The 62,740-nt window shown below is 37.0% G+C and overlaps 3 protein-coding genes, 1 long non-coding RNA gene and 3 pseudogenes across 4 annotated transcripts; 2 read left to right on the top strand and 5 right to left on the bottom strand.

Moving 5' to 3' along the window:
* The first annotated feature begins 6,099 nt into the window (after positions 1-6,099).
* LOC126584910 (uncharacterized) lies at positions 6,100-8,787 on the top strand. The gene is made up of 2 exons (XR_007610184.1): positions 6,100-6,819; positions 7,322-8,787. It is a non-coding gene; the product is annotated as an uncharacterized LOC126584910 (long non-coding RNA).
* Positions 8,788-42,149: 33,362 nt separating this feature from the next.
* Positions 42,150-47,875, bottom strand: LOC126586031 (protein NARROW LEAF 1-like). Its single transcript, XM_050250736.1, has 7 exons — positions 47,736-47,875; positions 47,469-47,642; positions 46,020-46,532; positions 45,572-45,715; positions 44,369-44,609; positions 43,339-43,839; positions 42,150-43,155 (listed from the first exon to the last, which is right to left on the bottom strand). Exons 3-7 carry the CDS (start codon positions 46,518-46,520, stop codon positions 42,722-42,724), a joined length of 1,821 nt encoding a protein of 606 aa, XP_050106693.1. The 5' UTR covers positions 46,521-46,532; positions 47,469-47,642; positions 47,736-47,875; the 3' UTR covers positions 42,150-42,721.
* A 3,116-nt stretch (positions 47,876-50,991) lies between these two features.
* On the top strand, positions 50,992-51,561 carry LOC126586041 (uncharacterized). Its single transcript, XM_050250746.1, has one exon. It carries the CDS (start codon positions 51,068-51,070, stop codon positions 51,389-51,391), a length of 324 nt encoding a protein of 107 aa, XP_050106703.1. The 5' UTR covers positions 50,992-51,067; the 3' UTR covers positions 51,392-51,561.
* Positions 51,562-51,712: 151 nt separating this feature from the next.
* Positions 51,713-59,427, bottom strand: LOC126586035 (uncharacterized; annotated as a pseudogene).
* On the bottom strand, positions 52,101-54,404 carry LOC126586046 (uncharacterized; annotated as a pseudogene).
* LOC126586043 (heavy metal-associated isoprenylated plant protein 47-like) lies at positions 55,283-56,192 on the bottom strand (annotated as a pseudogene).
* An 839-nt stretch (positions 59,428-60,266) lies between the features above and the next one.
* LOC126586042 (heavy metal-associated isoprenylated plant protein 47-like) lies at positions 60,267-61,269 on the bottom strand. Its single transcript, XM_050250747.1, has 3 exons — positions 61,028-61,269; positions 60,814-60,892; positions 60,267-60,609 (listed from the first exon to the last, which is right to left on the bottom strand). Exons 1-3 carry the CDS (start codon positions 61,127-61,129, stop codon positions 60,470-60,472), a joined length of 321 nt encoding a protein of 106 aa, XP_050106704.1. The 5' UTR covers positions 61,130-61,269; the 3' UTR covers positions 60,267-60,469.
* Positions 61,270-62,740: the final 1,471 nt, after the last annotated feature.

Here is a 62,740-nt window from a genome sequence, read left to right as displayed (position 1 = left end):
ATGAACTAAACGTGTTTGCCATGGTGGTTATACTCACAAAACCATCATTATCTAATATCATCACGAAGTGACTTAGTAATTGGGGACGAATTCCAGACTCGTATACTTCACAGCACGTCACGTGTTCGATTCCTAATTCTGATGAACTACACGATGGGGCCAGGAGAAGGCTTAATGCCTTTGTAAGTCTTCTTAACTTCAAAAATGATAAACTATTGTGGTGAGCTCAACAACCTGATCTCTTAAAAAAAATAATGATATGTTTAGTATAGCAAACATGGAAACATAATCACAATATACATGCCCCCCACCACATGGAATGTCACCAACTAATTGCCATGGCTGATTAATTTAACCAAACAAAATTAAATTAATAAAACTTAAGTGTGATCAAAAGACTCTTATGCAAGAAAACAAATAACTAGATAGTTCCGGCTATCTAAAATAATAGCTCTCAGTTTAGTGAGACTTCTCTTTTTAACGTTAGAAAAGATCATCACACATCGTTATTTGACTCTTAATTATCACTTTCTGATACAATCATAACGATATAAGCAGTCATGAACTGTTAAGTGAGAAAACTAGAAATTGTAGAAGAAAAATTCTAAGGAGACTCTATCAAAGTGGGACTCTACATGGACTTTCTGTCATCTCATATTTAAAGGCAATTTTCTTACAAACATTATAAAATATTATGCCAAAAATATAAGGTGGTAGAGAGTCGTTTTTACTAACTTAATAATCGTGTAAACAAAGAAAAATAGATGTTAAGTACATGATACAAGATGATTCGATTTGTCTTCGCTGTGATGGTTTTATGTTGGGAAAGTGACTTAAAATGGTCCTCTGCACATTATTTTTACGAAAATTAATAGTATGTTAGACTGAAGATTATTAATTTAGTAGTTGCACCAGCTCAAATTAAGAAGAAAAAAAAGTAAGGTTGAAATACTAATTACCAAGTTCCAAGGTGATTAAGCAAAAAAAATGAGGTACTTAAATCTCATAGTCCCGTTTTCCTAGACCTCATAGTTCAAAAAAATGGTGGTCACTCACGTTTGGTTTTAATTTGACAATGAAAAAAAAAGTATAACAACAAAAGTTAAATGATTACCTACCGTTGAATTAAGATTCAGTGGTGAGTGATCACCATTTCTCTTGGACCATGAAGTCTAACAGAACAAAACTGTAAATCTCAAGAGCTTTGAGATTTTAATTAAGTTCTACTTCCTACATATATGGGGTAGTTAAGCTCTCCCTCTCACTAATCAATCCTGGTTATATAAGTAATGAGAAATGGTAAGGAGACTCTTTTAAAGTGGAATTCTTCATGAAATATCTTTCACTTCATAGTTTAACGTTAATTTTCGTGCTAACATTATAAAACATTATGTCCAAAATAGGACACGACAGAAAATTTGGAGAGTACCATTTTTAAGAGAGTCTTTTTATAATTTATATAAAATAGCAATGACTGATGATCAAGTCATAGAGATCACTGTAATGCAGTTAACAAGTCACACTAACCCTCTTTTAGTTGTCGTTACACTTTTTAATACAAGAAATTAAGGGAGAAAACTTTCCATGAATGATGCTCAGCGGATAAGACAACCTATAGATCCATTTTTTCAATGAATATTAAGTCGGACAGAAATGTCAATGGGAAGATAAACGAAAGAAGTATAATATTGGTTGCACAACCTGTCATATTTGAGGCGTGTCATCCCCAATATTTGTTCAACATATGGTGCCACTTTATGTCCTTGGCACGGAAAGTTTATGATCTACATTCCAAATTTCAACTAGGAAAAAATGAAATTTAATTATAAGATGAAGTATAACTCCTCGTTTATGCCATTTCGCTTTCAATTTCATGATCTTTTGTTTTCTCCAAACTTTAAAATCTATAAGTGATTTGAAGGACTATACTGTGAGGTAGTTACGGTATTTTGTTCATTTTTATGTGTAGTTAGATTGTTGGAGACCAAGTTCCGGTCCATAAATCGGTTAATTGTTCTAGAGGTTCTTCATGGAGATGCGATAAATTCTATAATAGTGCGGCTTCTATTCGTGGTGGGGGCAGTCAAGGTTTAGAGTTATGGGTTAATTTAAAATGTTAGTTACTCTGGGTTGTATATGCGTGACTATGAATTATGCTTAAATTTAGTAATGTTGTTGCATTAAATTAAGTCTTTTATGTACTTCTGAGGTTTTATCTAGTTTTCTATGGAAAACTTAAAAGAGGACACATTAGATAAAAGGTTTGAGGATGGAAGGCAAGATTCAATGGGAAAACATGCAATATCTTAAGTTTATGACAACCAAAGAAATGGGTCTTCTTATATACCAATTTGTGAAGCATTCTCACCTTAGTATTATCACATCCCGGCCAGGGCCCCCACCACATCCGAGTTCGACTTCACCTTAGCACGATATTGTCCGTTTTGGGCATCGACCACGCTCTCAAGGTTTTGTTTCTGCAAATTTACACGAGAACTTCCCGGTGGATCACCCATCATGGGATTGCTCTCGCGTGAACTCGCTTAACTTCGAAGTTCCTACGGAACCCGAAGCCAGTGCGAGGTAGAGATGAGAATATACATATAAGGTTTACAAGATCCACTTCCCTGAATGATATGGAATGTCACAAGTATCATATAAGATCAGTTATCACAAGAGTTTGATTAGCTAGAGATAATGTAATCTACAAAATGATTCTCCACCACTCTTAATTAACAAATATGAGAGAGAAACTTATAATAATATAGAAGAGGGAACAAACAAAACCCATCTGCATCTGCATCTGCCTGCAACAACTACTCCGTCGTGAAATGAGTAGGATTTTCTCTCCTCCAATCCTCTTTTCTCTCACTTTTTTTTTTTTTCCTTTCTATAAAGAAATCAACATAAGATGTTAACATGACTTAAATGTGACCTAGACCTGTAAATGGATCGGGTTTATTGGATTTAGGTTGGGTTCAATCTGACCCGTTAAGTTAACGGATTACCCGAATCCAACCCGTTAAGCTAACGAGTCATCCGAACCCGACCCGTTAAGCTAATGGGTCACCCATTTCATCAGTTAACAATTATTATTATTATTATTATTTTTTTTTTCATAGAGTTTATATTTTGTTGTTAAGATTTTATTGAAATTACTAAAACAACCTCAACTAATGGATGTTAACGGGTCTAACAGGTTAGCCCAAAGTGACATGTTATTTAACGGATTCATCCGTTAGCGACCCGACCCGTTAAACATCCACCCAAATACTAATATTAACGGATCGGGTCAAATTAACAGGTCGGATCCAAAATGTCAGGTCTACTGTGACCATTCAGATAGGAAGAAACTAAAAAGAAGGAAAATTTGATGGGAAGGGAATTATCCTCCGCGTGAAAATGGCAACAGAAGTTGCAAATAAAACCCTTATATTGGAATATATTGCTTTTATATTTTACAACCACCGCTAGACCTACCTTAATGATTTTTTTGGGGTCTGAACCTTAATGAAATGAAGCATAAATACCAACTCTTGGAGCCTAAATTTATAAACCCTAATTAAAAAGATGTGGTCCTATCTCCCCATTAGGACTTGTCTATCTGCATGTCATTGTAGTTGTCGACCAAAGACAGAGGAACCACCCAAAGCTAAAGACAAAAGGAGGGCACTCTATCGATAAACTGATTCCACCAACCATACCAATTCTTGCCCATCATCTAACTTTATATATTGAACACAAGATATTCAAATTGTATTGTTGTAGCGACCAAGCGGCCGCAATAGTCACATGCATGGTCACACATTTCCTCTTACTAGCTAGCTGCTAAAACTGATGGAGTAATTAATCCCATTAGTTATTTAAGTATTGATTATTGTGATGGTCAATTGGAGGAGTTGAAAGAAAGGACTGGGATTTCAGAACAATGCTAAATTTGCTTCTCAGAAAAACTATAAAGCATTTAGACGTCATATAAATTGAAATAGCTATATGCATGCAACGCGTTAGTTGAAATAAGAGGACATTTTAGTTGAAATAAGAGGACATTCTTAGTCAAACCTTCTCGTTCTTTCTTTTTTGTTCTTCTTCTCATCTTGCAATGCTGCACAATGATCAATGTCGTATTTTTTGTGATTCATCCCCTAAAGATTAACTCTGCAGAAGTCAATCATATAAAAAATCATTGAAATGTTCAATCAACGTTGTAAAAAATTTCAATTTTAACAAAATAATATGGTTATTTTATATATTTATTGGATTACTTATTAGATGACTAAACGATTTCATATTTGGTTGATTTCTAAGAAAGTTGATCTTTAAGTCGATAATAAAAAATAGACAGTTCAGATTATCGTGCGACATTGCGAAGTATGATGGAGACTGAGAATATTCAAATGAAAAGGTTAATTTGCTAGCATTCTTTGAATTTCATTTCTTGTCTGCCTTTTCTTCTCACTCAAATTTGCGATTTAGGAATTGTAATAGTCTAAACAAACAACTTAGCCTTATAATATTTATTTAAATCCTTAAATTTGTTATCCCACGGTCAAATGGCCTTGAAAGGGTTTCTCAGACATGCTACAAATTTGGTAGTGATTATAAATCTATTGAGATGAGTAAGGTCTATTAATTGTCACCATCCTAGTAGTTATGGATGGAGAAACCCTACACCATGCTTTGAGTAAAAGACACTCCTATAATGTAACAAATCAAGCATGCTTGCTCGTTAACTTTTCAGACCAATATAGAAAAGCACGCTGATCAACTTTTCAAACCTCTCTTTTTACTCAATAATCTGAGATGAGTAATGTTAAATATATTAAATTTGTAGATTAAATTTACAAATTAAATAATATATCAACAATAAAAAATAAATACGTTAATTAATATTTAAGTAATAATATAATTATCAACTTCTATATCATTTGGTTTACAAAATTTAGTCTACACATTCAGTCTTCCTAATATTACCCATATGAGATTATAATTGCAGCTGCATTACATATATATATATACACACACAAAAGGTATATGGTTCGTTTAGGAAATAGTTTTAAATGATTGAAAGTGCTTTTAGAGAACATATTTTTTTATTTTAAAAACACTTGAAGTGCTTTTTAAAAAAAAAACACTTAAAAGTGTTTTCTTGCAAGAAACACTTAAAGTTCTCTTTTGCAAGAAACACAAGTTTTTTTCAAGATTAGCGTACATTTTTATTGAAGATTGATTTCACAAATAATTTTTCTAAAAAGCATTTTCGGACATTAAAAAACATTTCTCAAACGATCCAGATATTGTAGAGTCATCATGAATAATTAGGTCACTACAGAAATACTTCTTTCCTTTAGAATTTGGTAATTCAAGTCAACTGATTGGACAAATTTGAACCCTTAACTGGAAAAATTAATATTGCCCCGTAAGTCACAAGTTTTGACTACACAATGAATCAATTTTAAAAAATCATCTGGGAAAACAAGAAAAGTATAAGAAGATAGGGTTTTAATATTACTCTTGTGAACAGAACATGGTGGTCCCCTTTTTCGTCTTTAAATGGATTTGAATTCTCTCCTGAGCAGAGGGTCCGAATCCTACTAATCAAGTAACATGGATCATTGGATCAAAATCCAACGGCTACAAACATGAGAGCTTTTTAAAAATTATAATAATTGTAGCCGTTGGATTTTGATCCAACAGTCTGTGTTGCTTGGTCAGCATGATTCAAACCCTATGCTCATGAGAGGATCCAAATCCTTCATTATAGATATGTTATGTAAACTAGTGTCGAGAGAGAGAGAGAGGGGGGGGGGGGTCAGGTCAATAGTTGTAAGGAGTTCCAACAAACTTAAAAATTAAATACTCTATATCGTAATGCTACAGTAAATATACATTGGAAGCGAGACTCATAAAGTACATGTACATTGTTATCATAACGTTTCGTGTCAATAATAAAATGTTATGTGTAAAATTCTTTCTACGTGTTATGGTTTTATTAGCACGACATGTTACAATGAGGACATGATCAACGTACTTGGCATGCCATGTATGTTACTATAAAGGATGAAAGATGGAGAGAAAGGGTGATAGAGATGAGGGAAGCTAGCTAGCTAGAATAAATCTAAAGAGAGAGAGCTAGGAGGATTGTCACGAGGCTTCTTCCTCTTTCTCTTACCTAGAACATGCATACCTCGTGTGTGCCTCTTTTAGCAAATCTCTCTATATCTAGGCTAAGCTGAGAGTGAAATTCTGCTTTAGCTGTTTCCTTAAAAAGTGCTTATTTTCCAACGAAGGCCAAACCTTTATGCAGCTTCTTGGTTCATCTTTCTTCCCTTGTCTGGTTTGTTGGTTTGAGAGCTTGAAGCTGCCAGCATGATCTGATATACATAACCATAGCTATCATTTATACATAGTATTCCCCATATATATGTATTTTAGATCTTGCACCACCATTTAATTATATATAGATCTTGATTATTTCATGTTTTTGGAGAAAAGGGTTTCTAATTTTTAGTCAATTAACCAAGAGAGTAATTGGCATATATCCTGCTAATTACAATTTTTTTCCTTTTCTGTTTCAATTAAAAATTATACAGATTGATCAGAAGCCTGTTTTTGGAAAACAAAATCTTGTATTCATATTTTCAATTAACTAGATATAATATATATATATATATATATATATATAGGTTATTCAACCAGGTCATCTTGCAGCTTCAATCACTCACTCATCAACAATAGAAAATGTTTCTGAACTAAGAATATAAAAGGTCACTTGTGGAGAAGGTGACTACTGTCATCCCAAGGACAGCTTTGTTTGAGGTATTTATTTCTGCCTCTCTCTCTCTCTCTCCCCCTCCCTCCCTCCTTCCCTCCCTCCCTTCCTCCCTCTCTCTGTGTGTTATGCCTGCTGCATGTTGTCTTGGATTCTGCCAATATAATAACTCGTAGATTTAGCATATGCAAAACAAATTTCATATTTTAAGACATAAAGGTTAAGCAAGGAATTTTAAGTGTATACTGAATTTGTTTTTTTGGTGGGGGATAATCTTAATGTACTTTCATCAGATCAGATCACCAACTGGTGTTCAAGAAAACTAATATATAAAAGATGCATGCTTTTGGTCATTTAATTAGAGCACCAGTATAGTTCATCTTATTTTCAAATGGATCACTAATTAATCTGATATTGGAATTACAATATTCAAATTTTACCATTGTTATATTTTGTGATTGTAATGTACAGATTATATAGAAGTACCTAATCCCATAAGCCAGATATACAATTACAAAAATCCAATTGTTCATTTTTCTTTCATATAAGGGAGGGAATGAACTCGAGATCTCAGGTGTAAGGTGAATGTTGCTACAAATTTTTTGTATGTTTTTTTTTTTTTTGTTCATTCTGTGTTTTGAGTAAGTTTTTGCATGTAGAATATACAAACACACACACACACACATATATTGTGTTTATCTGTCAACGGAAGAATAGTAATGATTATATGTTTTTTAATTTGTTCATTTTGTGTTTAAGTTAGTGACAAAAGTCAGTACTTGTTTTTTTAGCCTGAGACAAATGATCAGTACTGAAATTTCATTTCCCCACAATGAGTTTGTAGTGCACCACTTAGATGAGTTCTAGCTATCATCTGAAGCTCCTAAGGTTTGGAAAACAGTAGTTGTTGATTATTGTGCATCTTATCTTCATAATTCAATTATAATTTAAGTCCCATCTCTAAAGGTATACCTGCTCTTTATTTATTTGAGACCACAGAACATGCATCTTTGCCTATAATGATAAGTGGAAATCATATTATGTCCCTGTTTAAGTCCCGGCGCTAAGTTGTTCCGCATCGAGAAATGAGAGATTTTACATGTGCTTATAAGTAGTTGAGTTATCTTTTATATTGCCAATTGATTGGTAAAATCTCAACTTTCTTCATGGTACCAGAGCAGGTTGCTCCGTGCATGAAGCCTAACAGCCACACATGCTCCACGTCATCCGATCTGTGTTGTCCACGTGTTAGGCTTGAAAATCCCCACACATGAGGGGACATGTTGAGAGTATCAATCACACGTCGGGAAAATAAGAGACTTTACATGTGCTTAAAAATAATTAGTTACTCTCCATATCGCCAATTGATTTTATTGTGGAACCTCAACTTTCTTCACCAAAACCTTTCTTTCACTGGACTATCTTCACAAGATTGTGAAAAACTTTTGTTCATTAATCTGATGGTAAAAGCTTAATTACTTCAATAGAAGTCTCTATCAAAGGCCTTTCTTTCGGAAAGATATCATCTCCAAATCTATTCCACCAAGGTCACCAGATCAAGTGATCTAGGCCTTTGAAATTTCATCCAATGATCCACCTGTTTTGATACCTTAGAAGCTATAATAATTTTTGCCGTTTGATGAAATTTCAAAGACTCGGATCACTTAATCCGGAGGCCTTGGTGGAAGAGATCGGAGAGTATCTCCTTCCCTTTCTTTCCATTTGTATATTAGCTTTGCAAAGTGGCAAAACACTAGTGGTACTAGGATTGTTGGCTTCTCTTTTTCTCTTTTTATTTTGGTGCAGGGTTACATCCCTTGGCACATAAAAATCAAATGCTACAAAACTCAGTGGCTTATTTGATGATATGAAGTGATATGATGATTCAGGTTCTCATCAAAACAAGTTCTTTAATTGTGGTATATTATATATTTTATAGTTGCAGAGTTATTTTGTAACCCATAAAATATGAATGTAGAAAGAGAAGTAATTTTCGCACATCATTTTTCTTCTTATGCACAATTTTTTTTTATTTCTAACCTTTGAATTAAATAAATTGAAAAACAATCAAATGACATGAGTAAATATGAGGGTCGTCCAAAAAAAAAAAGTGTGCGAAAATCATTGTTTCTATGATTGCATACCAGTGTGAAACTACAATGTTCGTATAATTCCAAATTTATCGGATGTCCGGCGTCCAAGCTACACAAACACAATAGCTTATATGATTTATATTATAAATGGTGACTCAGAGTCTCAGGAAACAAGTTCTTCGAGGTATATGGTTCTGCTAAAATTAATTAATATGCAATGATTGTAATTTCTTTGTGATTTCCACATCAGTAGTATATTTAGTTTTCATGACATAAACATGGATGCTAATGTTTCAACCACCAATCAGAAAAGCATGTACAGAGTTCACTTATGCTATTAATTTAACCATTAAACAACATTACAAGATCCAACTTAAACCTCAACAGCTAAAACTTTGGGGCCTAATGTTTTTTTTTTCTTTCTGTAAAGCGATATTCTAAACTGGTCTAATTTATAAAGAAGGAGATTCGAACTGTGTGTAGAAGCACACACATAATGACCTAGTCAGCTCACACATATGCATTCATTGTTAATTTATAATTGATAACTTAATTTCTTTGACACAAATTACATTTGGACTGGGATTTTCAAATCATGAGTTAAAGTCCACATCATTTAGGTATACATTAATCAACATATCTATCTACTTCAGTTGTCAAAGGACAAATCAAGGTCTTTGATCTAAACCACCACATGCTATGAATTGAAATAACAAGTACTAAAAAGCTTGCTAAATTAATTGTATAATAAAGAAAGATATATGAACATTTTACCCTCTATCAATCAAGTGCAAACCTATGCTTATTTGCTTTACTAGAGCAACTGCCTACATATATATATAAACTCATAAGTTTTCAACTTAACACCAAATAATGAGTTATTAGAGTACATGAAAACTAGCTAGTGAAGAAATACCAGAAAGTTCAAACAAACTCCTTCACATCCTATCCAGCAAAACTAAACTAAGAAATCAGTCTTACACAGAAAACATAATTAATAGTTGGAAGATATATATAATTATATATATATATATATATATTATGTCTATATATATATTAGCCTCCCTGAAGCATGCACCAATGCACCTGAATTAATCATCTGAATCCTCTGAACTCGAATCAGAATCGAAAGCCTGGGAAGACCTGGAAGCCTCCTTGATCCCGAGTCCCACCACCTCTTCTTCCCATGGCGTGACCTGGAACCATCCTTTGATCCCTTTGATTTCCAAAAGTTCACCTTCATCATCAGATTCGTCGGCTGAAACCCTAAAGGCACAGTCTCCATCTTTTCCCACAGAAAAAGGCCCCAAAAGTTCTCCACTGCCATCATCCTGTGACAAATTGATACTTACACTACTCCAATTTACATTAGAACAAGTTGTAGGGGGATTCGAACAAATTGCAGACACGTACACGGAATGAAGATTATTTTGTAATACCCTAAATTGGCACATTTACTAAGAAAAGAAACTTAAAAAGAAAGAACTAGTGAAGTTTTCTATAATATTATATTCTACCTTTCTGCACATCCACCAAAAGTAGAACAGTTTGATCTTCTTGTGCACATGAAAAGGGCCAACAACCTCTATCTCCAACACTGCCATTTCTTCTCCTTCATCAGTGATTGGTTTCCCTCCCCTTCTCAGAACCCGCAAACCACCGTTTCCCATACGCTTTGGGCACTACACATATACATAAAAACATACATACATTAATAAATACGTGTGTGTGTTTGTTCATATATTGTGTTATGTGACTCATTGTCACACATACATTTTGCTAAGCAATATCAGAGAAAGTTATATGTGAGAGACAAATAAAACTTAAGGACTAAACTTGCTAGCTAGGACTTACAGTTAAGGCTCTATGATATTGGGCATCTTCCATCATACCTGCATACAAATACAATGGAAGATGACCAATTTCCAAAATCTCTCTGTTACATTTCTTGCAATCAACTCGGATGTGGCAACGGAGGGAAGGGTTCTCCCAGCCACCTTCCGGCTCAAGCTTAGTGACTCCATCAAGACTCTCCACCGAAACATACAGGATGAGCCGGCGAGTCCTAGGCATCGTACCTAGTTCCTCACAGTGCAAAATGTACCTTAACCAACACTTGTGACCCCACTTTCTTTCTCTCTCTCTCTCTCTCTCTCTCTCTCTCTCTCTCACACACACACACACAAAGTTCTTCAAAGCACTTGCATATGGGGACTCATAATTCTGCTTCTTATTGGGGCTCCATTTATTAGTGAAAGAGATCAAACAATTTTAAACAATTAAGCTAGAGCTTCCCCTAAACTGCACGGTAATATGGAGAGGTTCCAAGGACTCATTAATCCATCTGTGTATGTAACATGTTATTTTGCCAAATTTGCACTGTCATTTCTTTTTCTCTTTTCCCTTTCTGGAGTTCTTTTCCTTGAACCATGCGTCAAGAAATGGACTGTTGACTTCTGAAAACAGTAAAAACCTGCTACACTGTGTTCCTGGAAATGGTATAAAACCTTGCCACCCCATCCATGTCAAACTTTTTATTATTCTTCTTCTTGCAACCCCAATAAAGTTCTTCAACTCCTTTCGGTTCTAGTATTCTCATATTTTCATTTCTAGGGTTTAGGCTTAGGGCTTACACAACTTCTTTGATGAGCATTTGGATTTGTAGTGTTTAATAAGAAATTTTGATGATCTTTTAGCTACCCTAGCATACATTTCAGAAGGCTAATTTCAAGAAATCTGTTTGTACCATACTTGACCAATCCCGAAACTACCGAGCACCGATCAACGTTATACCGTCAAGGACTCAGAAGAGTTTCCCTCCAACCAGGAGGCCAATCACATCGCCACACATATCGACATCAGAAGCCAATCATAGCACGACACGTGTCAACATCAGAAGCCAATCACAACACGACACGTGTCAATGTCAAAACAAAGCTAGAAACTCTCTTCTATAAAAGGAGATCATTCTCCCACAATATTTCCTAATGTCATTTGTACTAAATCATTCACTTGTACTCACTAAAGGAGAGCTTGAACTTATGTACTTGTGTAAACCCTTCACAATTAATGAGAACTCCTCTACTCCATGGACGTAGCCAATCTGGGTGAACCACGTACTGTTGGAAATGTGCCCTAAAACCAATCATATGATGATACTTTACGGACATTTCAAATGTTAAACTAATCTAGTTTAACATATAAAGGGCAAAGATTATTGTTTGAGTCGTCTCATATAAATGTTATATGCTTAAACGATAAAGTCCAAGGAATATGTGATTGGGAGAATGCAATCTAATGAAGTTAGATTAATGAGACCATTCTTTCGTAGACACTTCCTAAATGTTCCTGATCATAGGATTACCAATTGGGCATTGACAGTCCGTTAAGATCAGTACGTACTGTGTCTTCTCTCAGGGAGAGTGACTAGTCTCGAGTCATTGGTGTGTGTGACATCAAGACAAGTACGTAGGTGCTCAATAAGAGAATGAGTTCACTGAACGTGATCAACGAAGAGTTCTTATATTCCATGTCACATGAGAACTCATGGTTGGGATAATGCAAAGTAGTCCTTTGACCTGAGGCATCACAGTTGTCTTGTGGTTAAGTCCTTAATCTTTGATTATGTCTAATTCACCCCCTCGGGGTGTCACGGCATCGTTGGGGTTAAGCCACTTAGCTATGGAGAGAAGTGAATGCGCAACAAGGGATCTCTAACCTTCAAACAATTGAGGGAGAATACTCTATGATATGATTTGGAATCTCTGGCCAGAGTATGAATGAGATTGGGGAATGCGTTCCAAATCACATTCAAGGAAATCATATAAGCAAACGATTCACATTGGATAGTAGACATGAGTAAATAAACTATCATACCAAACAATGTGGTCAAGAGTATTAGATTAGAGAAGGACCGTATTGCATTTGTAATCCCGAACTGAATAGGTTCTCCACCTCTTCTGATTAGCTTGGGTAACCATGATATGCTGCTAGGTGTCACTCATGGTTTGTGGAAGCCCTAAACGTGTGTAATCACTAAAGGGAGAATTGAAAATAGTTTCAATTCACAATCGATGTAAAATGGTTTTTAATCGCCCACTACCTCGCTAAAAGGAACCTAATGGATCGCACACCGTAAAAGGTAGAGATTGGAGATTAAACGGAAATGAGTAAGAATGATTAAATGGTTTAATCATTTATTTATGGCAAGGATTAATTAATATGTTAATTAATCAAACGAATAAGTTCGTTAAAGACTTCGGGATAGTTTTGGACCTTAAGGCCCAATGGGCTTCGAACGTCAAGCCCATTAACTTAAGTTGTATGACAATTTAATGAATAAAGATTCATTAAAGCCCAAAAGCCCAAACATCCCTAAATGGCCGGCCATATTAGATGAATTAGGGTTTTGGTTGTTTAGGTTACTTAAAGAAGTGACTATATAAATGACTTTATAGCCAAAATTCATCAAGGAAAAATTAAGGGTTTATTTTGGGGGAAAATTGGTGAGAATTGTCTCTCCATTTTCTCTCTAAAGAGGCCAACACCTTGGAGGGTACATCTAGCAATCCTACTACTCCAAGGTCACTCATTTCTTCTACAATCAAACCTTGGTGAAGAGACTTAGAGGTTCCCTATTTTGGGAACTTGGAGAAACCTATTTTCCATCCAAATCCATGGATCTAAGAAGCAAGGAATGAAGGCCCTATCTCTTTGGGTGATTAGCCTTTGCTTATGCAAAGAGGAATCCACAAAGGTAAAAATTTCAACTCACTTTGTTTTGAGTTGATTATTGGTTCACCAATCTACTAGGCTTTGAATTTCATGGTAATGTTTTGTTTTTGGGTGCATACAAGCATGATTCCGCCTTTAATTGTTAATTGCATGCTATATGATGTTGCTCAAATGAACATGTTTCTCAAAATAATTCCTTCAAGTGGTATCAGAGCCTAGGTCTAGTAGTTGGTGAATCCTTTTGGGTTTTGTAGTTCATAAGTTTATGATTTAAAAGTTGTAATTGTTACAAGCTTTATTCTTGCTTCTTTGAATGTAAATTTTGTTTGAAAATTTGCCATCTCAAATGTTGTAGATGTAGTTCATATGAGGATGAATATTGGAGCTAAAATTTGGTGCCATGATTTTAGGGATTTTCGGCCAAATCCAAAGGGTGATTTTTTGGGTTCATGTTTGTCTTGTTAAAATGGTTTTAAGGTGACTTTTGGAACCCCTAAGTACCCTAGGATGTTAGCCTCATTTTGAATGATAAAAATTTGAGTTTTATTGCATGAAAACATTCATGGAGCTCTTATGGGTTTTCATGGATGTTCTTCATATGTTCTTGATGTTCTTGCCAAGAACACAAAGGTTTGTGTTTTGATTCAAAGTTTTGATTTATTTCATAAAGTTTATGATATATGTTTTTCAAATGATTTATCATGTATTTAAAGTATTAAATATTTGTATAAATGATGATGGAAACATCAATCATCAAAACATATATTAATTTTATGAAAGTATTTAAAGTGTTAAATATTTGTATAAATGATGATGGAAACATCAATCATCAAAACATATATTATTTTTATGAAAGGTGAAAGCACTACTTGATTGTTTTTGACAAAACTAATAAATCAAAACACCCACCACTCCTTTTTATCCCTAAAAACCGGCCACCCTAATAAAATAGGGTATTTTTGGGGTTTTTATGCAATTACATAAAGTTTTGATACTTTTGTGTATTTGTACTTTGACCCGAAAGTTTACGTTTTGACGTTAAGGCCTAAAAACGCTAAAGGACAAATTGTTTTGCTCCTTTAATGAAGTTTTTGAATTTATTTAAATTTTGGGTTCTAGTTGTATTTACATGAAGTAGTGACTTTTGTGTTTTTACAAAGTGACCCCAAAAGTTTATGTTTTCGCAATATGGCCCAAAAAGTTGTGGTTATTGCATGATGGCCCAAATAGGATGAGAACAAAATTGTTTTGTCTCTTTAAATGAGAATTGGATTTTCATTTTGTTTAGCTCCACTTAAATCAATTTTATGGATACAAAAACCAAATGAAAATGTTGCATTCAATTAATTAGTTAAAGCGTTAATTAATTAAAGGATGATTATGAACCTAAGCCTAATATAATTGAGCTATGTGAAAGGCGTTTCAAATTTGTTTGAACCATGGGAATGTGTAGATTAGATTTTGGTTGTAATTTGATTTGATCAAATGTTGTAAAAGGGCATAAGTCCTTCTTTACTTTAAGGTAATTTGTTTTATGCAAATGTTGTAATGAGCATAAGCTCATCCTTTACTTTGAAGTATTTCTTTCTTGCTTTATATGATATGCATGAAAATGAAGTAATTGGGTCCAACGCCCCTAAAACAACACGCCTTAATGTGATTAAACGCGTAACTAAAATCAATCTCCATCCCTAGACCGAGATTCAACACAAGGCTCGTGTTGAATCTAAACAAAGGTTCATAGTCATCCTAAGGCCCTAAGGCAACTATATAGTCCATCAAATGAATGCAAACCTTATGTTAGTAGTAACATATACTCTTGCTTTAAAAACCGTTTTAAAAGCATAGTGGGAGTATTATGTACAACTAAAACAATCATATGGACCAATAGTTGTAATAGGACCAAAATTGTTTTAATAGAGATTAAAATGTATATTGATATGTGATGAGACCTAAAACCCTCAACCAAACCAATATTAAGTTGAAAGCGTGAGAGTGCTTAGAACATTCTTTCGTGGCCTTCCACCATGGTAGTTCCAATCGTTTATGACTTGTACACCGGCTTCACCCTATCATGGGGAAGTACAAAGTGCATGCTTATACTCAGGAGGAGTCTATATACATATGATGAGGTGAGTGTAGGCAACGAGGATGGCCAATATCGTATCATCGTGAGGCTATTCTTGAAACCCTTCATGAACTAAGCATGGTGGGAATGACTTAACTAAGTGCAATGAACCAATATCATATCATTGTGAGGTGACATTCTCTAGAGGCCAAATAAGATGGGTACTTGCATTAGTTGCAAATGAGTAAGCGTACTCTCTCATTATTATTAATGCTAGCCAATATCATATCATTGTGAGGTGGGCTTGGTAGTAGTGAGCCTCCCATAACCTACTAAGAGTTTCATCCAAAACTCTCGAATTCCAATGAGGGATATGGAATTTGCCAAAAATAGTGGGTGGTGCTATTTTGATTTAAAGACCCGAATCAAATGGCTTAAAATCAATCAATCTATATTCGTTATGTATTTGTTTACCAATATATTTGCAAACGCTATCCAACACTTGACAAATAAAAGCCGAACGTTTAGTTTACGGACTTGGTACTACAAAACCATAGATTGTCTTTAATGGCTTGTAAATGTACCTAAGTAGTCTCATCCTCACAATCTTCCTATTGATAATGTATCATTAGAAGAATATGTTAGAAAAGGTCTATCATAGAGAGGACAACACTTTTAATGTCATAATTCTTCAATTACAAATTGTTGTATGAAGAAATAAGAGTTGCTTTGAACAACCCTTAGTCAATACAAACACTTAGTGCTTATTTCTTTGTTAATTGAACAAAGAACTTGAGAAGTAAGCACAAGGGCATGGACACTTTATGTGCCATGATTCTTCACTTACAAATTGTTGTATGAAGAAATGAGAGTTGCCTTGTACAACTCTTGAAAGTTTGTAATTATGTTTAGAACATAATGGTTGGTTGACAAAAATAGTCCATTAACATGGACTTATGATGATTTTGAATCATTGAGTGTTGAAGTGTTAAACCACTTAACGAGACGGAAACTAGGCAAGGACTTCACCTTTGTTTCCCTATCCTAATGGTTCACTAAGTTTATGGTAAACTATGTAGTGAACAATAACCACATACTCTCCAAATTGTTTGATGTGTATAACACAATTGAAAAAGGTTTCAAGAGAGATAGTGGGAGTTTAGGGACCATGACTAATGTAGTCAAAGGTGAAAGTCAAATAAAGAAGATAAATAACTCCAAGGGAACAAACTTTCTTTATGAAATGATGGACATTGGAAGGGGTATTTGCAAGAAATGTCTTGCATGTGTCAAAGAACACACCTTTCGAAGGTGTTGTAAATTGTTCTTGAATAGTTCAAAACAGTTGGTTCTTCTACTTGAATATATGATTCCGTATTAGTAACTATGTTTTACAAATCGTTGTAAAAGTGTGATTAATAAGAAGTAGAAGATATATGAGAGAAGAAAAGGTACTTCACATACGGAACGTGAATAAGATATAGATCTCTGCGAAAGCAGATAGTACTTACTTCCTCATATGAACTACCAAAGAAATTGGATTATAGTAATCTAATTGATTGTCTCTATAGTAGAGATGATATGGTAGTGTTAACTGTTTAGAATATAATGATGCTTAAAACCCAAAAGGTTGCAAGGTAGTGACTAATCCCAACTAAATTGTGATACCTCTAAAACATAAGTTACGAGTTGGTGAAACAAGGATGCTTTGGATCGTTAGATCCGGATCCAATACCTTCTTGTTAAAATTGTATAGAGGCGAAATGTTCGAATCTTTGTTCTTTTGGAAAGAAGAAAGAATCACAAAAGTTGTTGAGGTTAATTCACTTAGATGTTAGTGGCACTTGTCCTCAACATAATACTACTCATGTTATATGACATTCACCGAAGATCACTCTCGGTTGGACTATAGTTTATTTTGAATAAACACAAGTCCGAATACTTTGCAAAAAGTTTCAAAGAATTCAAGAAATGTAAATAGATGAGTAAGATATCTAAAGTATTTACCTCTTTAGATTTGATCCAAGGAAAGGTAACACTTTAGATGAGTTTCCTTGAATGATATCAAGGAAAATAGCATCATAAGATAATGTATTTCTCCATTAGGAGAAGAACGAACTAAAATAAGATTTAGTTCGTTAGATGTTATCTATTACCCATATATAGGATATATACTTCTAAAACAATATGATTGTCAATTAGAAGATCTTCCAAAATTTTCATAACTCCATAAGATGTAGTTGGAAAGAAAGACAAATCTTAAGCATGTTAAGATTTGAGGTTGTGTGCTAATAAGCAATATTTGTTTGATAACAATCTTGTGGGATATCCTTAAATTAACTTTTGGATATCGCTTCTATAATCCAACTAACAAATGTTGTTTTGTTGGGAAGTTCATTGTAATCCTACAATGTGATTTGCCTAAGAGCAAATGAACGAAAGATAGAACTCGAAGAATGGGTTCTTTGAGAGACAAGAAAGTAATCAACAAATATAAACAACCTAGTTCCTATACCTCAAGCTCCAAGGTAGTCGATAAGGATTTATAAACCGTCTCAGTTGAATGGTTTTGAACTTTATGACTATGTCATAGAGTTGCACCTCTTAATTCGAAAGAAGTAAGAATGAAAATCCTTATGACTACACTGAGTGCATATACGATATATACTCAAGGAAATGGTAAAGTACCATTTGACTCGAAATAATGAAACCTTCATAGCTAATTGGTAGCTTAAGGTGACTACAATCAAAGAGAATGGTTGACTTTGAAGAAACCATCTTTGAGATAGTCTTAGTTTCAATTAATTCGAAGATTGCTAGCTACAACTAAATGGTGATTCAATGTTTGGACATAATATGGGTTTCCGAAACCATTATTAAGATAGTCTTGATAATATATGTCTAAAACTAAAAATCACAAGACATGTAAGTTGTAGAGATCCATCCATCATGAATCTTAGCAAGCTAGTGGGAGCTATATGCGTCTTATGAGAGAAAGATCAAATCGTTTGATTTCTCATAAAGATGTAAATGAATCTTTTGTTTACTAGGTTTACAAAAGATTAGTGGGAGTTAATCATGTTCCTAAAAATTTAAATATATATGATATATTTATTTTGGAAATAATACTTCTTCGTTAAAGTTATGACTTTAATACATTATATGAAGATAGAATGTATATGGGAGATATAGTCTATGTACATGGGATGGAAATCTATAATGATATATTTCATGATATAATTGGATTATATCAATCCCTAATAATAGACAATGGATGCTAGGAAGTTTCTCATATGATGATAAACTTCAATAAGAAGGACGATTCTAGTGAGACTAGCAAGTTGCCCTTCTCAAAGGGAACGTACCCTTTGACTCCCAAAGAAATAATGCGTAAATTGAATCCTTTATGCATACGCAGAAAGGTGATTTATGTATTTCATATTGTATGAAAAACATTGATATGAGTTGTACCTAGAACGGTACAAGATGATATCAATGCAAGCCCAGGATCAGAACCATGGCAACTGTCAAGTGAGTCCTTAAGTATTTAAGAAATACTAAAGGATAAATTCCTCAAAGATCGAGGAAGAATCAAAGTAACATAATGGAAGCGTAAATGTATTAGATTATGAATCTAATCCATCATTGGATGTTTATTCATTATGAATGAAGAGATAAACGAATATCTCTTTATTATGACTAAAGAGATATTTGGATGGAAACATTAAAGTAATGACTTTAGTGTGTTCCATTATGAATGCAAGATATATTGCCATATAGAAGTTTACAACAATGTTGTTTGGATGGGAAAGTTCATTTATGAACTCTTTATTCGATTCCAACCAGAAAGTGTATGACACTAATGGGGCGATAGCTCAAGCCTGGGAATCAAGGTCTCATCAAGATCCGAACACAAATGAGAGACTGAACCACATGATTGAGAATCATGTATAATGGTGACGTCGTTATTCTCAAGGTTGCTTCTGTGGATAACACATATAGATATCCACTGCCTAAGCCTACTATTCAGCCATTTATGAAATGACTACAGAAGAGGTATCATCAAGATGACCAATGCTGATTGGCTCTAGTGCAAGTGGGAGATTGTTGGAAATGTGCCCTAAAACCAATCATATGATGATACTTTACGGACATTTCAAATGTTAAACTAATCTAGTTTAACATATAAAGGGCAAAGATTATTGTTTGAGTCGTCTCATATAAATGTTATATGCTTAAACGATAAAGTCCAAGGAATATGTGATTGGGAGAATGCAATCTAATGAAGTTAGATTAATGAGACCATTCTTTCGTAGACACTTCCTAAATGTTCCTGATCATAGGATTACCAATTGGGCATTGACAGTCCGTTAAGATCAGTACGTACTGTGTCTTCTCTCAGGGAGAGTGACTAGTCTCGAGTCATTGGTGTGTGTGACATCAAGACAAGTACGTAGGTGCTCAATAAGAGAATGAGTTCACTGAACGTGATCAACGAAGAGTTCTTATATTCTATGTCACATGAGAACTCATGGTTGGGATAATGCAAAGTAGTCCTTTGACCTGAGGCATCACAGTTGTCTTGTGGTTAAGTCCTTAATCTTTGATTATGTCTAATTCACCCCCTCGGGGTGTCACGACATCGTTGGGGTTAAGCCACTTAGCTATGGAGAGAAGTGAATGCGCAACAAGGGATCTCTAACCTTCAAACAATTGAGGGAGAATACTCTATGATATGATTTGGAATCTCTGGCCAGAGTATGAATGGGATTGGGGAATGCGTTCCAAATCACATTCAAGGAAATCATATAAGCAAACGATTCACATTGGATAGTAGACATGAGTAAATAAACTATCATACCAAACAATGTGGTCAAGAGTATTAGATTAGAGAATGACCGTATTGCATTTGTAATCCCGAACTGAATAGGCTCTCCACCTCTTCTGATTAGCTTGGGTAACCATGATATGCTGCTAGGTGTCACTCATGGTTTGTGGAAGCCCTAAACGTGTGTAATCACTAAAGGGAGAATTGAAAATAGTTTCAATTCACAATCGATGTAAAATGGTTTTTAATCGCCCACTACCTCGCTAAAAGGAACCTAATGGATCGCACACCGTAAAAGGTAGAGATTGGAGATTAAACGGAAATGAGTAAGAATGATTAAATGGTTTAATCATTTATTTATGGCAAGGATTAATTAATATGTTAATTAATCAAACGAATAAGTTCGTTAAAGACTTCGGGATAGTTTTGGACCTTAAGGCCCAATGGGCTTCGAACGTCAAGCCCATTAACTTAAGTTGTATGACAATTTAATGAATAAAGATTCATTAAAGCCCAAAAGCCCAAACATCCCTAAATGGCCGGCCATATTAGATGAATTAGGGTTTTGGTTGTTTAGGTTACTTAAAGAAGTGACTATATAAATGACTTTATAGCCAAAATTCATCAAGGAAAAATTAAGGGTTTATTTTGGGGGAAAATTGGTGAGAATTGTCTCTCCATTTTCTCTCTAAAGAGGCCAACACCTTGGAGGGTACATCTAGCAATCCTACTACTCCAAGGTCACTCATTTCTTCTACAATCAAACCTTGGTGAAGAGACTTAGAGGTTCCCTATTTTGGGAACTTGGAGAAACCTATTTTCCATCCAAATCCATGGATCTAAGAAGCAAGGAATGAAGGCCCTATCTCTTTGGGTGATTAGCCTTTGCTTATGCAAAGAGGAATCCACAAAGGTAAAAATTTCAACTCACTTTGTTTTGAGTTGATTATTGGTTCACCAATCTACTAGGCTTTGAATTTCATGGTAATGTTTTGTTTTTGGGTGCATACAAGCATGATTCCGCCTTTAATTGTTAATTGCATGCTATATGATGTTGCTCAAATGAACATGTTTCTCAAAATAATTCCTTCACGTACATCTTGTGTTTGCTTCCCTGTCTCTATCCATTTACATACTTATCCACACTAGTGACCGGAGCAATCTAGCGAAGGTCACAAACTTAACATTTTTTGTTGTACCAAAGTCCTCACTGATTTTGTGCATCAACACTTGGCGCCATCTGTGGGAACAACACTTATTCCCACTCTCTTCAGCTTTGTTAAGCTGATTTCCACCATTCGTACACTCTCTTTTGACCAGGCATCCCTTTCCAATATGGGGAGCGAAGGAAGCCACAACACACAGAATGACACCCCTATTGAACCTGGTGCGAAGCAACGAAAGAAAGAATAAAAGAAGTTTGCTTTTTAGGTTAAAGTCGATGAGCTGGAGGCTTAGAACAACAAGATAGCGATGAAGAATGAGATCCTCCAAGAGCAGTATGAGAAGGTCTTCGAGATGCTCCACGAGGCTAGGTATACTAAAACACACAAGCTCATCGCCCCTGTGGAAGTTAACAATCAACTGGGTGCCCCCCCCAACATGGAGGGTCATTTGCCCTCGACATGGGTATTCTTGTTGAGTAGCGAGCTACTCATCGAAATGGTGACCAACATGAGACTTCTCTCAACCCAGCTGATTCGACCCGAAGCAGGAGAAGTGGAGGAAGGCACCTCTTTACAGAAGGAGTGGAAGGATCAAAAGTCGTCTTTCGCGACTGTCGAGACTTCCTAAAGCAACTTCGAGACAATCCTATCCACGTAAGCTCGAAGATCAATGACCCAAGGGTCTCTGAAAGACTCGATCCCTTCCCATGTCCCATGCCGGTTACCAATTTAAAGAAGGGGCAACAAGTCCTAGAGAAACAAGAAGGTATAGGGGACTCAGAGATGTTCTGACAGACATACCTTGGAAGTCAGTACGGTGAGTCTAAGGAAAAATCACATGCTCTTGATCAAACCTTCATACTTCCAAGAGGAGATGGAGATTTATGAAAGAAAGCTCCAATGGTACATGACTTCACTCAGGACCCTCTTGTCTTACAACTTCTTAAGGAAGTAAATAAGTTGAAGGCCGAACGACAAGCTGAGATACCTGATTGGAACCATCCTAGGCCTGGCCCTCTTATAAGGAGGATCTTCGACACCCCTTCCAAGCAAAGACAAAGCAGAAGCTTGGCTTGCAACTCTATACTGGAAATGAGGACTCGATTGAACACCTTAACCTTTTTTATTCCACCATGGCATACTGGATGCATACTGACGAAGAGCAAGGTCTTCTCTTTCCCTCTACCCTCTCTGGTGGAGCTCTAAACTGGTATTGCCGTCTTCCACCTGAAACGGTAGACTCATTTAAGGAATTGAGGAAACTGTTTGTTTCTCAACATATTTTCCAGACCGATCGTTTGTACTCTACGGATGACTTGTACACTATTCGCCAAAAGCCAGACGAGTCATTATGTATGTATGTTGGCCGTTTCAGTCATGAGTATTCCCATTGTGTCGAGGTAAACGACAAGACTGCCCTCAAAACCTTCACGGCAGGGCTACATGACTGTTTCTTTAAGTACATGATCAATGCCAACACTTGGAAGACTTACTCTGAGGTGATGGCCCAAGCTTATAACCATGCCTCCGCCGAGGCAATGACATTCCAAGGGAAACCCCCCACAGCCACCCCTTATCAGCAAGTAGGGAGTGGAAGCCAAATCCAACCAAATGAGAATACCTCAACCTTCCAAAAGGCAGCGGTACCTCTCTCTGCCTTAGTTAATACTTCGCCAAGTCAACAGACATATCAATCTCAGGGCAAAAGGAAATATTTCCATCCTCACCAGTCTCATTTTAGTAAAAGAAGTAAGGGACACTATCGCGATAACCAAGGGTATCGCCATGATAATGCCCGCCCCCAGGTAGTCAACACAGTGGGCCAACCACGTGTCAGGACAGGCCCTACCTTGAGGTATGAGACATACACACCTTTGAACGCCACATGTATGGCCATTTACCCCAGCATAGCACACCTGATACCGAAGCTAATGCCGAGGCAGTCGAGTTACAAGCCCACGAAGAACACAGGCACATTTTGCTGCTACCACGAGGATAACGGCCATGATGGCGAGAATTGTATTACCCTTCATGATCATATTGAAGCTTTAGCACATGAAGGAAAAATTGATCAATTCCTCATTCAATATCATGTTTCATGAAGCTTTCAAGGCACTTAATGTAGCTGAACACTTGCTCGATCGCTCGATTTCTCCTCTGATAAGCTTTTCCGGTGATATCATGCAACCTTTGGGGAGAATACACTTACCTTTCACCATTGGTACAAGCCCTTACACAACTACCATTACCATTAACTTCCTGGCAGTTGATTGCCCAACGACATACAATGTCATCTTGGGACACACATGCATCAATGATCTCAAGGCCATGGTATCCACACATATGTTATTGATGAAATTTCCAACCCCCTATGGCAATGGTTACATCAGAGGAGATCAACTTAGTGCACGATCATGTTACAACACTTCGGTCAAGTAATAACACCTGTCTGTGCCCAAGGAAACCCTTTCTATACATGACCAAATCATAAAGACCACCCCAGACGAAGCCAACTTGGATCTTCACGATGGCAACAGTCAACCCAACGATCCTCGATATGACTCTTTCACCCAGTAAGCATAACCCACTGAAGAGTTGGAAAAGGTCTCTATTTCAAAAGATTATCCAGATCGCATGGTGAAGATTGGCACCACCTTGTCACCACCCATTCGGTTGGCATTGATCTCTTTTTTACAAGAGAACACTGAAGTCTTCGCCTGGTCATACGAGGATATGTCAAGCATCTCTCTCGATATCATCTGTCATTGCTTAAGTATTGACCTCAAGACCAAGCCAGTGAGACAGAACCGAATATCTTATGACGCTGAATGGTACGAGGCAATGAAGGTAAAAGTTGAAAAACTCAAAGGCATAGGCTTCGTCCGCGAAGTCAATTATCCAACATGGGTAGCAAATGTTGTCCTTGTTAAGAAGAATCCGACCAAGGAAAGTCTTCTGCTCCAAAAGGTCTTGTGGAGAATACGTGTCGATTACACCGACCTAAACAAAGGATGCCCGAATGATAGCTTTCCTCTTCCTCTCATAGACAGACTTATAGACTCTACGGCAGGGTGTGAACTTCTAAGCTTCATGGATGCTTACTCAGGATACAACCAAATCCTCATGAACCCTCCGAACCAAGAACACACAACCTTCACTACTGACAGGGGACTATATTGCTATAAAGTCATGCCTTTCGGCCTAAAGAATGAATAAACGATTTATCAGAGACTAGTCAATTCAATGTTCATCGAACAGATTGGGAAGAGCATGGAAGTTTACGTTGATGATATACTAGTCAAGAGCAAACATGCTGACCAACACATCACCAACCTATTTGAAACTTTCATCATTCTGAAGAGGTATCGAATGTGGTTGAACCCCAACAAATGTGACATCGGCATAGGCTTTGGCAAATTCTTAAGCTTCATAATAAGCAAACGAGGCATTGAGGCTAATCCCGAGAAGATTAAAGCAATCATCGACATGAAGGAACCGGTAACTTCAAAAGACATCAAAAGCCTTACTGGCAAAGTGGCAGCCTTAACTAGGTTCATCTCTAAGGCCACAGACAGATGTGCTCATTTATTCAAAGCACTTAAGGGAAGTAAGAAGTACATTACATGGACTGATGAATGTGATAAGGCATTCAAGAACCTCAAAGACTACATGAGTAAAGCCCATCTGCTATCCAAACCTAAGGTTGGTGACACTCTCATTATCTATTTGTCGGTATCAGCTTCAGCAGTAAGTTCCGTTCTCAATCGAAATGATGGTAATGTCGAATGACCTGTCTACTACACTAGCAAGGCCTTACAAAATGCGGAGACACGATACTCCAACATTGAGAAATTGGCTTTAGCATTGGTCATGTCTGCTCGAAAACTTCGCCCTTACTTCCAAGCACACTTCATCATCGTGCTTACCAATCATCCTCTTCGACAGATACTCCAAAGTCCTGACATTTCTGGGCGAATAATCAAATGGGCGATAACATTGGGTGAGTTTGACATCTCTTACCAACCAAAGTCAGATGAGAAGAGCCAAGCAGTGGCAAACTTCATCCCCGACTTCACATATCATGTTGACATTGTTTCTACGCCTAAAAAAGTGGTTTCATTACCCTCGAAAGCTCAGAAAATATAACCAACAGCCCCAGCATGGAGTCTATTTGTTGATGGCTCGTCCAACCAACAGGGTTATGGAGCAGGACTAGTCCTTATGACCCCTGACAAAGTGGCGATGGAATATGCTCTTCGTTTCAAATTCAAGGCGTCGAATAATGAGGCCGAATATGAAGCCCTCCTAACAGGCTTACGTTTGGCCAAACATCTTGGGGTTAAACGAATTGATATCTTCAGTGACTCCCAATTAGTGGTTAACCAGGTCACCAACAACTTTGACGCTAAGGATAGCTCTATGGCAGCATATCTGGCACAAACACAATTGTTGCTCACTTCCACTACTAGATCACCCAAATTCCTCGAGCGACAAACAGTCATGCAGATACTTTGGCTTGCCTCGCCTCAACGGTAGAAGACAAGATTGGGAGAAAAATTCAGGTCGAATTGTTGGCAGCACCAAGCACCATGGCTGCGGAAGTGTGCAACTTACAACAGAGGGATAGTTGGATTACCCCGATTTATAGATTCCTTGCTCATGACACCATTCCAAATGACAAAGTCCAAGCTAAGCAAATTCGATACAAGGCTACCCGTTACTTGATCATTAATGACCAACTCTACAAGCGGGGTTTTAACCTACCATACCTAAGATGCCTTACGCCCGCAGAGGCGGAAACTGTCCTTCAGGAAATACATGAAGGTGTCTTTTGATGCGTAAAATAAATAAACACACAAATTAACCCTCTTGTTGACAATTGTAGTATGGATAAGTAGGGATCGTTCTTAAACCGGGGATTATGAGGGATTGCTAAAACACTCTAAACTGACTCAAATTTGTAAAACAAAGTTTAAAATACGAAACTAGACTCAAAGAATGCAAAACTAAACTCTAAAACACTAAAACGAACCAAAAGAATCAAAACAGCAACCAAACACTCAAAACTGCCTAAAAACCACTTTCTGGGCAGTTTTGGGACTCTAACACAACTTGGACGAATTTTGGTTTCCTAATGACCTAAAACACCTAAAAACATATTCTACGACAAGTTCTAAGTAATATGACTCAAAGAAATAAGATGGGTTTGATTTTGGACGAAATTAAGTAAAACAAAGCAAGAACAAAGTAAACAGATTTTAAGACAAAGTTAAGTAAATTGATGGGTGATAGATCAACTAGAGGGTTCTTCTCCACACATGATACACTTGCATTCAACTTTGATTTCCAATTGTTTCTTTCAATGAATTATGAATCTCAACGCCCTAGGTTAACTGTGATAGCACTTTTTTAACCTTCAAGTTTTCCTAAAGTTAGTGAATTGGATGGGAATGCACATGCAACAACTCAAAACATTCTCTAAAAGTTCCTTACGTGAAAAGCACAATAAAGATACAATCAAAGATCATTAAGCTTCATGAAAACTATAAGCATTGACGAGGCAATTGTTACTATGAAAAGCATGAAACGTTTGCCAAGAATTCACTTAACGCGATCGTTTATAAGCGACCTCCACTACTTTCAAACATAAAGTTGTAACTATTAGGTGAAACTTCCTTATGTTTTAGCTTCAAATTCCTGCATGAAAACTAAGTTGGCCATCTTAATTAACACACAAAAATAAGTCATCAATCAAACGGTTAAGCAAATTGCATTCACAATTCATGAAATAACAATTAGACGTAATCAATTCATCTTGCAAGCATAATCATGGTATTGAATAACCCCCTAGCCAAAAGGCTTAGTTCCTCATGTTCACAAAACAAAGGAAAACAGATTTATACATTGTAAATATAAGAAAGAGAACACCTAAGTATTCCAACGATTCGATGTTGAACGGCTAGAAACTTCAAGTACTTCTTCTTCCTCTCATTTGCTGCGGCACAGGGATTATGGGCAAGTTCTTGGGTATTTGAATGATGTAGAATGGATGGAGGATGTATGGAAGTGTTTAGGGTTGATGGGTGGTGCGGCTAGGGTAGTTTTGGGTCAGAAAATATGGTGAATGGTGAAGGAATGGGGATGTTGAATATGAGGTTCAGTTTCTGGCGTGAATGGGTATTTTCTAGATGAATGGGGGATGTTTGTGGCTGCACAAGGATGTTTATTTAAAGGGATTAGGAAATTAAAAACCCTCGACTATTTTGGTAAACAGAAATCAAGTCAAAAGCTTCTAGAAATAGGAAATCAAATCAGAAAATTAAAGGAAAGTGCCAAGGGGGATGCGGCAATAACATATATGTATAGGAAAGGGTATGGCACGGTTTGGGACTGAAATTGGCTAAGTTTAAATCTCCAAATCCTCCAAGAAAAGGTAAGAAATCAGAATTAAAAGGAGAAAAGGTAAGGTGATGTGCGGCAAAGAGTAGAAAATAAAGGGAATGTGTATTTGATGTCCTAGGATGCTTAGGATGCCTTCAAAGTTGATAAAACTTAGGAACATTTAGGAAAGGTCAAACCAAAGTAGGAAACCTTGGCTTAACTTTCCTATTTCAAGTAGGAATCCTTCTTGGAGTAGGAATCCTTGTTCTTCTAGGAATCCTCATGTGATTAGGAATCCATCTTCCATTAGGAATCCTTCTTGGAGTAGGAATCCTTCGTCGATTAGGAATCCTTCTTCAATTAGGAATCCTTCTTCAATTAGGAATCCTTCGTTGATTAGGAATCCTAATTTCTTCAAGTCTTCAATTCATCCATTCATTTTGCTCCAAAAGGCTCCAAATTACATCATTTTGCACACTTCGGCTTTGGAATCTGAAAACACACAAAAGTAACTTTAAACACTAAAATAGCTAACGAAACATAACATAAATGCACGAGAACAAGCCAATTAAGTCGCGTAAATATGCTCCTATCAAATTCCCCCACACTTAGCTTTTGCTAGTCCTCGAGCAAAACAAAGAAATAAAACAAAACAAAACAAATAAAACACAACCTAAACCTTCCAACATTTGCCTCAGGGATTTCCAATGCACCTGACATGTTAAAAATCGTTATTCCCCACATATTTTAGTCATCTTTACACTTAAGCACATACTTAATCATAGTTACCACTTACTAGTTCACAATTAATCAATTAAAACAATGTTTTTGATGTAGTAACATGCCTTAGAGAAATCACTCAATTCCTTACAAGATATGCACTCAATTTTCACTCAGATTTTCTAACTACACACCCTATACTAGTCATATGTGAGAAGATTGATGTAGAGATGAAAACGAACACTCACATATATGTATCACAAAGAACGCAATTTCTGGAGTTAATAAACATGTCAAGATATGATCTCATGAATTGAATGCTACTACTTAGACGCGAGAACCAATGACACCATATGCTCATTCCAAATTCAAACTCCACAAATTGAAACACATAACACTCAAGATTGAAGTCAAAGGTTGTAACGGGGCTTGGGGTGTTGGCTAACAAATGAAGGATAGGGATAACAAACGTTCTTAAAGCAATAGCAAGCAAAGTAATGAAATTGAAACTTAGAATTCACTTAGATTGCAGAAATCAACTTTTAGACATAAGGGGAAGATTCAAGCAATATTTAGGGCCGAATTCAAAGTTTTGGACCCTTTCTTCAACAAACAATACTTTGGGACTCTTTTTCACATCTTTTCAACTCCTTTTCATTCTTTTCACACACTTTTTCTTTTTCTTTTTCTTTTTCCACGAATTTCATTTTTTTTTTCTTTTCTTGCCGTGTTCTATGGCACCCAAAATACCCAAATTGAAACCTTTCCCCCACACTTGGTTTCTGCCATATATAAATCAAAAGGAATTCAATTTGAATCATGCTTTACTATGCTTCAAGAACAAGGGTAAGGATGGTCCTAATCTAGGCTAGGTGAGGTTAATGTGGGTTAACAAAGAATGAAGGCTAACAAGGCTCGACGGGGTTAAAACCTACAAAACATAATGACATAGGGGATTCACGGCTTTTTGATTATGGTGGTGGTCACTACACAACTTTATCTTGAATATGTGTTATGCAAATCAATAACATGCTTTGAATGAAATGGGCATGAGTTCTAGCATTTGGAACTAAATGATGAAACGCCTTCTAAGTAGTAACCAAGCAAAGAATAATGAGATCATGCAACGACTTAGAAAACAATAATGCACAAATTTTAACTCTCCAAATAAACATTTAGGCTCAAGTCTCACAAGGTTGTAGCGTTTGTTTGAGTTCCTTCCTTCAAGCATGTTACAAAAACTAATTTTTATCCTTTGTGATTGCATGTAAATTCATAAGCTATGACCACAACCAAGCATAAGCAAAGAGTAATTCAAACTTTCATCATGTTAATAACTTTCTTTAACAGCCATGCAATTACAAACCGAATCCTCATCATTGTGTTGGAAGGTACCCTAGACACAAACACACAAAAACGACTCAAAACACTCTTTTTAGGTTTTTCAAAACACTTTTTTTTCAAATTTTTATGTGATTTTCGGAGTTTTATGTTAACACACACCAAAACTACTTAAAAACAGCAAGGAACAAGTCTCTAAGTAATGGGTGGTACAATCCCACGAATTTGCATCAAAAATACTTAGTTGCCCCCCCCATACTTAAATCAAACATTGTCCTCAATGTTTCAAGCATAAAGTTACACAAAACACAAAGAAACCAACAAACAGCAACGTAAACAAATAAACTGGCAGATTATAAACAACAACAAAGAGAAGGGTTTTAGGAACGCAAATCTGGAATTGGAGTGATTCCTAGGGCTTCCTTTGTTGTATGCATGGGTTGCCTCCCAAGTAGCGCTTTCTTTTACGTTTTGCAGCCGGACGAATAGCTCATTCATCTCTCATTGGAACCCACGGCATGCAGTGGGATCTCCTCCACGACATGCTCAACAAAGGTCTCATACATTGCATCCTTGAACGGAAATGGATAGTGATGTTTGTTGATGGGTGCGCTGTGTTGCCTAAGGTTCACGTTCATGCGCCCACCATCGGGGATTTGCTTGGGTATCTGCACCATAGAAGGGAAACCACCTATCAACTTTAATGGGAATTGGATTTGGATTAGGTGGCTTACCTATGTGATGTGATGAAGTGGCAGCAATGTGAACATTCTTCCCCATGGTGCTTTCGGCCAATTTGAGCATTGTGAGGGCAGTGGCCGCATGGTCCTTGTACTCCACTCAAATTCCCTCGTCTTGCATGGTTGTTGATGCATCCTTTGTGCTTGGTGCTGAACGGTCTGGTCCTATCTTTTCAATTTTATCAATGGCACAACAAGAATGAACAACATTAGGAGTCTCAATAGATTCAGAAATTTTAAAACTAATCATGTCACCACCAAATGCCATAGTGACTAATCCTTTGGCCACATCAATCTTTGTTTGAGCCATTTTCATGAATGGCCTTCCAATGAGGATGGGCAATGAAGGGGCATGGTCTGATTCATCCATTTCGAGGACATAGAAATCCGCTGGGAAGATTAAATGATCAACCTACACTAAAACGTCTTCCAAAACTCCCTTTGGATAAGCGTTAGATCTATCGGCCGATTGTATGATTACACCATCATTTTTCAATGCTCCTAAGTTCATAGATGCATAAATGGAATATGGCATAACATTTATAGAAGCACCTAAATCAAGCATGGCAGATTTGAAACGGGTATTACCAATGACACATGGAATTGTGAAACTACCCGGATCTTTACATTTTGGTGGCAGCTTTCTTTGCAACATTGCGGAGACATTCTCGCTTACATGTACCACTTCTTTCTCCCGGGCACGTTTCTTTGTTGTACAAAGCTTCTTTAAACACTTGGCATACTTCGGGATTTGCTTTATGGCATCAAGGAGGGGAATGTTGACATGCACCTTTCTAAACGTCTCTAGAACATCTTTTTCTTCCTCTTCGTTCTTGGATTGCAAAAATCTGCTAGGAAAGGGGACATTCAAAGGAAAAACATTAGTAGGAATTGAATTTAACACATTCTTACCCTTATTGGACAGATTTGAAGGTTTAGGGGCCATGGACACTTGCGGTAAAGGTACTTCCACCTTTGTCGTGGGTTGATTTGATTCCTCCTCTTCCATTTGCATCATTTCATCCTCTTTGTGACCTGTTTTTGATGAAGAACCTGCTCCAACCTCCTTACCACTTCTTAAGGTGATTGCTTTGGCTGATTCAAAACCTCCCTTTGGATTCGGAATGGTAAAACTAGGAAGCCTTCCTTGGTCTCTAATCTGCCCAACAACTTCGGCAATCTGTCCCATTTGTATCTCTAGTTGGTCCACTCTTTTGTTTTGATTTTCTTGCCCCTGAGTCAAAGTGGTTAGTAACTTAACAAGTGTATCATTATCCAAAGCATTACCTGAAGTATTTGGGGCAGATTGTGGTTGGACTTGAGGGGGTGCATATGGTTTGGTGTAGAAACCCAGGGGTTATTGCCTAAAGCCTCCTTGTGGTTGGGCTTGTTGTGGCTCTCTCCATTTGAAGTTTAGATGGTCTCTCTACCCCGGATTATACGTGTTGGAGTATGGATCATGTCTTGGCTGATTTTGGCTTTGAAACCCAATGGCATTAACGCTCTCCCATCCACCATTCTCGATGAGTTGAGGACACTTTTCAGAAGCATGTCCTTGGATAGAACATACGCCACACACCATGGGTCCTTGCATCTTCATTCCATCGGCCATCTGTGAAACAATAGAAGTAAGATTAGCCAACTGAGTTTGAATATTATATGTGGAACTTACCTCATGAACTTGTTGCCATGGGGGTCCTCTTTGGCCTACACCCTCGTATTGTTGAGCGTTCAAAGCTCGATTAGCAATCAAGATTTTTGCAGCCATGGGCGTTTTGTCCACCAATGCTCCACCCGCCGAGGCATCGAGCATTTGACGTTCTAGTGGTAGGAGCCCTTCGTAGAAGTATTGCAAAAGCAACTCCTCCTTCATCTGATGCTGTGGACAAGAAGCAACAAGTGATTTAAATCGTTCATAATATGTAGGAAAAGACTCACCTTCATCTTGTTGAATTCCACTTATTTTTTTACGAAGAAGAATGATGCGAGAAGTTGGGAAAAACTTCTCCAGAAACGTCCTATTCATACTCTCCCAAGACGTAACTGTTCCGGGAGCCAACTCGTATAACCAATCATTGGCCTTGTCCATTAAAGAGAATGGAAAAGCCTTCATCTTTAAAATACTTCCGTCAACGTTAACCGGAGTCATACTTGAGCACACCACTTCAAATTCTTTCAAATGTTTGGTCGGATCCTCCATGGACAGCCCATGGAACTTTGGAATGTGGTGAAGCAAACTTGACTTAAGCTCGAACTCTTCGGTTTTACCTTGGGCAGCCATGGGATATTGGATACACAATGGTGTGGCATTATCCAAACCCGAAGCGGAAAGCTCCTTGAGTGTACGGTTATCCATGGCCATGCCTTGCTCTTCTCCACCCACTTGTGCCGTGGGATCCTCTTCTTCTTCTAGAACTTGTTCTTCAAGGTCAGGTTCCGAGCTAGGTGGGTTAGACTCTTGTTGGTTCCTCCTTCTTCTCAAAGTTCGCTTGAAATCGTCGTCGAAGTCCAAAATATGCTCACGAACAGGTTTGGAGCTTCGAGTCATGCACTAGTACCTAAAAACAAAGAAACAACATAAATCAGCAACTATGATAGAAAACAAACGAAAATAAATAATAAACAAAAAGAACGAGGGATTAGCAAAGTTGCTAATCCCCGGCAACGGCGCCAAAATTTGATGCGTAAAATAAATAAACACACAAATTAACCCTCTTGTTGACAATTGTAGTATGGATAAGTAAGGATCGTTCTTAAACCGGGGATTATGAGGGATTGCTAAAACACTCTAAACTGACTCAAATCTGTAAAACAAAGTTTAAAGTACGAAACTAGACTCAAAGAATGCAAAACTAAACTCTAAAACACTAAAACGAACCAAAAGAATCAAAACAGCAACCAAACACTCAAAACTGCCTAAAAACCACTTTCTGGGCAGTTTTGGGACTCTAACACAACTTGGACGAATTTTGGTTTCCTAATGACCTAAAACACCTAAAAACATATTCTACGACAAGTTCTAAGTAATATGACTCAAAGAAATAAGGTGGGTTTGATTTTGGACGAAATTAAGTAAAACAAAGCAAGAACAAAGTAAACAGATTTTAAGACAAAGTTAAGTAAATTGATGGGTGATAGATCAACTAGAGGGTTCTTCTCAACACATGATACACTTGCATTCAACTTTGATTTCCAATTGTTTCTTTCAATGAATTATGAATCTCAACGCCCTAGGTTAACTGTGATAGCACTTTTTTAACCTTCAAGTTTTCCTAAAGTTAGTGAATTGGATGGGAATGCACATGCAACAACTCAAAACATTCTCTAAAAGTTCCTTACGTGAAAAGCACAATAAAGATACAATCAAAGATCATTAAGCTTCATGAAAACTATAAGCATTGACGAGGCAATTGTTACTATGAAAAGCATGAAACGTTTGCCAAGAATTCACTTAACGCGATCGTTTATAAGCGACCTCCACTACTTTCAAACATAAAGTTGTAACTATTAGGTGAAACTTCCTTATGTTTTAGCTTCAAATTCCTGCATGAAAACTAAGTTGGTCATCTTAATTAACACACAAAAATAAGTCATCAATCAAACGGTTAAGCAAATTGCATTCACAATTCATGAAATAACAATTAGACGTAATCAATTCATCTTGCAAGCATAATCATGGTATTGAATAACCCCCTAGCCAAAAGGCTTAGTTCCTCATGTTCACAAAACAAAGGAAAACAGATTTATACATTGTAAATATAAGAAAGAGAACACCTAAGTATTCCAACGATTCGATGTTGAACGGCTAGAAACTTCAAGTACTTCTTCTTCCTCTCCTTTGCTGCGGCACAGGGATTATGGGCAGGTTCTTGGGTATTTGAATGATGTAGAATGGATGGAGGATGTATGGAAGTGTTTAGGGTTGATGGGTGGTGCGGCTAGGGTAGTTTTGGGTCAGAAAATATGGTGAATGGTGAAGGAATGGGGATGTTGAATATGAGGTTCAATTTCTGGCGTGAATGGGTATTTTCTAGATGAATGGGGGATGTTTGTGGCTGCACAAGGATGTTTATTTAAAGGGATTAGGAAATTAAAAACCCTAGACTATTTTGGTAAACAGAAATCAAGTCAAAAGCTTCTAGAAATAGGAAATCAAATCAAAAAATTAAAGGAAAGTGCCAAGGGGGATGCGGCAATAACATATATGTATAGGAAAAGGTATGGCACGGTTTGGGACTGAAATTGGCTAAGTTTAAATCTCCAAATCCTCCAAGAAAAGGTAAGAAATCAGAATTAAAAGGAGAAAAGGTAAGGTGATGTGCGGCAAAGACTAGAAAATAAAGGGAATGTGTATTTGATGTCCTAGGATGCTTAGGATGCCTTCAAAGTTGATAAAACTTAGGAACATTTAGGAAAGGTCAAACCAAAGTAGGAAACCTTGGCTTAACTTTCCTATTTCAAGTAGGAATCCTTCTTGGAGTAGGAATCCTTGTTCTTCTAGGAATCCTTCTTGGAGTAGGAATCCTTGTTCTTCTAGGAATCCTCAAGCTTGACAACTCAACTAGGGGAGCACTTATGCCCAACAAGAGTTAAAGTCACCAACAAAGTCTTATTGCAAGCCAACAACAACTTCAGTGCATGGCATACGAAGATCAAACTCTTCAGCCTTCTTGCATCTGTTTCAGACATTTCCCCTCTATAACAATGCAAATACTACAACTCGTAGAAAGCTTCACACACTCTTGATCAAGACAATGTGAAGCAAAACCAATTTATGGTGCCAACAAGAGCTTCATCAAAGGAGTTCAACCACAATTCTCAAAAGCTTCACACACTCTTGATCAAGATAGTGTGAAGCAAAACCAATTTATGGTGCCAACAAGAGCTTCATCAATGGAAGGCAACCACAATTCTCAAAAGCTTTACACACTCTTGATCAAGACAGTGTGAAGCAAAACCAATTTATGGTGCCAACAAGAGCTTCATCAAAGGAGTTCAACCACAATTCTCAAAAGCTTCACACACTCTTGATCAAGACAGTGTGAAGCAAAAAAAATTTATGGTGCCAACAAGAGCTTCATCAAAGGAGGACAACCACAATTCTTAAAAGCTTCACACACTCTTGATCAAGACAGTGTGAAGCAAAACCAATGTATGGCGCCAACAAAAGCTTCATCAATGAAGGGCAACTACAACTCATAGAAAGCTTCACACACTCTTGATCAATACTGTTCAAAGCAAATTCAATTTATATGGTTCGTCCAAACCTTCGACTAGTACAAGGTGTGGCTTGCATCACAATCTCTTGCTCAACAGTGTGGAAGCAAAATTTGTATATGTTGTTTCTCTCACATTTTCAAATTTCTAGTTTCCCAAAAAAAAAAGGAAATTCAACAAATTTCTAGTTTTCCAAAAAAAAAAAAGGGGGAAATTCAACAAAGCTTCATCAATGGAGAACAACTACAAATTCTCAAAAGCTTCACACTATCTTGATCAAGATAGTGTGAAGCAAAATCAATTCATGGTACCCAGTAAAGCTTCACCACAAAAGTTTCACCAACAAAAGCTTCAACTCCAAAGTTTCACCTACAAAGCTTCAACTCCAAAGCTTCACCTACAAAGTTTCACCTACAAAAGCTTCACCTACAAAGCTTCAACTCCAAAGCTTCACCTACAAAGCTTCAACTCCAAAGTTTCACCTACAAAGCTTCAACACAAAAGTTTCACCCACAATAGCTTCACCTACAAAAGTTTTACTCATAAAAACTTCACCAACAAAAGCTTGACCCACAAAAGCTTCACCTACAAAAGCTTCACCTACAAAAGCTTCACCCATAAAAGCTTCACCAACAAAAGCTTCATCCACAAAAGCTTCACCCACCACAAAAGCTTCACCTACAAAAGCTTCACCAACAAAATCTTCACCCACAAAAACTTCATTTACAAAAGCTTCACCTACAAAGCTTCAACACAAAAGCTTCACACTATCTTGATCAAGATAGTGTGAAGCAAAATCAATTCATGGTACCCAACAAAACTTCAACCTCAAAGCTTCACCTACAAAGCTTCAACACCAAAGCTTCACCTACAAAGCTTAAAATATATATATATATATATTTTTTTTTTTTCTTTCAGAAATTCGAAAATTCAAAAATTCAAAAATTCAAAAATTCGAAAATTTCGAAAATTTGAAAAAAAAAATTCAAAAAAAAAAAATTGCCTAGGCCTCCTCTTCTTTGGGCCTAACAACTTTCATAACAAATATATATAAAGAAGGAGTTTTGGGCTACCACTTAGAAAGGAAATGCCTCATTCGTCAACTCTCTCGACCGGAGACTTAAGGGACTCCTACCATATGTTACTGCACCTTGATACTTGGAAGTCTCACGACCACTCAATGACTTGGATTTTTCAAGTCTCCAACCGAGAAGTTTTCCTTACTCGGGAAATTAAGGGAGCACTACCTCAACATACATGCTTCACTCACAAAGCTTCAACATACAAGCTTCAACAAAAGAAAAAACTCAAAGAACTTAGTGAAGAAGACCTTGGTGTATTTAACACAATACGTTGAAATGAAGCAAAGCTTGTTTATTGATATCTCCGCTAAGTTACAAATATGTACATATACATGAATTAAAATAAACAAACAAGAGGGAGCCTTCACAAAGGTTGCTCAGAAGAAGTCTCAGCAGTTTGCAGAGCCCTAGAAAGAGGAGGCACCGGAGGGTGATTATTCAGAGCCTCAATACTAGGCAGAACCCCAGAAGGAGGAGGCACCGAACGTTGATCATTTGGAGCTTCATTACGCGGTACAGCCCCAGAAGACAAAGGCAATCAATGCTTTTGGAACAAACCCACAAACATATGATGATCAAGTAAAATCTGACCATCAAATTCCTGCAGCTGGTCCAGCTTCTTCTTCATGTTTGTAGCATAGTCATGTGCGAGCATGTGCAACTGTTTATTTTCATGCTTGAGCCCTCTGATCTCCTGTTTGAGACTTATCACTTCAGCCGCCAATGATTCAACTTGTCGGGTTTGAGCAAATAGGCGTTGGGCCATATTAGACACAGAACCTGCATACTGAACACTGAGAGCCAGAGAATCCTTAACAACCAACTCATCAGACCGTTTGGAAAGTAGTCTGTTATCTTTGGGAGTGAGAAGGTTCCTGGCCACCACCGCAGCAGTCATATCATTCTTCATCACAGAGTCCCCAATAGTAAAAGGACCAGTAGAGGATAAGAAGGATGGGCGCCATATGTTGTCTTGAGAATGCATGGTTGCCTCTTCACCAAAGTTCAAGTCAAAACAACGGTCGGATGGGCCAAACATTCTCAGAAATGATGAAGGATAAATGAGGTGCAATAAATATATGAAGTACAAAAATAAGGGGAAAATTCCTACAAGCAATAACTCTCTGAATGTACTTCTTGCACACAATTGGTGCCCTTATAAAAGAAAGGGCAATAGGGCCGTTGGTTCAAAAATCGAAGAGGTACCACTCTTTGGATTTTGAAGAGGCACCACTCTCCACACGCAACATCAGCTCCTCGGGTACCACAAATAACTTTGCCAAATATCTCTGACAAAGTTTAGACACATAAATTTTGAAGGTCCAGCTACCCTACTATTACCCACAAGGGTAAAGGAACAACACCACTGCTTGATAACTGGAAAGTCCCTATGTGTGTCAACCTCCGTGTTCCGTGGCAAGGCAGATTGGAAAAAAGCCCAACCTTTACTCACATTCGAGAAAACACTCCCAACAAAATTGCTTGCTCAAAAATCGAAGAGGCATCGCTCTCCGAATCTCGAGAGCCAAACTCTCAATAGGATTACTTGCTTAAAAATCAAAGAGGCACCACCTCTGAATCTCGAGAACCAAACTCCAACATGATTACTTTCTCAAAAATCAAAGAGGCACCGCTCTCCGAATCTCGAGAGCCAGACTCCCAACAGGATTACTTGCTCAAAAATCGAAGAGGCACCGCCCTCCGAATTTCGAGAGCCAGACTCCTAACAGGATTATTTTCTCAAAAATCGAAAAGGCACCACTCTCCGAATCTCAAGAGCCAGACTCCCAACATGATTGCTTTCTCAAAAATCGAAGAGGCACCGTTCTTCGAATCTCGAGAGCCAGATCCCCGACAAGATTGCTTGTTCGAAAACCGAAGAGGCACCGCTCTCCGAACTTCGAGAGCCAGATTTCCTTGGATAAAGCTTGTCTGCAATCTTCACACATAACATCAGCTTTCCAGATACCGCAGACCATTTTTTCAAAGCGCTATGACAAAGTTAAAACATGTGAAGCTTGCAGCTCCCACTACATTGTTATGACCAAGAAGGGTAAAGGAATAACATTACTACTTGTGGTTAGGGAGACTCCTATATATGTCAACCTCCATCCTCCACGGACAGGCAGACCTACAAAAATGTTCAACCTTTCCTCATATCTAAGAGGGCACTCCCAAAGAAGCCTCTCGAAATACTCAGCTTTTTCCCCCCTCCCAATAATACCTATGCAAACCAGCCACACCAGAGCAAGAGTATCTCATATCATCAGGGTCAAAAGCAAGAGTATCCCATATCATGCTTTTTCTCTGTATTTTCCTTTGCCCTCGTTCTTATCTGCAAGACAATGAGAAAGAGAGCAATCAGTCAGCACTTGGAATCAAGTTTCCAGTCAGGAACTGACTGCCTGGAACCCCTTCCCTGATTACTTAGCTGGCATTGCTCTCGAGTACTCATCTGCAACATCTTATGCTTCCAGAAAAGATACCACATATGCCTGAGGAACAGATAGGGCAAGTAAGAATGATGCAAGAAAACATGTGGAGACAAGCACAACAAAACACGTGCCAGTTCATCTATTACTTCGTCAACAGCAAAAGTATCACATATCATCAAGGTCGAACGCACTTTTGACTTGATGGACTTGTTTTGACTCTCAAATTCTTAAGTAAGCCTTATACTCTGGAGGAAACTAGAAAACCCTCCAACCCAGTTCAAGAATAAGCCTGTGGAAAGTTACTTCTTCAAAAGAAAAAGTATCTCATATCATCTCTTCTCTTTTTTCTTCTCTTTATCCTTCATGCTGCCTGCAAGATAGGGAGAATGAGAATAATCAGCCGGAACTCAAAATCAAACTTCTGATATGGGACTGATTGTTGGGAGCTCTGATTGCTTACATTGTCTGTCACCTCTTTCGGCAGATCTCCTAGCTCGGCGACTTGGGGGACTCCTACTACATGGTTTGTATCGCACTTGACCAAGCCTGAAACTATAAGTAAGCTTCAAGTGAAATTGATACATTATCTTGTGCATCTCCACCGGTTAAAGATATCATCCCTGGATGGAGGAAAAATACTTCCATAGAAGATGCCACATCTACCTATGAGACAGATAAGGTAAGTGAAAACGATATCACACTTCGGTACTTAGAAGTTTCGTGATTACTCAGTGGCTTGGATCTTGCAAGTCCCTAACCGAAAAGCTTCCCTCACTCGGTAACTTAGGGGAGCACTGTTTGTACCATACTTGACCAATCCCGAAACTACTGAGCACCGGTCAACGTTATATCATCAAGGACCCAGAAGAGTTTCCCTCCAACCAGGAGGCCAATCACATAGCTACACATGTCGACATTAGAAGCCAATCATAGCGCCACATGTCAACATCAGAAGCCAATCACAATACGACACGTGTCAATGTCAAAACAAAGCTAGAAACTCTCTTCTATAAAAGGATATCATTCTCCCACAATATTTCCTAATGTTATTTGTACTAAATCATTCACTTGTACTCACTAAATGAAAGCTTGAACCTATGTACTTGTGTAAACCCTTCACAATTAATGAGAACTCCTCTACTCCGTGGACGTAGCCAATCTGGGTGAACCACGTACATCTTGTGTTTACTTCTCTATCTCTATCCATTTACATACTTATCCACACTAGTGACCGGAGCAATCTAGCGAATGTCACAAACTTAACATTTTCTGTTGTACCAAAGTCCTCACTGATTTTGTGCATCAACAAAATCTTTTGTATTTTCTTTTTTTTATTTTTAGTAGAACAAAATTGCCAATGTGAAATTATAATTTTTGTATCATTTCAAATTATCCGATCGATGTTCTCAGAGACAAAATTAAAGTGTTTGTAAAATATAATAGGATATTAATTACACTAACACCTACTGAGATTTTTCGTATTTCCACAAAACTCTCCTTTTTAAACTTGAAAGTAGTATAACTGATTAATCAAAAGTCTAATAGATCACAAAAGGCAACCGTGTCAAACAGAACCCATGCATGCAAGTGAAACTGTAGCTAACAAAGAATTTCTTCGAGGGCTCTCTATAATTATGTGCGACCTTCGTAATCGTATGCTTTGTCAGATCATACACAAGAAGATTTTTCGCACCCTGATGCAACTGTAGTTCATGACCATCAACTCTCACATGACGAGTTTCATTCTTCCAGGATGGGTCATCCTTTAAAAACTCCAAGGGAATGACCATCTTGTTACTCCATTTGCGTGTCATGAAGTCTTCTAAAAGAAACATATGAGGGCAGCTTCTACACTATCAGCAAGGGTGCTTATTGTTACCTCTTACATACCCCTCTCAATTTTCCGTCACCGAATCGAATGAATCGAAGAATATCAATGGACAAAAATTAAAAAATGTGTGTGCAACGTAAATGTGTTAATAGCACTCCCCAATCAGCTAAATAGCGATTCCAACTAAAAACCCATAACTTTTCTCAAGTCCAAGAACACTCCCTGTGGAAGAGTAGTAGCGCTGCAACATTCACTCCATATATCAACAAACTGAACTTCCAAGCACAAATCTAGTCCATAACGAACAATTTCCACCACATGAGCATTCCCTTCAACCTTATTTGGTCCAAAAGAATGTCGTTTCAGCACATACTTGGCATGATAAAATTATTTCTTACAGTAACAAGGATCATCTTATTTCCATTTCACCTCAATTTGTTAATTGATTTTTGGACAAACGATAATATCTACTCTAAGAGGAGGGATGGACTTATTAACCTTACAATGAGCTAGTAATAATTTGATTCAAATTCGTTTTTGACGAGAATCAAGCCTAAGACCTCTCACTTACAAGTGAAGAGGAATACTACTAAACCATAGGACTAAATGGCGCTAACTGGTTAGTTTTAAAAGGAAAAATAAATACAATTTGAAAACGATGACGTAAGTGCATATATATGCCAGTGCAAGATTCAACATCAAAAGGATTTTAAATTTCCATGGCATGTAAAGAAACTTGAATAAAAAGGACACGCCAAACAAATAAGATATTGAAGAAGACAATGTCTCAATGGAAGCCGCATTTACAAATATAGCCACAATGTGAGTTCCCTTATAGACTACTACTAGCCTTATCACTTATGAAGATACAAATGGTGTAGTCCACCATGCTCCCTCCTCTTTCAACCATCAAAAAGAGACCTTCGATCAATTCGGCTCTGAACAAACTAACCTCGCTACCCGAACGCAACATTTTACATTATGTCGTTCGGATTACAATAGCTGCTTATACTCCCACTTCGGGGTGCTAATGCTATAAGGAATAAGGATATTCACTAAAGCGGTACAAATCAAAAGTAAAATCGAGCACAGGTAATGCCTAAACATCTCTCTAAAACATTGTATGCTCCACATATATGACCTATACTTTTTGCCCTTACCAAAACATTCCCAGGAGGAATATAGCAACTGATGAATGAAGTTCACTGCAGTTGCAATCTGGAATAAAGTGAACTGAGAATTTAAAGTCCTCGCTTTGAAGCAACCCCTCGCACGACAGTTACTCCAAGAAATACAGTTTACTCATTCCTACTTCATATGGGTCCTTTACTGCTAAAGAGAGAGTAGCAGTTTTTTCTTCTCTTCGGTTCAGGCTCACCTAACTGCAACGAAACAGATATCTCTTCATCCAAGCTACTCTGCAATGGCAAAAGGTTTTTTGGTACCGGATTTCCCTCTTGATTGTTTTGATTTCCTGGAGATCTGCTGGTAGCACTGGGAATGAATTGGTGCTCTATATTTGGAGCAGTTTCAACACAATTTTCTATGTGAAAGTCACCGCGCATGAATGGTCGAATCAGTCCCTGACAGGACTCACCTTCAATTGGAATTTTCTGAAGATTGAAACCCAAAGGTTCAAAGTTATCTTCTAGCTTATCTTTACAAGGGGGCCGAACAGCTGGGGATGACTCCCCAACTGTGGAACCAATCCCCGCAGCTGAAGCATTTCGTTGCTCTTGGATAGCAGCTATGTTAACAATCAAGCAGAGAACATGAGTCAGGAAAATATGCTGAACAACGCCAAGAGTCAGCAAAAACATAGAACTCCATTCGTATTTTAAGAGTTTGCACACGGTGTTGGACTAAAAGAACAGAACCAAAAAAAGGAGGAAAGGGAAAAACAACAATTGGCTGGTTTAGACGCACAAACCTTGAAACCCTTCCTTGGTTGTTATCAGGTCAAGTTCAAGGAGTTGAAGAAGGCGTCCAAGATCAACTCCACTAGTCCAATTTTCCGGTGGTTGGCCAATTTTTAGTTTCAAGCGACCACGGTTAGCGGTCCCGCCCCAAATGATCCCAACCGGTCGTGGCTTCTCCCCATTCTGACCAGTCAATAGAATGAGGCTTCCACTATCGCCTTCAAGATCAAAACTCTGCTGATTCTCTCCAACAACAAGAAAATCAGTAAAGAAACATATCCCTTTTTCATCATTGTATTCTAGGGCATACGCCATGATGGTCCCAGTCGTCAAGCCTGAACTTCTCCCAACTTTCATCACTTGCCTTCCGATAAGACTGTTGATTGGAGACTGCAAGTCTATGGTGTAGACATCACCAATCTCACCTATGCCTCTTACAGTTGTAATTACATTTTTCAAGTTGAAATCTTCGGCAAAAGGAATGAAGGCACCATCAGCTCGCACAAATGTTTCTGCAGGGGCACCAAATCGTAATAGGCACAGGTTGGAGTCAGAACACGATGAGAACCCAATAGCAAAAGTGATAAGTTGCAGAAAATTGAGACACTACAAATTATCTTGCTCCAGAGTGCTACTCAAATAAATTAGTGGCAGATCAAACTCAACCTTATAACAAGAAATTCAACTGTATGTTTGTGCCTTAAATCCTTCAAACCAAGTTGTGCCTTCCAAATACTGATTGGTTGAAAGCCTTTGTCTCTTAGACCATGCAGACAGAATTTAAAGTATTATGATGTAAACATATTGCGTTATTTTGCTAGGACAAGGCTCGAGGTACATAAACTTACAAATCAATCAATCCCCATTTGTGGATACACAAACTGGTTTCCTCAACTAAGTGATGATAGCCCCTAGTGTCCTTATCTAATTTTCCCCTATGTTCTAGAAACACTTTCAAGCTCATAAATAACAGCTGCTGACTATTTGCAATGGAAGATGTACATAAGCTTCACTTATGGGATAAGGCTTGGTTGTTGTTACCTGGGTTTGTTCCAGCAAATATACCGTACCAAAGATCATCTGTGATAAAAGATGTTGCCCTCTCCACAGCGCCAAGATACACCCCAGGTCCAAGGCTTGGTGGCAATGGATGAAACATTTTCTGGTTTGGATAGTCCAAATCAACTGCCACATGCCGATTTGTGAGAAAACCAACCTGTCGATTTCCTGTTCGGCTTTTAACAATAGCACCCAAAGTTCCATACGTATCCTGGCTAGCAACCTAAAGAAGAAAAAAGCAAGTAGGTAAACTTAAATAGTTGAGACACAAAGAGCTCAATGTATATACAGATCTCTGATCAATAAATAAATTTGACAACTAGGGTATGGGAAGTTTTGTAAGTTCATGACTATTCCTGAAAGCTTAAACGGTTGGAAATCTTGGGGTGCAGGCCAATATTCTAATACTCTCCTCATGTTGGCCTTCCCCCTAGCACTAGTGGAACCAACACATAAAACTCAACATAAAGAGGTTGCAGTGGCACGGATATGAACTCAAGATCACCCGCTTTAATACTCTGATAAGTTTCTTCAGTTTACCACTATTCACAATAGTTTCAGTTCCTTGAATTAGAAATAAAGCGAACCGCAAATCCTGCAATTTTAAGAGTAATGAGGAAATTACTGGCCAAATAAGACCCATCCGAATCTTATGTACTGATTATGTTTTAGATTAAATCCAGCATACCAATGCATGATTTTAGCTTGTATTGTTACTACTATCCAGCCGTAAAGAAACTCGTACGATAAGTGTTTAAGGATATGAACCAAACCAATTACATGACATGCATCATCCCTGGAAACCATTCACTTGAACTCAAGCAAGGCAAGTGAAGCAACGGTAACTCTATTATATATTGCAAACTACCTCACCGATTCATTGTCGTCCTTGAATAGTTTTTTAATGGAGCTGTAAAAACCTAAATAGCACTTAGGTAATTTTCCAGTTTTGATAGAAGTAATAATCTTCTTAGACCAGCCACTCATAAGATTATTACCTTATCAACTAGCTAACTTGCGTAACCCTCTCTTCAGGTCAATTGCACCTTGGATACTCAGTCTATGAGCACAGCTATTGTTGCCCTCCAAAAGGAAGTTTTACGCATTATTAAAAAAAAAAATTCTTTATATCACATTAAAATTAAGAAAAGTACTAAATATTAACATATATATTTGTATGAATACCTGGGAACCAGAACCAATGTATGGATCGCTTCCCCTCAAGCCATCTGCGAGCTCTGTGTACAGCTGTTCTTTAGGAGTTGAAACCGGGGAGCCATAATAGGAAAATTCAACAACATCCACATCACACCATACACCTCCTGGCCCCTGCACCATTTTTTAAATGCAGAAAGCAAACAAAACAAGAACCTAGTCAAGGATCAAAACAACCAATTAGCACTTAAAAAAAATCAATACCTGACAAGCTTATCTTGGTGACCAGCATCGTTTCAATCAATAGAAATATACACAAGCATATCATTCAGACCAGTATCATGATTGATGTGAAATAAAGAAATTAACTTAACTGTGATTAAACAAATATAATGCAGCTAACCTCAAAGTAAAATGTCATTGACAATATAATCTAATCTGAAAACCAAAACATAGAAAAAGGACACCAAAATTCCACCTCAAGGGCAGCGGGTAGACACTGCACATGGCTGAGCCATTCCCTGTGAGCTTTACGGGCAACAAAGACAAGAATGGCCGGAATGTCTGTTAAGACACCCTTTCGAATCCGAAACCCAATTGCTGTGCCAAGACTAAAAAGCCGCAATATCTTGCTATGGAATGCCCTGATGGTCATCAGCTCAAGTAAGGTTGTAGCCTGCTGCCCTGATGGCAACCTGCCCAAAGTTTCAGGAAGATCTTCCTTCTGAAGATTTCCAAAATAGTTTGCTCTATCTTCTGCTGCATCACTTAATCGACCCAATGTAGGCCATGAGAAGTAGGCAGCATTGCTCTCAGAGTGCTGACCGTTAGATGCAAAAGGCTGGAGGGCCGATGGACTAAATGAAGGTAGATTAGGATGATGACTGCAGTAATTCCTTTCCAAGTCTAAAGCAGACTCCTCAGACTGTGTTGATCCAGAGTGATGATGAAATCTTAAATCTAATCTGGTCCTGTCCATCTTCCCGCTCTCCTACATCACATAAATACATCTCTCAGGAGATCCATATTTATGGTTAAGAAGCACCAAGTCTATGAAGATAACCTGCCTTTAATGATGCTTAGATTCAAAAGAAAAGAAGCACTCAATGACAAAAGAATTTTGATCCCTTCGTAAACAGATACCCCCGGAAAAAAAAGTACACAAGAAGGGGAGAAAGAAATAAAGAAAGGAAAGAAAGAAAAGATAAGAGACTACTATGAGATAGTTCGATAAAACAGAGAAAATTATTAGCATGCCAAAGAACTATGCAAGTTCATAAAGACTGATGAAATCAATCTAATCGAAAAGAAATCCAAGAAGTAAAATGTTGAAACAAGGGGACAATGGCACAAGCTCTTTTGATAGAGAGTACACATTTAAGCTGTCATTTATCTAAACTGACAATTTTACGTACGTTTAATCATCCCAAGCATAACACTACATACAAAAATTCATCCAGAAAACTAAAAAATTACAGACATTAAACGCATATCAGCAACTCTCTCTGTTTCAAAAGGGCTCACAAACTCTTCAAAATGCATCTGAGGAAATTAATCCCATGATAAAGATTGGAACTTTAAGAAAATTAATAAATGAATATACATGACAAGAAGAACACCCCTCTCTTATGCAGAAATAACAAGCAAAATTAAAGCAAAAGAGGGATAAACGACGGGTTAGCTTGCTACAAGCAGAAGAAAAATAAATATATATACATATATATATATATATATATATAGAGAGAGAGAGAGAGAGAGAGCAAAACCCACATACCATTTCATGAAAAAGGTTGAAATAAACTGAGAAAATGGACCTAGATTGTTCATATTGTTCATAATGAGAGAAGAAGAGACTGAACCCAGATAGAATTTATCAAAACCAAAAACAACAGCAAATTTAAAATCCATACTTAGAGAGAGAGCTCACTGATCAACAATGGTGGAGCTGTAGAGGGCCTCAAAGCAAAGCCCTTTGAAGACTTTCATGCCCTAGTGAAGAATTCCCCACACACCCATCATCTAAAACATCAAGATTGTGTGCCACAATAACTCCATCAAACAATCTAATTACCATCCAGCAAAAAGGATCAATATTGTATTTCTGCAGAGAGAGAAAAAGTGACAGAGTGAGAAAAAAGAGCAGCTATATTTAGAAAGAGGAGCTTTAAAGCTTAGAGAATGAGAAGGTTTATACTTTCCACACTTTGGACTTTGTAGAGAGAGAGAGAGAGAGAGAGGGAGAGAGAGAGAGAGAGCACATAATATCTAGTATCTGGTATTTGTTTTATAAATAATACAAAGAACCAATTTGTTGAGTATTGTTTATGGCACCCTTTTATCTTTATTTTCTTTCTTTTTCCCTTCTCCTTTTATCACCTCATCACATTTTCTTGGTGGGATGTTTTAATGGAGGAGAGATGGGCAGAGAAAGGGAAGTTCATTTTCTTGGATCCCATTGATATTTAATTTGGTAGTGGGGAATAAGGCCCCATCCATATTTGCTCCCCAAAAGTAGCACACTCTTCACCCTAATAATTCAATTCTCATCTAGGGTTTGGGGGAAGAGTGATCAATTTTTCATTTTTCCCTGTTCTTTGCATTCTCTTTAGCAATTGTAATTCACATTAAGCTCCTTTTGTTTGCTTAATTCATTAGGGTTTCAATGTGTTTAATTTTTTTAAGCTATGGCTAATTAAGGGTTGATAGATGATTAGTCAAAGAATAAGGAATGATTAGATGTGGGTGCATGTGCGAGAGAGAGTTGGAGACAAACCCTTATGTCCCTCTAATATAATTATCATTTCTATTCTTTAATGGGTTTTATCTCAATAGTGAAATTTCTATAACCCCCCCCCCTCCTTCAAATATTTTGTAACCTAATTACAAAATTTCGTGTTTATGATTAAAACTGTTTGTATTATAAATTATTATGTAACGATCATCTCTGCAAAAATCAATTAAAACAAAGATCGTTTAATCATCAAACTGTATAAAAGTAGATGGACGGATTCAGTAAAAGCATGATGAACTGTCTCTCTATTTGGTACAACTAATTGATTAAACGTTCTTACTTTTAATTTATTTCTTGCATGGATAATTTTTTAAGGGTAACTTATAATGTGAGCAGTTCCAATCATAAACATAGAGTTCTGTGAATAGGTCATGAAGTATTTTGAAGAGAAACTCTTTCTTGATCTTAAAGAGCTAAAGTTGTTTCTCATTGTCTTTCTAGAAGACTAGAACCCTAATTCTAGTCTTCTACAGCCACTCAGAAATGCCTTTACTGCATTATCTTCCAACTTTTCTCCTGCACCACACCACATTATCTTCTGCACCACACCACATTATCTTCTGCACTCATCATTCAATTATGAATCATGATATGATGATAATATTGATCACTCTGCTCTGACTAAATTATCAAACACAGATTGAGATTGCTCATGCTAAACAATACTACATCACACATAATTGAAAGTCATTCATATATATATATATATATAATAGGTATATATATGTGTGTGTGTATATATATATGTATATATTATATGAGATATAGATAACAGAAAGCAGGCAAACAAGGCCAGCAATCACTTTTAGCCTGCAAAGACTATTGCTTGGGACCCTTTGAAGTTGGAAGATTGCAACTTTGAATATGTAATCTTTTTTGTCATGTATATATTTGTATTCTACATTTGACAATGATTTAAATTTGCAATTTACCCAGATACCTCAATCCCTCCCAAGCTTGACAGAGAGAGAGAGAGAGAGAGAGACACTGTTTAGTGAGAGTGAGAGAGAGAGAGGGATCAAAAGACTCCAATATGGAAGATTGCAACTTTGGATATGTAATCTTTTTTGTCATGTATATATTTGTATTCTACATTTGACAATGATTTAAATTTGCAATTTATCCAGATAACTCAATCCTTCCCAAGCCTGAGAGAGAGAGAGAGAGAGAGAGAGAGAGAGAGAGAGAGAGAGAGAGAGAAGGGGATCAAAAGACTCCAATATGGTGTCATCATCCTCAGGAAAAAAATTTCTGCAATGCAATTATTTGATCACTGTCCACAAATGTGCGCCCCACCACACTGATCTTGTTCTATTTTTTTAAAAGGAGTTTTGATTTTGTTAATTGTAGGAGCACTCCACCACAATGATCTTGTTCTTTTACACAAATTTTCTTCTCTCCCATTTGTTGTCTTTTGTTTTTTTTTGCATAATATGCCAATCTTCTGGTTCAAAAGTGCAACCATTTGTCGAGAGATGATCAAAGCTGATAATTGCATTTTTAAATTCTCGTAAATTAGAGCAGTTCAAAATATTATATTGTTTACTTACAAAAGTGATATATTTTCCGTCTAAAGAGAAGGTTGGAGTTTCAAATTTGGTCTGTGAGACTTATGAGTGGATTAAAGTTGAAGAAGCATTATTCCCTATGAAACCAGTAAGAAAAAAGGTCCTCTCACAATTTGTAACCCTTTTCATTCTCATTAGTCTTGGGGGACCCTTACATGGGACATATTGTGAGAATACCTTCCTCATATCCGATATCCCGAAGAAAAAAAGTTAAACCAACTTTTATTTTCTTGGTACAAAAATAGGTGAAAAGTACAAAATATCAAGAACGACACTGTAAATTTTATTAAAGTTGTATTGTAAATGTAAATAATAATAGTTTATAGATAAATGAAAACTCTCTAAAAAATGAAACTCTTTATGTTTTTTTGCACAATATGTTATAATATTGACTCATAACTTAATGTTAAACGGTGATGTGAGAGAGTCTCATTGGCATTCTTCTAGTATATAATGGAGAAAAACCTTTGGTCAATGATGAGGTCAACCGCACAAAATCGTGGACTTTTTTCAATTTTGTCACACCCCATGAAAAAGTTTTCTTAATGCGGTGGCCCACCCAATATTCACCCTTTTAGTCTAAGTCCCACAAAGTTGAATTTTCTCTACCATTCTCCATTTTACATGTCTAAATATAAATTATCTCCATTTTTGCATATTATTTCTTGAAACATCTGCATTAATTTTTGTTTTTGGTCCTTCTTACCCTTTTAAGTGACACATGTTGCCGTTTAATACTACGGTACCGTGATATTCCTCTCCACTTGTAAATGAGAGATTTTAAGTTTAATTCTCGCCAAAGGAGTTCAAATTATAACTAGTCTACTCTTCCACTCTCTTAGTGTAAATAATATCATTAATTAAAAAAAATAAAATGTGTCATTTTTTATTATAAAAAAAAGTTTAATTTTTTTGGTTAAAAATTAATAATGAAAAATATATGAAAATAACACTTATCGTTTAATTCTCGCCTGCTAATAATTCTGTTTGTAATTTGGGTTTTGTTTCCAATTTGGCCCCAACACAACTTGGAAGATATTAAAACAAATAGCCCACTGGGCCAAATTCTCCATTCGAATCGCAGACGTGGCACGATTTCCGTAAGCTCAGCTCAAAACGCAGGAGGCAGAAGGGGAGAAGACGAGCGAAAAACGAATTTAACGAACGATGTCAGAACCGCAGCTGCCGACAACGACGGCGAAATTGGGCGAGTGCGATCGGCTGCAGAGCGCGCTAACGGATTGCCACAAGCGGATCGGCCCGGGTCGGGGTCGGGAGGCGGCGTGCCGGCACCTGAACCGGGGATTGGCGGAGTGCTTGGTGTCGGTGGCGTGCCCGGACGAGTGGGAAGCGGTTCGGAGCCTGTGCGGGAGTGGCGGAACGGGGCTGAAGCGGAGTCAGTGCCAGGAGGCTCAGCTGTCGCTTTCGGTCTGCCTCTCATCGCACCAACACCGGCTCAGCTCAAATGCTGATCAATACAATAATGTTTAATTAATTATTTGTTTGTAATTAGAATGCTAATTAGAAAAAGAGAAAATATGTAATTTTGTTGGATTAAGCTTTATTTTTTGTGTGCCGTTTTGAAGGAAGGCGTTCTCCACATCAAACTTTTGTAATGACGATACAATTAATATATTTCTGGTCTTGTTTTTTACTGAAAACGAGAAAAATCATAAATTAGAGAAGACAATAATACAAGAAGAATTATACGAAGGGGAAACATTTAAGGTGATAATATTCCAAACCTATCATGCCTCACTACGTGTTTTTAACCTTTCAGTGTTGCATGATCAGTTTGAAACACCGACAACATCATTAACTCAGGAGAGGATTAATAACTAAGTGATTTCATGGACTTATCACTCGTGGCCATCGCATAATAAACAACTCTTTCAAAGTACCAGCTGATCTCAAAGATATGAGTAATAGTTTAACAACATAACATGTCACATGACGATAGACGGTCTGATAAACGAGCTTTACAGACACAACAAAAGCAAATTATATGTCGTTCGATTTGCGATCGGTAGTGTGTAAAACCTATGTCGAAAACCTGTTTCTGTCATGAGGAGAAGAGTAGTCGATATCTGGCCCGCTAGGAATTATTCCGAATGGATTGATAGACGGATGGCTTCCGTAGTAATGCCGCTTTATGTGATCCATGTTGACTGTGCTGCTCATCCCCGGAACCTGGAAAATGTCATTGGTGTAGTTGAACAAATTCGGGTATTCTCGTAGTACTTTCTTGTTGCACTTGAAGTGGACTACGTAAACCTGTCATCAATGATAAAAAAAACTAGCATGGTTCTTGGTTCTCTTCATATTATAGATCGAAAACCATTAAATTGGCGGAATTTTCTGACAAAAAACAAATCTTGCTTGAGGAGTCAAAAAACAGTACCTCGTCGAATCTTATAAGAGTGACAAACAACCGAATATCTGCTTCAGACAATGTGTTCCCGCACAGGTATCGTTGCTTGCTAAGTATCTCCTCACATTTATCCAAAGCTTCGTACAATTGTTTCACAGCCTGAGAAAGTGCGAAGAGACCGATTAACCAATGCGTTTGAAATAGCACAAATGGTCCTTAAAGAGAACGTAAACTCCAGAACCTACACAGTCAAAACTCATTACAGCTTCCAAAACATACCTCATCATAAGGCTCTTGCTTCCTCGCAAACCCGCATTTATAGACACCGTTGTTTATCTTGTCATATATCCATTCATTTGTCTGATCAATTTGGGATTGCAAGTGAGGAGGATATAAGTCCAAAGATGCGTTTTCAGCTATATCGTTGAATTCAGTATTGAACATGCGAATAATCTCCCCGCTCTCATTACTAACAATTGTTTTGAGTTTTTTATCCCATAGAACCTACCAAAGTAAAATGATCAGTCATTTGGTAGCAGATAGTCAACGAAAGAAAAATGAAAAGGCCACTTAATATGAGTGAACATACTGGAACCGTGTACTTTCCGGTATACTGTGTGCTTGCAAGCTCGTAAAGTTCTCTAATGCTTTTTGCTCCATTCAAGGGGTCAGGTTCAGCTCCCGCTAGCTCTGTTTCGGAAGCAGGAAAAACCCACCCCATATGTTCATCACTTTCTTTTGTCCTTTCCCATATCGGTTTGACTGACTAAGTGACACAAAACAAGCAAACAATCAAACAAACAGATGAGATTAATTTGGCAATTAGAAAGTGAATCTAGTAAGTAACGATCTAATATACAGTACTATACCGTAAAGCTGATGGCTTTATCAAGTCCTTTTATGTTCAAGTACGCAAGGCACCTGGAAGCCCAAGGGCAGGCATATGATATATACAGATGATATCTTCCAGGTTCTGCTGGAAATTGCGAATTCGGGTCCCGCGAGATGAAGTTACGAAATACAGAAGCAGTTCTCACAAATGCACCCGATAGTGAGGTCTCATCTAGTGCAGATCGCGCCATTTGATTGTGTGCTGAAGAATGACTACCTGCAGAAATTAGCACATCTAAGATTTTATCCAATTGTTGAAGTAGCACATCTAAGAAACCTTGTGTTTATTAAGATGAAAATGCAAATATTGAAGCTTCATACAGCCACACGCAAACAAACCCACGAGATTGGATTCGAAATCAGAGGAAACCTGAATGGATTGAAAAGATTTCTGTTTAAAGAAACTTTACATCATTATCTGCAATTCAGAGATACACCTAGAAATATCAAAACCTTGATTACAACTGACACGAAATTTTTGGGAACTTTAACACAAAGCTTCCGATACTGTTTATTTTAATGAAAAACCAAATTTTTACCCTAAAAAAGTCAATCATGATCCTATTCACTTTACCATTTATTTTGTCCGTTAAAACTCAAAGCTTTCAAGTCTTTTTCATTAGTTTTCCTGAAATTTTTCGCTAAAATCTGAGTAATGGGTAGTTAGTTGGATGAAACTAAATGAACAATCCTTTTTTCTGGGTAGTTAACCGATAATCGATTCGACATTTTTTAGATTCTTACTAAATGGACTACTGTTTTTGGAAAATTCTCCAGACTGTTTTTGAAAAGTTCTCCAACGAACCCAATTCATTGTTTTCCACTGCACTGTTATTCAAAAATTCACAACCACCAAATGCATCAAATTAAGAGAAGAACAAGGCAACTTAAGAGTGATAATCAATCATCAGACTAGCAATTAAAACTTAGTTAATAGAAATTAATCCAGTTGAAGCAAAAGGAATTATGATTTGCAAAAGCAGCAGAATTACAAAATTAAAATTTTGAGAGGAAAATTCAGCAGCTTTGTAATGAGAAAATTGAAAACAGAGCAAACTAAATGAAAACTTAAATTAAATTGTTACCTTGAAGGCTTGAAGGGGATCTGAGGGCGAGACTCGGAGAGAGAGAGCGAGAGAGAGCAAGGGAGAGAGAGAGGTGATGTAGTGCTGTTGGTGAGCTCTGAGTCCGACCAACCAGACTCTTGAGTGCTAACAATAAACAAATAGAAAAAGAAGAGTCTGAAAACGAGGAAAAGATCATCATCAGTTACGTCATCTTGTTTAGGTGAATAGTGATCGTGTTGGAGATTATGGTTCGTTTGAAAGTATTTTTAAAATGATTGAAAACGATTTTAATAAAAATGTTTTTACAATCAATCCTTAGTAAAAATCTAAGTAAATCTTGAAAAAATACTTTAAGTACTTCATGCAAGAATGACATATCTGATGTTTCTTTCAAAAAGCACTTAAGTGCTTTTAGAACTCAAAATCAATTACACCAAAAATGTTTTCAACCATTTTAAAAGTACATTTAAACGAATCATTTATTAGCCGTTTATCCAAAAGTAATTGCGGTTGTGGATCATATTCTTGTTCAAATTTAGTTACAGTCCAAACACCTTTTGTCTTTTATGAAATTTCGGTTTTGAGTTACTTGTATCGAGTTAAGTTCTTCTTATTAACAATTGTCGCTCGTAATATTTGAATTCAACGCCTCCTTAACAAAGTGAAAACTAAATGTTGCTGAATCAAATGAATTATGTATTATTTTAGGGAAAATTAATAAAAATGATTTGAAAACTTTGAGTTTTAACGATAAGGACAAAATAAAGGGTAAAGTGAATAGTATCAGGATTGACTTTTTAGTGTAAAAATATGATTTTTCTTTAAAATGAATAGTACCAGAAGTTTTTCGTTAAAATTCTCATTATTTTAGTCTTAACTAGAAGACCCCACATTCACAAAAACAAGGACAAGGCATGGAATTTCCAACTTTCTACAATAACCTAGTACTCACTACTCATCATCTTCTCCCTTGTAAGGTTCAATTCAATAACACCGCCGGCCAAATACATCTCAGATTCTCAATCGCATATAAAATACATTTCAATCATGATATATAGTTAATTTAATATATAGAATCTCAATCGCATATAAAATACATCTCAGTATCATCTCACATGTATAAAAGTACTTAATTAAATTAACGAGTAATTTATAATGTATATGGATATTAATTGATCATCATCAGCTAGCTTAATTAACTTGCAGCGAGATAGGACGTCCTAGGTAGGCTCTCGGATGATCACTTATTCACTTGACTTCTGCGACGGTGAGAATGTCGGCGGCCTTGAATTTCTTCCGTAAGCTCTTGGCCAACTTAATGGCGTCCACTCTCTCCCCAGTCACCACCACTCTGTCTTTTTCCTCTCCCAACGCCACAGAACTCACACCTGCATATTGCATGTATCCATGTTCAATCCCATGCCATTGTTAATTAATTTTACAATTTAATATCATATGAAACCGGATGTTCTTCAGCTAATTTAGTAAAACTGCATATAATTAATATAATCAGTAAATGAAAGTGATGGGCTGCCGGAGCAAACATAAGTACCATCTACTGTAGCAGCAATTTTGAGCGCCTTCGCTTGGCATTTCCGGCAATTCATCGGTACCTTCATCACAATCTTACGCTGCAAAAAACAAAAACAAATCGATTGGGTTATGTAATTGGGGGAGGGAAGGCCGCTGAGATATAATTTATGTATATATATAGCTAGAAATGTAATTTATTACAGGAAGAAACTCTACTTTAAATTAAGTGACGGTGATGATTAATCTATATACCTTCATTTTCTTCGAGTCTTTTTGCCCAGACATGTACCGATGGTCGGCGATCTGCAAGAGCCAAGGCCAAATTTGCCAGAGACAATAATATTACGTACATGCATGTATTTTTATAGCTATAAATTAATAGAATAGATGTCAGCAGTAGTTTGCTGTGAAGATTGGAGAAGGATCTTTGCCGGATCATTTTTCTAGGGATCCCGTGATCTTATCCATTCATTATATATCGTGTGGTCAGTTTTCGTTAGGTACTATTTATATTAAATTTTAAATTTTAAAATGATTTCTGACCGTATGATGTACGATGAAAGGATAAGATCACGGATTAACACACTTGCGAGTCCAACTCAAAGACCCATTGAGTCATGACTTATAATGACTACCCCACTCCCACTTAGTTGTTTCTGTCATCGAAAAGGAACTTGTCTGGTCATCGAAAAGGAACTTGTCTGGGCCAATAATGGCTTTGCTTTAGCCTTGACAGTGTCAGACAAGTTAATCAAACTGTTTCAACAAGGCAATGCACATACCAGAAATATGCCCGATGGCTGTGCGCTTTGCTATCTCCATATTGCATATATGCAAGACGACTTGATGGTCAAGGTTAACAACAATTTTTCTTATTACAATATTTAACTTTTCTCCTTCAACTTCGACCAGCGTATTTATTTTTCATGGAAAAAAAACCCATTAATTAGGCTCCAACTAAGCAAGTTTTTAACTTATTGGATGACTCAGATTGTGCGTAGTTTCTCTTCATTGCAGTTTAAGTTATGTAGTGCCTTATCTAGGTTGAAGTTTGAGTCGGAGCCCTCTCAAAGTTGAGTAACTCATTTTAAATTAGAGCTATTCTTAACCCCAGTGTCTTATGTTTTCACGCATTTTTAATTATAAATTATCCATTTGTAAAATGACATATAAAGGCCTTGAAAGATATATAATATAATAGGTTTGGCCCATAAAAGTAACATGAGCCATAGACTTACAACATAACATGTCACACGATGATAGACGGTCTAATAAACGAGCTTTACAGACACAACAAAGACGCACAAACTCAATTCGCAAATTATGTGTCGTTCGATTTGCGATCGGTAGTGTGTAAAACCTATGTCGAAAACCTGTTTCTGTCGTGAGGAGACGAGTAGTCGATATCTGGCCCGCTAGGAATTATTCCGAATGGGTTGATAGACGGATGGCTTCCGTAGTAGTGTCGCTTTATGTGATCCGTGTTGACTGTGCCGCTCATCCCCGGAACCTGGAAAATGTCTTTGGTGTAGTTGAACAAATTCGGGTATTCTCGTAGTACTTTCTCGTTGCACTTGAAGTGGACTCCGTAAACCTGTCATCAATGACAAAAAAACTAGTATGGTTCTTGGTTCACTTCATATTATAGATCGAAAACCATTAAATTGGTGGAATTTTCTGACGAAAAAACAAATCTTGCTTGAGGAGTAAAAAAACAGTACCTCGTCGAATCTTATAAGAGTGACAAACAACCGAATGTGTTCCCGCACAGGTATCGTTGCTTGCTAAGTATCTCCTCACATTTATCCAAAGCTTCGTACAATTGTTTCACAGCCTGAGAAAGTGCGAAGAGAATGATTAACCAATGCGTTTGAGATAGCACAAATGGTCCTTAAAGAGAACGTAAACTCCAGAACCTACACAGTCAAAACTAATTACAGCTTCCAAAACATACCTCATCATAAGGCTCTTGCTTCCTCGCAAATCCGCATTTATAGACACCGTTGTTTATCTTGTCATATATCCATTCATTTGTCTGATCAATTTGGGATTGCAAGTGAGGAGGATATAAGTCTCAAAGATGCGTTTTCAGCTATATCGTTGAATTCAGTATTGAACATGCGAATAATCTCTCCGCTCTCATTACTGACAATTGTTTTGAGTTTTTTATCCCATAGAACCTACCAAAGTAAAACGATCAGTCATTTGGTATAAGATAGTCAACGAAAGAAAAATGAAAAGGCCACTTAATATGAGTGAACATACTGGAACTGTGTACTTTCCGGTATACTGTGTGCTTGCAAGCTCGTAAAGTTCTCTAATGCTTTTTGCTCCATTCAAAGGGTCAGGTTCAGCTCCAGCTAGCTCTGTTTCGGAAGCAGGAAAAACCCACCCCATATGTTCATCCCTTTCTTTTGTCCTTTCCCATATCGGTTTGACTGACTAAGTGACACAAAACAAGCAAACAATCAAACAAACAGATAAGATTAATTTGGCAATTAGAAAGTGAATCTAGTAAGTAACGAGCTAATATACAGTACTATACCGTAAAGCTGATGGCTTTATCGAGTCCTTTTATGCTCAAGTATGCAAGGCACCTGGAAGCCCAAGGGCAGGCATATGATATATACAGATGATATCTTCCAGGTTCTGCTGGAAATTGCGAATTCGGGTCCCGCGAAATGAAGTTACGAAATACAGAAGCAGTTCTCACAAATGCACCTGATAGTGAGGTCTTGTCTAGTGCAGATCGAGCCATTTGATTGTGTGCTGAAGAATGAATACCTGCAGAAATTAGCACATCTAAGATTTTATCCAATTGTTGAAGTAGCACATCTAAGAAACCTTGTGTATATTAAGATGATAATGCAAATATTGAAGCTTCATACAACCACACGCAAACAAACCCGCGGGATTGGATTCGAAATCAAGGGGAAACCTGAATGGATTGAAAAGATTTCTGTTTAAAGAAACTTTACACCATTATCTGCAATTCAGCTAGAACCAGATACACCTAGAAATATCAAACCTTGATTACAACTGACACGAAATTTTTTGCTAAAATCTGAGTAATGGTTAGTTAGTTGGATGAAACTAAATGGACAATTTTTTTTTCTGGGTAGATAACCGCTAATCGATTCGACATTTTTTAGATTCTTACTAAATGGATTACTGTTTTTTGAAAATTCTCCAGACTGTTTTTGAAAAGTTCTCCAACCAACCCAATTCATTGTTTTCCACTGCAGTGTTATTCAAAAATTCACAACCACCAAATGCATTAAGAGAAGAACAAGACAACTTAAGAGTAATAATCAATCATCAAACTAGCAATTAAAACTTAGATAACGGAAAATAATCTAGCAGAAGCAAAGGGAAATATGAATTGCAACGGCAGCAGAATAACAAAATTAAAACTTTTAAAGGAAAATTCAGCAGCTTTGTATGCGAAAATTGAAAACAGAGCAAACTAAATGAAAACTTAAATTAAATTGTTACCTTGAAGGCTTGAAGGGGATCTGAGGGAGAGACTCGGAGAGAGAGAGCGAGAGAGAGCAAGGGAGAGAGAGAGGTGATGTAGTGCTGTTGGTGAGCTCTGAGTCCGACCAACCAGACTCTTGAGTGCTAACAATAAACAAATAGAAAAAGAAGTCTGAAAACGAGGAAAAGATCATCATCAGTTACGTCATCTTGTTTAGGTGAATAGTGATCGTGTCAGGGATTATGGCTCGTTTGAAAGTGCTTTTAAAAAAATTGAAAATGTTTTTAAAACCAATCATTAGCAAAAATCTTAGTGGATCTTGAAAAAACAGTTTAAGTACTTCATGCAGGAATGACATATTTGATGCTTCTTCCAAAAAGCACTTAAGTGCTTTTAGAATCCAAAATCAATTACACCAAAACCGTTTTCAATCATTTTAAAAGCATCTTCAGACGAACCCTTAATTAACCTTTTACCCAAAAGTAATTGTGGTCGTGGATCATATTCTTGTTCAAATTTAGTTACAGTCCGAACACCTTTTGTCTTTTATGAAATTTCAGTTTTGAGTTACTTGTATCGAGTTAAGTTGTTCTTCTTATTAACAATTGTCCTCGTAATATTTGAATTCAAGACCTCCTTAGCAAAGTGAAGACTAAATGCCACTGAATCAAATAAATTATTTATTATTTTAGGGAAAACTAATGAAAAATGCTTGAAAACTTTGAGTTTTAACGATAAAGACAAAATAAAGAGTAAAATGAATAGTACCAGAATTGATTTTTTAGTGTAAAAATATAATTTTTCGTTAAAATGAACATAAAATTTTTCATTAAAGTTCTCATTATTTAAATCTTAACTAGAAGACCCCACATTCACAAAAACAGAGACAAGGCAGGGAATTTTCAACTTTCTATAAACTACTCATCATCTTCTCCCTTGTAACTTGTAAGGTTCAATTCAATAATACGGCCAGCCAAATACATATCAGATTCTCAATCGCATATAAAATACATTTCAACCATGATATATTGTTAAACATGTTTAATTAATATATAGAATCTCAATCGCATATAAAATACATTTCAATGTCATCCCACATGTATGAGGTACTTAATTAAATTAACGAGTAATTTAAAATGTATATGGATATTAATTGATCATCATCAGCTAGCTTAATTAACTTGCAGCGAGATAGGACGTCCTAGGTAGGCTCTTGGATGATCACTTATTCACTTGACTTCTGCGACGGTGATAATATCGGCGGCCTTGAATTTCTTCCTTAAGCTCTTGGCCAACTTAATGGCGTCCACTCCCTCCCCAATCACCACCACTCTGTCTTTTTCCTCTCCCAACGCCACAGAATTGACACCTGCATATTGCATGTATCCATGATCAATCCCATGCCATGTCAATAGTACTATTAATCACAATATATTAATGTAACCTTAGTTAATTAATTTCACAATTTAATATCATACGAAACCGGATGTTCTTCAGCTAATTTAGTAAAACTGCATATAATTAATATAATCAGTAAATGAAAGTGATGGGCTGCCGGAGTAAACATAAGTACCATCTACTGTAGTAGCAATTTTGAGCGCCTTCGTTTGGCATTTCCGGCAATTCATCGGTACCTTCATCACAATCTTGCGCTGCAAAAAAACAAAAACAGATCGATTGGGTTATGTAATTGGGGGAGGGAAGGCCGCTGAGATATAATTTACGTATATATATATAGGAAGAAACTCTACTTCAAATTAAGTGACGGTGATGATTAATCTATATACCTTCATTTTCTTCGAGTCTTTGCCCAGACTTATACCGATAGTCGGCGATCTGCAAGAGCCAAGGAAAAATTTGCCAGAGATACTAATATTACGTACATGCATGTATTTTTATAGCTATAAATTAATAGAATAGATGTCAGCAGTAGTTTGCTGTGAAGATTGGAGAAGGATCCTCGGAACCTTTTACTTGGGATCCTAGGGATCCCGTGATCTCATGTTTATCGTATATCGTACGATTAGTTTTTGTTAGATATTATTCATATTTAATCTTAAATTTTAAATTTTAAAATGATTTATAACCGTACGATATACGATGAATGGATGAAATCACGGGATCTCTAGGATCTCTAGGATCCTTTTCCTTGAAGATAACTTGTGTTGAAAGAAACTGTTGTGAGTTCCAACTCAAAGACTCATTGACGCCGCGTCATGACTTATGACTACTCACACTCCCACTTAGTTATTTCTGGAAAAGTTCCTGCAGAGCAGGTACAACCGCGTCATCGAAAATGAAATTGTAGGGTAAGCTAACCTTAATCATTAGTCTCTATCTTTTTTATTGACCTTCTAGTCTTTTTATTGACCTTCTAGTCTTGCACGTATGTCATCTAGGGCAATAATGGCTGTGCTTTAGCCTTTAGCCTTGACAGTCTCACACAAATTAATCAAACTGTTTCAACAAGGCATGCACATATCAGAAATATGCCCGATGGCTGTGCGCTTTGCTATCCCCATATTGCATATATGCAAGACGACTTGACGGTGATGGTTAACAACAATTTTTCTTATTACAATATTTGACTTTTTCCATTCAGCTTCGTATTTATTTTTCCTACAAAGAACCCATTAATTGAGAAATTTTTAATTGTGACGGAAACACAAATGGTACACCACATGTTTTAATAGAAATTATGGGAAATTTTATTTTTTAAGTTATTAATTTTTTAGCACACATATCCCACCATTTGTATAATGACGCGTGGTGTACTATTCTGTGTACCGGTCACATTGAAAAATCTCTCCCATTTATTATGCTCCAACTAAACATGTTTCTAACTTATTGGATGGCTCAGATTATGTGTAGTTTCTCTTCATTGCAGTTTAAGTTATGCAATGCCTTATCTAGGTTGAAGTGCGAATGAAGACGACGGTTCAAGAAAAAGAAAAAGAGAAATAGCCTCAATCAGTGACGTGGCACAAGGGATCGATTACTTCTAATCCCTAATGGTTGAAAACATAATTTTATAACTATTTTGTATGGGCTTAAAACCATCACGGTGGCCTTCCGTTTTAATAAAATAAAGACATGTTTAAGTTTTTGTTCACAAATCCTTATTTTATTAATATGAGATACTACATAATAGTATACTCGTGTCATGAAAATTATTTTTTTTAGGTTTGTAACGTTGGAGTTCGAGTCGGAATCCTCTCAAAGTTGAGTAACTCATTTTAAATTAGAGCTATTCTTAACCCTAATATCTTATGTCTTCACCCACTTTTTAATAAAAATTTTAATTATAAATTTATCCATTTGTAAAATGACCTATAAAGACCTTGAAAGATATATAATATAATAGGTTTGGTCCGTAAAAGTAACATGAGCCATAGACTTACATTGGATTGTGCAAGGAATGTACAATACGTAAACTGAATTCCCTAGAAAGACATAAAATATGAGGTTAGAAGAAATTTTTTAACGAAAAGTTTGGATGG

This window comes from Malus sylvestris, chromosome 10, assembly GCF_916048215.2.
Source record: "Malus sylvestris chromosome 10, drMalSylv7.2, whole genome shotgun sequence".
Lineage (NCBI taxonomy): Eukaryota > Viridiplantae > Streptophyta > Magnoliopsida > Rosales > Rosaceae > Malus > Malus sylvestris.
Note: the sequence above shows the minus strand (reverse complement) of the source record. Positions and strands in the feature narration are given on the sequence as shown.

Coding starts and splice junctions, on each gene's coding strand:
- LOC126586041 (XM_050250746.1), top strand. CDS start 51,068: ATGTCAGAACCGCAGCTGCCGACAACGACGGCGAAATTGGGCGAGTGC.
- LOC126586031 (XM_050250736.1), bottom strand. CDS start 46,520: ATGGACAGGACCAGATTAGATTTAAGATTTCATCATCACTCTGGATCA. Junction 45,716..46,019: donor GTCTACCCGCTGCCCTTGAG/GTGGAATTTTGG, acceptor AAAATGGTGCAG/GGGCCAGGAGGTGTATGGTG. Junction 43,156..43,338: donor AACCAAGGAAGGGTTTCAAG/GTTTGTGCGTCT, acceptor TTGTTAACATAG/CTGCTATCCAAGAGCAACGA.
- LOC126586042 (XM_050250747.1), bottom strand. CDS start 61,129: ATGCATGTACGTAATATTAGTATCTCTGGCAAATTTTTCCTTGGCTCT. Junction 60,893..61,027: donor AAGACTCGAAGAAAATGAAG/GTATATAGATTA, acceptor GTTTTTTTGCAG/CGCAAGATTGTGATGAAGGT. Junction 60,610..60,813: donor AATTGCTACTACAGTAGATG/GTACTTATGTTT, acceptor TGCAATATGCAG/GTGTCAATTCTGTGGCGTTG.